Below are 61277 nucleotides of genomic sequence, written 5' to 3'. Positions count from 1 at the left end.
CCAATCCAATGGGAGACTCTTGCATATTTGCAAGAAACCAGGTGGTACCATGTTCTTTGGATGGGCAGTGTAAATGCTACTACCTGCAGGCTTTAGTTTAGCAGATAAAATGTTGTGTGCACTTTAAAATTACATTTATGATTTATTATTATTTATTTCACCCACACATTAGTTTCTTCTTATGCTGCTCTTTCTGCATTCATTTAAAATTAGAAGCCAAATAAACCATTGGCAGGCTTAAACCCTCCTGGGTTCTATTAGATTGAACACTTGAACAAGCCGGTGGAATGACTTTAATCCCAGTATAAACTTTATTTTACTGACAACTCTCTGTATTGTACAACTGAAGTGGGAACAAAGCATTTCTTTACTTGCTTGGCCTGATATGTACATCTTGGTGAGAGTAGCAGCTCCTCTATTTGTGCACCACCAAACATGGCGGCTGTTGTAAAATGTTCTCTCATCCTGTTGTCACACTTAAATCTTTTTACAGAACCACATTTTGAACCAATTAGTTCTTAATTGAGTTTGTGGGACATCCTGGCAAACGTCTGTGTTTACTAGTGGGTTTTACTGCAGTGTCTGGGAGTGTGTGTGTCCCATTAGCTTGGTGGGACACGCCCTGGTGGAGATAGCGTGACTTGAGAGTTCTGACTCTGTGCCTTCCCGACCTCAGAGCTGGCTGCTGATGTGACACAGGCCTCTGGAGTGCGTAGCCCTAAATCAGTCATGTTCAAAGCAACAAGCATGCAGCTGCTGCTGTTAAACATACACAGCATGTATGGACAGATCACCCTTGTGTCCCCTTTCCCACAGTGCATGACTCCTAGTGATCCAAGAGGCCAAGGCACGGTGATACCTCACTCGGGACCACACACACACACACACACACACACACACAAACATACACATCCTCTTGCTCTGCGCTCTCCTCTGTGATCACATTTTTCCATCTGCTTCCAAATTTTAATCCGTATCATCTCAGCCGTTTTTAATTTTTAATCGAAAGCAGAGGAGCAGTTTGGCAGCCTCCTCTCAACTGTTGAACTGTTCTTCCTCCCTCGATGCTCTAACAATAATCTGATGTATCATCAGATACAGGGCGCGGCACAACTCCATCTCTTCTCACCTACTTAGAATTAAGTCACTTTGTCAGAATACATGTATTAACTGACCTGACTGCTGCACGTGTACTCTCCTTTCCTGCCTGTGCTCTTGTTTCTAAAATAAAAAATCTGATTCATCCAAAGTGAATTGTAGGTTTCTGGTTGGTTCACCGCAGGATTTTTAAAAGTATGTGTGAGAACTTTTTTTTTTTTCCTAGGAAGGTAGCCCAAACCTTACAACACACCACTCTCGTCTTAAACAAGAGTCTACATGTTCTGTGAGGCTGATCTGTGAGCTAAATAACAGTAACAATCAATCAGTAACAATACCACCTTTGTTTTGTGTATTAGCAGGCTTTACGTCATAGCTACAGTACTCCACTTATCCAAAGCAGGGTCATGGGGTTGATGTAGCCAGATGACATTAAACGAGGGGCAGGGTTCATCTTGGATGGTCTTATTTTCAGACAGTCTCTGGGATTAATAATCTGGGATAAAGTTTTTGGAATCTTGAATCACAGGCCTGACATGCTGGATATGAAGAGACAGCCATTCATTCTCACATTCACTCACACATGCACCTGAGACTTATATGAATGCCGTTAGGTTTGCAGGTGATCATAAACCAAACTACTAAAAAAGCATTTTCTTAAGAATCAGTAATAAGAAAAAACTGTCTAAGACCACAGAGAGTTAGTTAATGTTGAGAGGCACCTTTGGTTAATTAGCAAAAGGGCAGGTGCTTGAGCCCCCAGAGCCCATCCCCTTCTGCACGGAGCTGATCTGTATCCAAATCATCTAATACTTGTCAAGATAAAATTGATTCCATGTTGAAATATTTTACTGAACAGGTGAAAAGTCTAACTTACTGATGTCATAACAGGAAAAATTAGTGGACCACCAAAAGTGTTCCCTTCTGGGCCCCACGGCTGTTCCAAATTTCAAATTTCAAGTAATGTTGTATAATGTTAAAGATATATCAGTCGGGACCAAAGTGGTGGACTGACAGACTAAGTGACACTGACACATCTAGAGCTCCTCTGCTAGTGCAGCTAAACTGGCTGACCCCAGTCTGTTAAGCATAATCGAGAAGATTGTGGCCTCTTGTTCCCTCTTAAACAAAAGCCAATTTTCTTCTTCATTAGAATGGAGTGACTCATCATCAGAGGACGAACCCAGCAGTCTGTGTGGGTGGGAGGAGGAGGTGAAGTGAAAGTGGGGCCCAGCGGGTTCACCGTTGCATTTTAAATCATAACTTGGCCTAATTGATTTGTCAGCCGACGAGTAGAGAACTAAATCTGACTGGCTCCCCCGTCCCCCCACCCAAAACAGCTACTACTCTTGTGATCCCTCTGCTTTCTTGTCCAATCCCAGTGACTCTTTTCAACCAGATGCAACCCAATCAACAAACAAGGAGGCACGTAGCATGTACACATTAACAATACAGTACACAAGAGAACAATGAGACTGTACACGTGATAACAATGACCCCTCTGACACTGACACAGTCTAGACTTAGACTTTAGTTTATCGAAAGGACTTGCTGCCCCAAATAACGGCTGGCAGATAAAGAGGCCCGTAGGGGGTCGGTGCTGATGCTTGTGAATGGGACAGAGTCACGTTACGTGGGATGTACCAATGACCTAATGCTCAAACTACTTGTGAACTCTCACAGAGGGAATTCAGCTCAACTTTAACACTGCTAAATAGACTCCTGGGCAAAGTGAACACACTGCAAAACAAATAGAGGACGTACATCATTTATTGGTGTTTGAATGCAAAACACTGCACATTTAAGCTTTATAAAGAGGCTAAACTGGGCCAAGCCAGGCTGTGTGACCTTTGTATCCAGTCACTCTTAGTATTCAGAGCCATGATCTCCATCCATATGCTTCAAAGTGCTTGTTCTGACAAATGTAACCACTTCAATATGGTTTTAAAGGCATTACTGTGTTTAGATGTGGTCAGATCACATTTAATATGAATTAGTTCATTTGAAGCACGTTCAACCCCTAATGGGTCACAGAACATGAAATCAATTCTCCTCCTTTATGTCAGTGATCTGAATGGAGGGTCTTCATATTCTTAGTAAAGTCTGGTCTATAATATGTGTACTTCAGATGGCATCCAGTCTGCAACATCCCCAACTTTAGAAGACTATAAAGTTTCAATTTCTCTGGTGACTTGTCTTAAAAATCTGCATTATTTACATAAATGTTGCTCACAAGCAGTGCTTTCCTTTAATTTGCACATTGCTGCATTTCTTGGCACTTCCTGCCCCCTGTTAATCACTGGAATAGCATGAAGCTTGCTCGTGTGCGTACAGGACTGTTACAAATCCTTTTGTGTGTATATAGTGCCACTAGTGGTCAGAAACTCCACATGTTACATTTAATGGCAGGTTTGTAGGAATATATGATGGAATGATCTACAACCAAACCGTTTGACCGCTTGTTACATTGCCAGCAAAGAGCTTGGCCGACTTGACTAGTCATAAATCCTTTGTCCCCATGGCTCAATCTTGCTCTGTGCGGTTTTCTGTGAATAAGTCTAGTTTGCAGTGAAATGCATTTGGAACATCCATGGAGAAATATTTGTATAGAAGCAGGCAACAATGAGATAGTGAGTATTAAAAATCGTGTGTTTTGTTACAGATATCACACAACAGTGCATGCAGAGTAACTAGTTGCTAATGATCTGAGAACATACAGTGTTAACTGAAACAGCATACAGGTGACAAAAGTTGTGCAAGGACAGGAGAAGTTATTGGAGAAGCAAAAAGGTCGAAAGACACCGTTAATGTGTTGGTGGAGATTTTAGAATCAGAGCGGACGATAAATATGTCTCAGTGACAGCAAGGTGGAGCTGGAGGAAGGGTTCCTGAGTCTAAAGGTTCCTCTCCAGAAGGATGTTTTTTAGGTCTGCGGGACTGTTGATGGTGAAGACAGTGTGGGAGGTGTTCCGTCTTTCCACAAGTGTGGCAACACCCTCGCCCAAGTCCAGGTGGTTCAGGTAGCCGGGTGCCATGCGCTCTGGGGTGGATACACCTGCGTCGATCTTCACCTGGCAGAACCAACCAAAGGAAAGACGAGGGTTAGAGTACATACAAAGAGGTTAGAGAGAAGTAATGAGGGACAACGTATGGTTGGAGATGCTTTGACTGTCACAGTGTAAGTTTGACCTCTGACCAGAAAATGTTTAAAGAGTGATCACATTGAGAAGTCACTCTGATTTATTGTGACTTCAGTTCTATTTTTCTTAATATCTTAGGGCATGATAACACATATCAGTGCTTACACAGTTATCTAAAAGCAGATGTTCCTAAAAGCAGTATGTTCCTGTGTAGATTTCAATTCATCTCAAACCAACAAAACACCAGCAGTAACTATAATGCAGTAGATAACGTACATACATATCATTCACCCTCCTTTTCTCTTCCAAATACGTTTGGTTAAAATAAAGGTGTGCCAAGTAAAACATCCCTGATCATGTTTCAGCCAGTTTCTTTCCTCATCAAATGTTCTTTTGGCAATGCTCACCCAGATATAAGTTCTTAATTTAGTATTAGGTATCAAAGTAAGCCATAAGCCTTTAATTATTTAGACATCAAACACACTGAGCGTTCACACAGGAGGACGCAAAGCACGGATGACTTAGTCTTACATCGACTGATACCACTGTGGGTGTGACTCATGTGAAAACTGCATCTCGTCAATTGGTTATTTCGTTATTTTAATACAGGCAGAAGACTGCAGTAAGACTAGTAACTAGTCTAGACTAGTATGTAGACTAGAATAGTAAAACTACAACTTGCACCACAGTACAGTTACAAATGAATGGAGTTAAAATAGAATTCATGTTTGATCAATAAATGTCATATACTTTACAAAACCATTTGTTGTGTAGATCATATCAACATGTACATGGCCAAAAGGGGAAGGTGATGGACTGTTATTATATCTCATGCTGAGGCGGGGGGGCACTCAGTGAACAGTGGGATCAAGTAGAAGTCCTAAATCAGCTTTGGCCTTGCTTTGTAATCCCATTGAAGTCTCACCTGGTTGAGTTTGCAGGGCACCTCAGGGTACTCCTCTCGTAGAACCTGGCAGAAGGCCAGGGTGCTGGCAGCTCCCACTGTCAGGAAGCCCGTACCAGGCATCAGCAACTTTTCTCCTGCTCCTCCTGTGGCACAGATCAGCACAGAGCATGGAAATATATAAACACTAGTCATGTTTATTGTGGTTCAGAGGGGTTATGTGCCAAAGTTGTACACACAAGTGAAAATAACCCTCTTTACCAACCACAAACAAACAAACAATAAAACTATGAATTGCTCTTTTTATGCATCTGCATCGTGGCCAGAGGCATTATGTTTTCAGGCTGTCCGTCTGTCCCTCACTTTCTTGTGAACAAGGCATCATTTGAACTCATGTATAAACTTATTAGAACACAAGTCTGGAAAGGCACATATGTAAACTACAACTTCACTCGTTGGTGGAGGCATTCTGCACAACTGCAATGTGGTAAAAAAAAAAAAACCTTGTCATATGACCCAAAGGTGCATTTCTTTAAAGGCGACCCTGTGGCAGCAAGAGTCTGTTGAAATTGCACCCCTTTGGTGGCAGGCACCAAAATGGCAGCTGACATGACACAAACTTTCAACTTAAACAGCTATGTTAAAGTAACATGATGGTGCAAACCCTAACCCAATATACGGTAACAAGAAAAAGTATGTGAACATACCAACCATGTGGAATTTCATGGTTTTCTGCATTAATTTTTCATTACTGCACACCTGATGTTTGCCAAAGAGCACATTCACACTCCACAGCGGTATTGGCAAAATCTTTTGTGGAGTGATGAAAAGAAAAGAAAGAAAAACAGCTTTACATCTACTGTATTACATCGTTGAGACATCATCCCAACGGTATAATATGGTGGAGGAAACATCATGATTTGGGCCTGCTTTGCTGCACCATTACTTGGCCAGCTTGCAGTGATTAGGGGGAAAATTCTTCAGAATAATGTGAGAATGTCTGTACGTTAGCTGAAACTCTGTAGAAGTTGGGTGATGCTACAGGAAAATAAACAAAAATACCAAAGGAAGAGGGTGGTCACCTTAACCACTACACAGCCATTTTATTGATTTTATTATTAATTAATGCAGAAAACCATAAAATTCCAGAAGGTTGACCTCTGTATGTAAAACAGAACAACAACAAAAACAACAAAAAAACAACAACAACAGTTCAGAACAACTACAGGTACATGGTTAAAGCATTTACCAGTGATGAAGGTGTAAGTACAGCTGGAGTCGTCCCTCACCAAAGGGAAGAAGGCCTTCCATGACACAAATGTGCTGAAAAGCAACGTCTCAATTACCTGGGGAGTTCAAGGGACAAGAGATATAAACCAACCAGACAAGAATCACTGCTTTATTTTTGTAAATTTCAAAAGTCCAGTGTGTGCTCACCCAGTGCAGGTCTTTGAGAGACTGGGTGTGAGGAGGTCCTCCCTGCCACCAGCTGAAGCCCAGGGAGGAAACGATGTCTGTCACCTTGCCCACTGCCTTCAGCAGGGCCTGCTTTGCCTTCTCTGCTCCATCCTCTGAGCCTGAACACAGAGATTCAGCCGTAGAAAGTAAAAAGAAAGTAGGAAGTGTGTGTAACTATCGGTGGACTAAGACTGTTATGCTTTACCATCATACTTTGGAGGGTGACCCCTGACCTTTACTAACAATCCCTGTCAGAAAATGTTCCTGTTCACCTACACTTTAGTCCATGACGAGGTAACACAGATGGCAGGATTGGATTCTTTAGTTGCTTCTTATTGTAACATTCTGACCTTTAATTCCCTTTAATGAGCCCATGATGCTCTGGCATCATCCTGACCTGTGAGAGAGTGTGAATGTTTGTCTGTCCATCCATCCATTAGGATAATGGATGGATGGATTAGCAACAATATGTTCTGGGTTTAGTGTACAGATGGATGACAAACAGCTACTTAGATGAATGGAAGGACCCCAACTTACCTACATCCCCCACTATGGTCGTGAGGTTATCCTTGGTGTTGGGAGAGACGAACGACTGGAGCTTCTCCAGCCGGCTGCTGTCCCTGGAGATCACTGCCACTTTAAAACCTACACACACACACACACACACACACACACACAGCAGATTGTACATTAATCTATAGTGCACTGCAGATAGATAATAGATGCACCTTTTCACTAACTAATCCATCTCACATGAAAATGAAGATTCAGAACTTTCTGCTTAGTTCAAACACACGGTGCAAATTCAACCTGCAGAATCCATGTTTATGTGGAGAACAGAGGACTATAAACAACCAACTTTAATAGAGCAGCACCTTAAAACTCTCTAAACTGAGCTGAAACCACCCTCTGTTACCTCTAACCATAAAACATGATGTTGTTATTGATGATGGGATATACTGCTGAGGTTCAGATCAGCTGATCTGTTGATGGCAGGCATAGAACTTTTTTGCTGAACCCTTCATTACTTAACTTAACAGTAAAGGTATCCTGCTCTCATGTTCATATTACTCAAATGTAACACTGGATATTGAAGATGTTTTATAGCCTGTGTGTGTGATTTTTATATATTTATCAAGATCATTCCAAATATTTATTTCTTTGCAAACTTCCTTACATAGACTTCTCTCCTTTTCTCTCCCGACATTACACATGGGGGGTGAGTAGGCACGTTGTTACCCATCTGTAAATCACAGTGTGTACGATCTTTACTGAAAAGCTTGATTGATGGATTTGTCAATGACGCGTATGGACATGCTACATTTACGCACGCAGCTGCGCCACCAACATCATGGTTAACAGACATATATTTAATAATTCAAAGACAGAGAATGTCATAAAGTACGAAAACATGCATAAAAAATGCAGAAAGAAGAAATGCAGTTTCCCATGATCCCCCCTGAGACAGACATCTGTGCGCAAAACGACTTGGATCTGGATGTCTCCAAGTGGCTCCTACCTTTATCCAGCAGTGCCTTGACGATCCCAGAGCCCACTGTCCCCGCTCCTCCCAGAGCTAACACAACCCTGTCCGAGTTTGCCATGCTGGATGCTGCTGCACGGACCTGCTGGAGGATGGAGGGTGACACTTTGGGAATAAAGCTGCGGACTTTTGCAGAGCATCTTTGGGGTCCCAGGATGTTTTAAACTGAACCCAGGAGCTACAGTTCCACCCATCTGCCGGTGTCACTGAAGCCACGCCCGCAGGTCAACAAAAGAAGCTCACCACTATCTTCACCCCACCTCTCTCTCTCTCTCTCGCTCTGTGTGTGTGTGTGTGTGTGTGTGTGTGTGTGTGAGAGAGAGAGAGATATTGGGAAGACAATTAGTTCATGTTGAGGTACGTGCCGAAATGCTGCCATCTAGAGGATCAAATATTGTAGAAGATAATATTGTGGGGGTGATTGTAAAGCTTTTTGCTTTATTACTCTGACTAGACTCATGGACTAGAACAACACAGTCTTGATAACATCAAGTCTTGTCAGCTACGTTTGTCAGCTGACATTAGGTGAGGAGAGAGCTGAACAGCCTCACAAAGGCTGCAGGTCCAGATGGAATCAGCCTAAGGCTGCTGAAGGCCTGTGCTCCTTAGCTATGTGGTGTTCTTCAGCCTCAGCCTGCACCTGGAGAGAGTTCCTCTTGGGTGGAAGAAGTTGTGCCTGGTTCACAACTTCTTCCTCTTGGGTGGAAGAAGTCGTGCCTGGTTCCTGTGAATAAGACGCCACATCCAGGAGTCCTCACTGACTTCAGACCAGTGACTCTGACCTCACACAGTATGAAGGCTTTTGCATAACTGACCCTGGAGTCCCTCTGACCTCTGGTCAAACCCTTACTTGACCCCCTCCAGTTTTCCTATCAACCCCAAGTTGGAACGGATAACGCCATGATACATCTACTCCACCACACCTACACCAACCTGGACAAGCCTGGGGTTTTAGTGAGGATCATGCTTTTTGATTTCTCCAGTGCATTCAACACCATCCGGCCTGCACTGCTGGGAGAGAAATTAAAAAACATGCAGGTCAACACTCCCCTGATTTCCTGGATCATGGACTACCTCACCAACAGTACATCTGCCTGCAGAACTGTGTGTCTGACACTGTGGTCTGTAGCACAGGTGCTCCACAGGGGACAGTTCTGTCTCCATTCATCTTCACCCTGTATACCTCAGACTTCAGGTACAACTCAGAGTCCTGTCATCTTCTGAATTTCTCTGATGACTCTGCAGTTGTAGGATGTATTAATGGTGGAGATGTCACAGAGTACCGTGGAGTGGTGGACAGTTTTGTTGACTGGTGTGGACTCAACCATCTTCAACTGAACATCAATAAAACAAAGGAGCTGGTGATGGACTTCAGGAAATCTGAGAGTCCTGTCATCCCTCTCTTTATACAGGAGGAGGAGGTGGAGGTCGTATCTGAGTACAAATACCTGGGAGTGTACTTGGACAACAAACTGGACTGGATAAAAACTCATCAGTACTCATGGACACTCCCTCCCACCCACTGCACAGTGTGCTGCTGGACAGAGGAGCACGTTCATCCAGAGACTGATCAACATTAAGTGCTCTACAGAGAACCACAGGAGGTCCTTTTAACCTGTGACCATCAATCTTTATTCCTCCCCTTTCTGTAAGGGGAGTGGGAACAGAGAACGTCTTGTCATATAACTGCTGTCATTCCACCTGGACTGTAATTATTGACCTATTTTCATCTCACATATTTTGTATATACACTGTTTTTTCTGTATTGATATTATTCTGTATTTGTGTTGTTGTAGATCTGTGTTGAGAACAACTGTAAAAGTCAAAACTATTTCCTTCTGTTCTATTAATAAAGTTTTTGAATCTTGAATCTTGAAAACACCTCTTTGACAGTAACTTCAGAAGGAAAGTTCACGTGTAGCTGCTGGACCAGGACCATGATACACTGCACACCACTGTTGTGACAATTTGTTGTAAAGTATATCATGTTAGGTTTTTATACATTTTGGATTATATGTATGTCTGTGATAGCCTGCTTGGATTGTTAATAGGGTTTTTCATATTGTTTGTGTGACCTTTACTGTCTATCCATCCATTATCTTGACCGCTTGTCCTCTGGAGGGTCGCAGGAATGCCTGAGCCTATCCCAGCTGTCACTGGGCGAGAGGCGGGGTACACTCTGGACAGTGTGTGTACTTTCTATAGAATTGTATCAATAAATATTTGATACTTTGATATATTTGTCATGTAGCTAAAGCTAATAGCTGCTAGCTGGGCCCCTGGGTGCCTGCACAGCTTCCGCACTGTGACCCTCAGAGGGGCCTCTGCCCCGCCCCCCGCGCTCGCGCTCACGCTCCTTCCTCGCGCCCCCTTGTGCGGCGCTGGGCTAAATCGCGCCACGTGACAGTGTTTACCTTAAGCCCGGTCGGTGAGGGAGCGGGGAGCCGCCGCACTGCCACGACGCTGCGGGGAAATGTCTAGTTACGAGATTCACTGCTAAACCTCTCCGTTTACGTGTAAGGCACAGGTACGTTTGTATGTTTCTAGTGTGTTCGGCTTTGATCCAACACCGGCTGTCACAACTGAAACCTTCGCTGTGACGCAACGTTAGCTTAGCTTTGACACGAGTACGAGACTGGAGGTCTCGTATAGAAATTTTGTAATTTATTGTATTGAAAGTATCAGCAAAAGGCCACATTATCTAAATCCGGAAACCTAGCATTTTCTGAATCAACGATGGTCGGTCTTTAATTCGGCATAGATCCTAAACAACAACTCCGTGTCGTTTGATATTTTTCTTTCGTTACCTCCGGGGACTTTCCCCGCAGATGAATCTAAACACGACGGTCCTACCCTTTTAAAAAATGGAGATTTTGATGGTTGGTGGATTGAATGTAACCTGACCTGAACTACCGCTTCTATAGTCTCTTCAGAGCTTTCGGGTCGTATTTTATGAGTTATTCATTTCAGTTGAAAAAGCAAGAGTGTTAAATTAACACATAGAGATAAGAGATTTGGTTCAGTATTGAAACGTGATAGTTTTCCAAGCTCCGTGTTAGGAAGAAGCTTAAGCTAACGCTAATGCTAATGCTAAATTCGAGCTGAGCTGCAGACGAGTATTTCTTTTTCACTAACTTGACCATAGATTGTTTTAACTATATCAAAGGTAGGTCAGTTGGTTTGCTGGCTACGGAAATATATTTAAATATTTTCCACTAAGGCCTGGATGTCATGCGTTTCACTTTCGGTTACAAACAAAACAAGTATATTAACCCTCATTAGAATGAATAGCTAACGTAGTTGTATATACTGTATTTCACGTAGCTAAAGGATGTATGTTAAATATTTCCAATGTGCCAGTTCTCTCTCTCTCTCACTTTGTCATGACTTCAAATCTCAGTAACTGACTGAAAGCCACGAAACATTGTAGATTCATTTTCACCTTGTACTTGTATTGAAGTTGAATAGTGCCATACTGAATCTCATCATTCATAAATTAAAATATTGATTGTATATGTGAATTATTAGAGGAGAACAATTGTCATCGTCACTTTCACATCTTGTTCGTCTCCCTCGCAGCAGAGATGAGCAGCTCTAGGCAGATGTTAGTGGCCGCCTATGATCACAGTTTGGAGCAGCAGATTGTGGGACGAGGCTCCAACCTGGCATGTAGGGATGAGGAGCTGTGGAATAAGATGGAGGGGCTGCTGAAGGATGGAAATGCTCAGGAGACACACTGCCTGGGTCTGGATCCGCTGAGGGTGATGGAAGAGTCGCTAATGGAGGCGGCAGCAGCAGCACCAGCACCAGCACCCAACGGTGGGCAAGGCAAAGCCAGACGGGGATTGCAAAGCCTGGCTAAAGTATTTGAGGTCCTTGAGCAAGCGGCCCTGAACCTGTACCTTGGCCCCTGGAGGAAGGAATACAGAGTTGTCAAGGTTAGCTGGAAAAAAAGGCTTAAAAGAGAGAATGTATCTCAACACCACTTACTGTTGAAAATCTGTTATGTTTTCTAATAATTGATTTACTTGTTTTCCTTTGTCCAGATGTACTCTGGTATGTTTACCCACTACATCAAACCGGTGCTTTCGATGCCTCAGATCAAGAAAGTGTTTGGCCTATTGGGGTACCAGCCAAGCTTGTCACGACAGGAGCAGCTCTGTCTTCAGTCCAGAACTAACCCCAACTCTCTGGACAACCTTCTCCGCTTGTCTTGTGCCTTTTTCCTGGCCCGTTGCGAGTGTCGCCTCCTTGCAATGGCCCTGGGAAGCCATGTTGGTGAGGCAGAGTGGGAGCTGAATGTGGTGAGGGAGAGGAAGATGGGACACAGTGTTCAGGTAAGTTAATCAATCAAATGAGTGTCAGATAACCTCTCTTGTGGAGAAGGAGCTTGTGCTAAATTATTCCATTATTTTGCATGCATCTCAACAGGTCGCCTTGGAAAACACAATGAAGACATTGAAGAGCAACCAGTCAGTGATGGAGCAGATTGATACAGAACTGGACGAGGATCTGTACACAGATAAACAAGATATTAGGGGGCAGAGAGAGGCGGTTGTCATAGATGACGAAGGTCCCCGCTCTTTAACCTGGGTGACTCAAAGCAGTGCATCTCCCCAAGCCTTGAAGGCACTCAACAATGAAGTGACATCACTGCCCCCGTCCGTCTCCCTGACCACCAGAGAGCACACCTGCATCTCTACACTCAACTGCCAGTTAACCAAGACCTCGCCTGCAGAGTCAGACACTCCCAGAAGCTCTTCAGCCAACAAGCGGCAAGGCAGACGCCACTGTGAGGAGTCGACGTTTGACAAAGCAGATCCCAGCTTACAGTCACTCAGCAAGAGGGAGGCAGAAGCCAACCAATTATGCAGCTGTCCCCAGTCCCCTCATCTTTTTCCTAATCACTGTGTTCAATGCGAAACCTTTAACAATTTCAGCGGTGCCTTGCTTTCACATTGCATAATGGAGGACTACAATGTGCCGACCTCTGACGGTACAAATGAAGCACTGAATGGATCTGGCTCAGAGTTACAACAGAGCGAAAGCCTAAGAGTGAACCATGTGAGTGCAGAACAAAACAGCAGTGGAGTGATGTCCTCCTTACCTCTGTGTGATGGCCCTAAATCCATAATGCCATCTTGTCAACCAATCGTCTACCATGAATGCTGCAACCTCGCCCAGCTGGACCCTCGTGTTCTGTGCGTCAGCTGCTGTGTCTTCCACTCTGGGTCCTGCAGAGAGCGAGACTACTGCCAAATCCACCACACCGTCAAAAAGCTAGGCGTGTGTGAGTGTGGGAAGGTGTGCTCCAGAAAGCCTCTGGTTCTGTGCAGATATTGTGGGAATGAGTATTGTAGTGATTGTTGGTACAGGAGTCCTCTTGTATGCAAATGTGGCCAAGCTTTTGACCAGTCATCATCTGTGTGATATGTATTTGAAACATTTTGCACTCGTGAGGCACATCTAGCAAAATCACAATGCCTTAAATCTGTGTGCTAAAAAATTCCAAATGTTGCCTTGAGATGGTGCTGAAATGCAGTATTAAACATGCTCCACTCTTTCTTTCTCACTTTACTGGCCATATTTGCTATTGTTTTATTTTTTTCACTAAGTGTTAGTTGTTGAAACTCGTGCTTACAGTTTGTGCTCTCTGTAGAAATGGGCGGATGATCCTGGTGCTTGTTTAAAGCTTCAGTAATCACAGCTGCATCTTCAATTTAGAAGGTTTTTGCATTTTATCATATTGGTGCAGAAAATAAAGATGGAGAACATCTGTTGCCAGCCAATTGCAGGGCAGGCAACCATTCACACCTATCGGCAAAGAGTCATCAATGAACCCTAACCCCTAACCTTAACATGTATGTGTTTGGAGGAAGCTGCAGTACATGGAAGGAACCCACAAACTCCACAGAGAAAGACTGTTAAGTTAAGGACAGCAACGGTACCGTAAAGACATACAGTACTTACTGTCTCAGTAAATACTGCTAAAATATGCCACTTTAAACACTTCTCCAGATACAGATGATGTCATCTGGAGGAGCAGCTTGACCAATACTAACTAAAGGTCTGTAATATCAGCAACTAGATGACACCATCCAACCTGAAAAACTCCCTGTTACATCAGATTATTTAGGGAAGGCAGAAGAAAGTTTAATACCCTTAATATACATACAGCAATTTGAAAATGAGTGAAGTTGCCCTCTAACACCATCTGTATAACAGATTTAATAACACACAGCTTTCTTGAACTGCTTTACCAGACAAAGTTAAAACCAATCAGCAGTGTGTTTGGGCCCCAGACTTTAAGGCCTGCTGTGGGTTTAACAGACCACCAGATGTCACTATTTACATCTTTGTTAGCACAGATACAACAAGTGTCAAAGCTTCATGAGGCTTCATCCGCCCATCACTAGCTCCCAAGTCATGTAAACGCAACTTGGTGCAAAGCACAAGGGAATGAGCCTTCATCTGTATTACTGCTTGAATAACTATTGGAGTAAAAGGTCAATAATGCACTTGTCTGTGTAAAATGTTTGTTTTATAATATAGGATCAAATGTCTCGTAACAGTAACTAGCACCTGGAAAATGAATGATCACAGTTAATATTATGTTCTGTCACACCTGAAATAAACTAAAATACTGATTTTCAGCACTTTGAAGCACTTCTGTTTTCCTGATCCTGAGTATTTACATCAAGTGAACAAATGGAAGTAACTGATGAATACGAAACAGTGGAGGACAGTTTTCCACTTTACCTGAGCCGGGGTCCAGAGAAGGTTTTTTTCCATTGTTGAGTTGTAACTGGAGTTTCTAGATACAGCCATGAACGTAATTTTAAAACTGGGGTTTTCAGAGATGTTCCTGATCCCATGCAGTGATTTCCACTACACTGCAGTGCTGCCTCAGGGTTTGAGTTTTTGGCTAAAGGTGACAGAAACGGTATTTATCTTCATTTCTGAAACTTCAATAATGCAGTGATGATTCTGACCTGCTGACCATTAACCACATTAACTGGATATGTTCCTCCAGCTGGTATATTTTTAGGATGTCCAAACTTCTAAAGTCTTTTGTTGCTGACATGAAATTCAAAAACATACACTTTCAGAATTAAATTTAATGTTGATTTGTACTATTTTCAATCAAATATATTTTTTAAATAGTTTGTAAATCACTATATTTTCATGTATTTCTGTTTAACAATGTCCCAACATTTCAGAAAACAGTAGTAGACATGGTTCACTGATTTTATCATGACCAGCCTCTTTAGACATCAAACATTGTCCTGACGTTTATGCAGTTTTATGTGAAACTGCTTTAAGTCTACTTCTGCTGCCTCCATCAATCACCACACTCAGTGAACCACCCGAAACAGTTCACAGTGATCCTTATACTGAGCTCTAATACCGACCAGAGACCCAAAGCTCCTTCAGTAAATGTTTGTGTTCTCTCCTAAAGATTTGCCTGTTTTCTATTCATTGTACATCTGCCACTTGGTGTTGATGAAGGTCTTGCTGTCCATGCGGTCGATATATAGGACGCCATCCAGGTGGTCCATCTCGTGTTGGAGGATGCGGGCTGGCCAGCCGCTGGCCTGCCATGTTGCTGCTTCACCTTTTTCATTCAGACCTGTGGGTTGTTCATGCAGAGGAACCAGAAAAAGATGCAGAAATGTATTAGTGTGTCAACTCGTGACAGAGAAGTTAATATCACAAATGAAACTTTGTGTGCTATCAGCATCCGAGTGTACAAGTGTTTTCTTGTTTTGCATAAAGTAAAATTTTGTTTGTTTGTTTGTTTTTTAGCTACAACAGATTAAAGTTGCTTTCACACATGTACTGACACCCTGAACATGTCCAGACTTTACCCAGGTGAGCTGCATGTAAAAACACAAACAACTGGACTTTATTCTGCAGGCCCCCTAGTACAAAGTCTGCGTAATGTCCAGGTGAGCTCATAAGAGAACACAGCAGGTAATAGTCCAGAGTATTCACTGTGAGTAAGGGGGCGCTTCCTTTCAGCCAAGCCGCTCAGCATAACATCAGAAAGTTTAAGAGGTAAAAACCAGCTTTCTGTTGTCATGTCGAGCTTCTTTTCATAAGGAAACCAAAGTTCTAAGCATAAAGCTTAATTTCTACTAATATGATTGATATACTCATATGATGATACTGATTGAAGCAGTGTCCTTTTTGTGTCACATTGTTCCTCAAGCACAATGTGACACAAATTGTCCTGCTGTGTGCTGCATGTGTGAATTCACCACTCTGCGAAATATCCGGAGCTAAGATAGTCCAGAGTGCATATGTAACATTGTAAAGACAACATTGTACAGGAGACACAATATTAAGCCAGAAACATGCGTACCAGACACTTCTACAGACAGGTAGCGAGGAACTGTGGCCGAAAAGCCGGAGATGCTTTCACATCCCTCCTGAAAGAGCACAGTGTGTCCATCCAGGACTCTCAGCTGGGGGTTCACAAAGATCCTCAGGGGCTGTACGGAGAGCCCACGGGCCTCCCTGGATGTGAGCGAACTCTCTTCCAACATCTTCTGGGGATATTCCAGAGCCAAGATGCGGAGAGGCACTCCGATCTGGGGTGCACTCAGCCCCACACACTCAAGTTTCCGCATTACTTTCACCATAGTGTTGATGACCTTTTGGATCTCAGGACCTGTTATAGCAGCAGGGTCAACAGCAGCTGCATGTGCACGCAGAACCGGGTCCCCTACCTGGCACACGTGACTGTACGGGGGGCTGGGAGGAGATATGACCTTGCGTTTCATGTACTCAAGATAGGAGCGCACCTTGATGTTGCTGCAGTAAGAGCGTCTACAGGGCACAGATGAGATATGTGAAAGACAACTGGAAGTCACTGCTGTTAGACTGCCCAGAGGGGCTGCAGATGTGTAAAGTCTGAGCCCCATCCTGGAGAGCTGGAGCAGGGAGACGCATGATTTTGTGTTCATGGTGGAGCTGCAGCTGGGAGGATCTATCACACATCAAGGGGGCGGCACCCTGTGCTGCAAAGACATTTTACAAAAGATGAGAAGAACACTTCAAAGGTTGTGAAGCTACAATATGCAACTTTTAAGCTAGCACTAGCACACCTCTCTATTCCTGCTCTGCTAGACTCTGTCCAAAAGTACAGTAGGTAAAATGACGAACATTATATGTATTTTAGATGTAGACCATGCCACAATGTCAACAGCTCTTTCTTAAGTGGAAACACTAACATGAACATATCTAATACCATATAAATGTGTAGGAAGAGCATGAGTGAGAGAGGTTTGGATGTCACTCGGATTTTGTACGTTTGATTGCTGAATTTAAAGCCACCGAGTGTGGGAGACAGCACCTTTGTAATTAACCTGTCTTTGCAGTAGCGTCAAACACCGCCGACGGTGTGACGAGGTGAATCGAAACACGCGCACCCGTTCAACAGCGGTAAAATGAGGCTCGGGGGTCTGTAGAGGTTACTGGTGAATGTGAAGTTAGGGTCAGGTTAAACATCATGAGATACGACTGGTTCAAGTTAGGATAAAAAGTTAAACTCAGATTAAAGTGAGGGAATACGTCACTTTCATAATTATCTACTCGAAAGCCTCGGGGTCACTAAAAGCAGCACCACCAAGCAGCTAGCCTGTGAATGCACGTTATCTTACCTCGTCACCTTTAAAACACACTATTTCAGCGTAGTGTTTGCATATTAAAAGACTCTGTAAATCTCCGTTACCTACCGATGGGCTCCGAGGTTTATTTCACTTGGTACCGTTTTTATTAGGGATAAGAAAAGCTAATGCTGTCAGACCGTGTATGTCAAGTGAAGAAAACCACGTGTCTGATGACGTCGGAAGCGTCACTGCGGCTCAATTGGAATAAAACTAATTTGAGTAAATGTTTGTGAATAAGTGAAAGAAATAAAGAGAGATAAGCATTAATAAATAAGATGATGTACTAGAAAGACATTATAGCATATTATTTTATATTATATATTATTTTAATAGGAACAATAATTTAATAAATATCATACTCCCGTGCTGGCAGCGTTTTAACGACGTAATAATTATTTATTGTGAAGTTAAAGTTTATAGTAAAATCAAAATGTTATTAATGAATTTAAAACAAGAAAAAGTTTCACGGATCTATCAAAGTACTTCCTGGTCAACAACGTCGCGCTGTCGTAGACTTCACAATAAAGGTTTAGGAGCAAAACGGTATTGCGCGTGCATCAGAAGAATTCTTGGTAACCTTTATTTTGACGACCAGTCACTTTGACAAGGAAGTTGTTTGCAACGATTTCAAATTAAAATGAGATGTAAACATTGAAGAACAGGTTGTTCAACACTTCACCCTTAACTTGCCGATACATGTCCGGGTGGGAGATCACAGCCCATTCATGAATGGGACTTTAAAAGGTCGATACTCGGTGTTGTCTCCCTCCACAGGGCACAGCTGAGCGTCGTTACGTTGTTATGAGCGAGTAACGTTACTGATGGAAGGAAGGAAGCTGCAGGCTAACACGAAACGTTTCCAGAGTTTCCCCAAGTTACCGGTGTGGATCATAGAGTATATCTGGGCTCACAAGATGATGGATATACAAGAAGGTTGGTTTGAAATGATTTTAAAAAGATCAACAACACATTTTATTGCAGAGACTACTGTACTGTTAGTTCCGTTCATTTCAGTTTATAAATTATAGATCTGAAAACATCATAACCTCTAAAATAGTCACTACAAGTCGTGAACCTACCTGCACTTCAGGATTGAGATTGGAGATTATCGTGTGCCAGTCACTGCAAAACTGGGACAATTGCATGTTAAAGTACTGAGAGCATCCTGTAACATGTACATCTAAAACTTAGGGAAGTTAGGTATCTACTCAAATCAGTAGAAATTTCAAGTAGAAATACCACAGTGTAGAAAAACTCTACTCTTAAAACTATTCTTAAACTATAGTAAAAAGTACAAGTATGAAGTATAATGTATAGTAGTATTGTTATATTTTGTAACTATACAACTATGAGTTATACTTTACTTGTAACAGATTATTTCTACACTGAGGTATTTCTAATTTCCTAATTCTACCTAAGTAAATAAATACACTGCAAAATAAAGAAACTGACTTGAATTAAAAATCCTGTATTTATTATGTTACTGAAGTAAAAGTACAGAAATTATTAGCTTAAAAGTACTTGAAGTACCAGAAGTACTGTATGGTTCACTTCACACACACAAACATGATATTATTGGGTTACTGATGCATGAACATGTAAACATTACTAATGTTGCAGCTGGTAAAAGTGGAGCTGTTTTTAGTCAGTATGTGCACAGACATGTGGTTAATCTATAATAACACTCTGATTATATTTTTCATGGAGAATCTGCATCTGCAAAGTAACAAAAACTTCCCCGTACATGTAGTGAAGTAGTTGTAGTGGAGTAAAAGTAAAATTAAAATACAGCATTAAGGACAAATGCCTTAAAATTGCTGAAGACCAGTACTTGAGTAAATATACTTGGTTATTTTTAACAACTGCATTTCTATAATCACATAAATTTTCTAGCACTATGAGGTTTTTATGGTTGCTCTCAATAAGGAAATGAACGATCAGAATTGTTTATGTTATTATTTTAGGAACATTATATTTGTTAATACTCTTGATTTAGATGAAGATCAGATCACATTTTATGACAAATTAATGCAGGAAACCATTTTTCTTGCCACTGTATGTTATACTGTTGATAACGTGAATGTACTAGTCTATTTCAGATTAGTCCTAACTGTTATTCAAAACCATAGTATACTGTTAGATGGTAATTACTTAAAAAGTAAATAAAAAAAAAAAAAGTAGAATTATTAAAATGCAAGAACTCTAGTAAGGCACACTTTTTTAAAAACTGTACTTAAGTGCTTCATTCGATTAAATGTACTGCAAAACATGGAAGATGACTCGTTTGAAATTGATAGTTATCACAAATTAAAAATTGGGGAGGGGTGTGATGCTTTGTTTATTCCCCCTCACAGTAGTGGACCCTTCCCATTGGCCAGACATGGACTCCCAGCCTCTGAGCCTTGAAGATACATGGAGGCTGCGCGTTACCTCTGCCCAGGTATATTCCATTGTGAAGAACAGAGATGTAGAAAACTTTGAACGAGTGATGGGTTTTCTGGAAGCTACTTACAGACTTCTACCTGGACTGGTGGCTCCCATCAAACATATGAAGATCATGTTTGGTCTCAAGACTATGGTATGTAAATGAGCAGTAATAGCATTCTTCCATTCACCAAGCATCTGACATCATGTGTTTTAAATTTTAAACTTTACCGTCTGTTGTCTCTCCTTCCAGGTCATTATGTGGATGCTGAGGATGGGCAGAGGAATGGTTGACACAGTTTTTAAAATAATTAAGTTCTTCCCAAGTAAACTACCTCAATACCAAGATCAGTGTGTAAGTGACCTACATTGGAACTAGCTATTCTGCATTATTGAAAGAACTTTACTTAGGGACACTTGTTTCCCTAGAAATAAAAAAAAGTAAAAGTGTAAATCCCCATTAATTTGTGCCGTCAGTGGATGCTGCTGGACTAACTTGCTTTGTGTTAAGCTACTCTAGTGTCTTACAAGACTTCTAAGGCTGCTGACAGGACAGGTTTGCAGTTACTACAAATAAATAAATAATAAATACAACCGGCCACACAGGGGGCAAAAATTACCTTAAGCTGGAAAAATAAGCAAAAGGAAACACATGACATCTACAATTAGACATTAAAAGTGTCCAAAGAGTTGTAGACAATTACCAAAAAATAAAAAAATTACTAAAAAGAGACCAAAACAAACAAATAAAAACAAAACCCAACTGTCACCCATAATGACTCAAAACAAAGTGACAGTCTTATTTCTAGTTTTGTGCCTGTCTCTCTTAGTTTGGAGTTCCTACAGGTGAGTGGGGGCCTTTCCCCTGTCTATGCCCAGTGTCTCTCTGTCCATGCAGTACCATGCACTGCTTATTTTCTTTGTGAAGCATTTAGCAGTTAAAGAACAAACACACATAGTCCAAAAATAGAGCTAAAAGGGAGATGGAAGACTGCACTTAGATTTGTCCAATGCACATAGTTGAAAATATAATGAAATGTTTCATGAATTAACTAAACAAAAAAATCTTTTTGTAGTCTAGACAATCAAACATTCATGTCATTTACAGCTTACTGTGCTTGACCTTGCCGTTATTAAAATCTTATTGTAAATATTTTCTAGATGAGATTTCTAACTTAATCATATCAAAATGTATTGATCCAGCAATGATGTTTTGTTTATCTCTTTTTTTCTTGCACAGAGCCATCATGACATGTTTCTCATGAGGAAGAATCACCTGGACTTTAAGACTCTGGCAGAATCTCTCGCCACAGACAAGGACAAACTTGAAGATTATATGAAGGTTAGTTTATTTCACCGACTGGATTAGGCGCTAAAATAAAGGATGCAGATAAAGGTACAGGTGACTTGTGTCCATGTCTGACACAGCACTAATCCACAGTAAACTACAGTTTGACCATAGCCAGGCAGTGTTGACTGGAAATAGTAAAAGTAAAATGAGTTGCCCTGTCGAGAGCTGCTCCTCTTTCTACTTCATTTTAAAGAAATTAAGAAATTTGGGAAAAGTGGAGAGTGAAGCCTGTTTTTCTTTGTGTTGTACATACAATGATAATATTTCAATAAAAAAAAAAAACAATGACAACATTTATATAAAAGGCAAAATATGTAATGGCTGTTAAAAGCACAGAAATATTACTTATATTATAAAATATGATGTATTAAATAACTAGTAATAACTTAAATCATCATCCAAATCCTTATTCTTGTTTGTTTGCACCTCTGACTGGCTGTGTAATGAGATTATAGGAGGATGATGGGTCATTATCATAGCACAGGTTCCTCTCTGTGCTCCTAACTGTTAGTCCTTTCCTATCCCACAGGGTGCACTACAGATCTACATTTAAAAGTAAATCCTTATTTTTACCAAAACTGGCCCTATTCACAAAATGTGTTATACTGAGGAACATTTGTGTTCAGTGTTGGATCTTCTTCTGGTCAACCACATCTAGTAAATTCTAAACCCTGTGGGCAAACATGCACGAAATTTGTGTGGAGAGGAATTAAGCCAAAGCAGTTTCCTAAAGGCAGCAGGAACTGCACATATGAACATGACATGATGTACGCTGTGTGTCTTTCAGAAACACATGGAGGAGCAGTATGGTGAACACTATGCACAGAAAGTAGAGGACAGGCTGCTGCACTATCTACACAAGCTGGAGACTGTGTTACCAGGAGATACTTACATTGACAAGGTGTGTGTTATGTGCATATGTTTGTGTGTGTGTGTGTGTGTGTGTGTGTGTGTGTGTGTGTGTGTGTGTGTGTGTGTGTGTGTGTGTGTGTGTGTGTGTGTGTGTGTGTGTGTGTGTGTGTGTGTGTGCTTTCAAAGAAATTGTGAGAACCTTTATGTTGAGATTAATTCTGTATTTGAAAGAATTACTGTGAATACTTTAAATGTAAAGTAAACCTTTAAGTCAGACTATAACAGAGCGTGGAGATAGAAACAACACTTGAACCTGATCTGGATTGATGCATTTTTTTCCATATGTGTGAACTAGTTACTGAAGAAATCAAGTCCTGTGACTGAAGAGGAGAAGCTACTGTTGGAAGTGGTTACCTGTGACTCCACAAGCATAGCAACAACTTTAAAGACACTGCTGCACTGTGGTAAGAAATGCCTCCCAAAGCACTAATCGAATAATCTACACATATTACCTAATTATAGTAAAATGTTTACTTAGTACACTAAGCAATTCTGTATAAAGTAAATAGCATCTTCTTGTAGGTTAGTAGGAGAAGTGGATAATAAGCCTACATAAACATAAACAGCAAAACTAATGGAAAACATAAAAAATAAAAAAAACAAAACAACAAAAGAAATTAAAGCTAAAAAAAAGACATTTTACAACAGGCGAAATGAAATCAAGTGCCAATAAGGCATTCCTTTCACTCTCAGTACTACACTCATTTGGTGCTGCGCTCTTCTTCTTTCTTGTCTAAACCTGATGCATACATTACCCACAATGCAACTTGCTGAGGAACGTTTGATCAGAGACCCAGGTACCTTATAGTAACCGAGTAGCACAGATATGTGGAGGGATCTATAGAGGTCTGACTAACTCACTTCTTTTTAACTCCACTCTCACAGATTATAAATTATATCCTTTTTAGTTAGACCACAACTCATCTCTTTTCCCGATGCTAATCGCACTTTTGTTACTCAAAATGCACTTCCTGTCTATTCCCTTAGATTTTGCATCATGTCGTCAGGCCAGGAGTTCTCAATCATCAGAAAACAGAGAGAGTGAAATGGAAAGCTCTCCGTTGTCAAAGTCTGTTCTGAATGGCAGCTCTTCAAAGGCTGTTCTCAAGCCTAGGATGGAAGAAAAAAGCAGTGACAAAGGACATGAGGACATCTGTCAGAGAAGCAGGGAGCCTGCCTCCTCTCCTCATTTCTGCTCGAAACACCAGAGATGGGTGAAGAGCATCCTGCAGGAGTGTCCGGACGAGTGCTCAGATGAGCTGCTACATCAGGCCAATGCTTCTTTATCTCCCCCGCTGTTCCACTCATTGTCATCCACATCTTCATCACAGGACCTCACCCCATCTGACCTCGTCCCATGTCCCCCTGACCAACATTCACCCTTCAAAGATCCTTACCCAGCTTCAGACGCCCAGCCTTCTGAACAAACGCAGCCCGAAGAGAAGCACAGCCCTGAATTAGTAAGGGATAGCTCTCAAACAGAACCTCTTCCTAATGAGTCTTCGCCCAGACACATTGTTCTGCCTGCTCTGTTGTCGCCAGTGGTTCGACTGGTTGACATTCTCTCAGTTACAAGGAGCTGTCCTACCATTAAACCCCATCAGCAATCTGCAAATCATTTCACCATGTTTAGTAACAAAAAGGCAGCTTCCACTCCCCAGCTACTAACCTATCCTCATTGCAGTACCTCAGAGAACAAAGACTCTTTGTCAACTCAACCAGAAAGCGTTGATCTTCCAAATGCGACATACAAATTACAAACAGCTCCTGCATCTTCCAGCTGTCAGCCAAGAAATTTACGGCCTTTTTCCAAACTCTCAAGAAAGTATAAAGGGACTTGCAGTAACACCAGACATTCACAGACTCACGAATTTAGTCAAAACCCTTTAGATGAACAGACCAAAATAACCCTACCTACCTTTCAGAAGACTTGTCCTCCCTTGCTGGACTTCATTGTTTCTCCTACAATTGACAGTTCTACCTCTACTTCTCAGTCAGTTCATTCAGGGAGTCTGTTGTCACTCTGCAAAGCAAATCAAATCCCTTCACCTACCACATCATCTCAAGCTTTCTATCAGAACTCCCCCAAGCCTCTTCCACAGGGGCACAGTCCTTTTCAATTAAATACACTACCATCCTCCACTGTTGTCCCCTCTGCCTCCAACTCTGATTGTCTGGCCATCAGTCTTGACACCAGCAAAGTCAGCAGAACCTGGATGACATCATCACTTCTGAGACAGGCTGTGCCGCTGCAGTCCACGATGCTACAGCCCTCCGTGAGTATAACTAGGCTGAGCTCTCGTGAGTGTTACCGCATTACCAAGGGGAGATGCTCAGCCAGGTGCGCAGAGCCTGTGTTGCAAGGCAGAAATGAAGAGGAAATGAGGAAGGAGGAGGAAGAAGATGCGGATTCTTCTTTTGATCCAAACTGTCTTTACTCCAGTCATTCTTCAAGTGACAGTGAGGGCTGGACTGATTTTGACCCAGACTACAAACCTTGCATTAAAAAGAAGAGACTACTCCTGGAGTATGAGGCTGCTCGGATCCTGGACCATATATGAAAACATTATAACATTAGGAATGTAACTTAAACAAGACAGGGGGTTGAGATCAAATCCAATAATAATGTTGCGTTTTAACATCTTCAGGATTTCTGCATCAGGAACCATTAAATTAGTTTTTTCTTTCGGCAGTAATAATATTAAATAATATAATACAAATTAACTTTTTGCTCATAGGTTTCTATATGTACAAATACTAAACTATGCAATATACTAATACTGGTAATAAGGTAATCTAGTATTAAGAGTTAGGATTGCTGTACATATTTTAATATTAAGAATAGGTAAAATCACAGTGATGTGAAACAACACCAGAAACCAGCAAACTTACTAGACTGTAACTTATGAAATGTGAGAAATATTTAGTCTCAGTTTAGACTCGGTGAGCAATTTTAAAAACACTGTTATTTAATGCAGTAAGTAATTTATTAAAGGACATGTTTAACTTGAGATATGTCGTCCATTGATCCAAAAGGGTTTCAGTTAACGTTTGTATGCTGCTGGATGTTACCAATATACCAATTTCTTGTAGCATTGTGTGTAGCAGGTGTGTCTCGAACAATTGACTGTTTCATTACCACAAAAAATATCTTGTTGTAGATTTATCTGATAAATGTGAATAAACAGCTGTGTTGTGTTTTTGTCAGTTGGTACAACATAAATGCAGCAAATACATAGACATCATTGATGAAAACCTGTTCCAGAGCGCTCTGGACCTCAGAGTGGGGCAATTGTTCATCTTTCATGTTTCAACAGGACAACGCAACGACCCTAAGCACAAGCCAGGATAACATAGGAGTGGCTACAGGAGAACTCTGTGAGTGTCCTTGAGTGGTCCTGCTGGAGCCCAGACTTGAACCTGAATTGCAAAGAAGAATAAGAGAAACTGCTCAAAAATACAGACATGAGCCTGTAATTGGTGCTCAAGATGCTTCAACTAAGTATTGAGCAAAGACTGTGAATACTTAAATACATGTGATTTTCTTTTGTATTTATTTTTAAATAAAACTGCAAATACTTCTTATTTTTTCCACTTCGACATTATGGAGTATTGTTTGTAGAACTGTAAGGAAAATAATTAAATGTAATCAATTTTGAAATAAGGCTGTAACATAACAAAATGTGAAAAAAGTGGAGCTCTGTGAATGCTTTCAGGATGCACTGTATGAACACAGCACGATGGTGAACATAGGAGACATACCTTCTTGGTACTTGCATGTTATAGAGTGGATTAGCAGTGTCAGTGTCAAGGCCATTCAATTTTTGTGATTCAGTGAACTAATTAGATTTTTTGGATGTCACACTGACTTTGTTTTCATCCAGTTGTGGACCATACTTGTAATACAGTGCTTATAAAAAGTATTCACCCCCTTGGATGTTTTATCCTTTTATTGACATTATAGATTTATAATGTCAATAAAAGGATAAAACATCCATCATGATTAATAAAAGTTGGCGACTTTGACAAAAATACTTCAGAGAAATACCTCATTAATGTCAAAGTGAAAACCGGTTTCTACAAAGTAATGTCAATGAAATAAAAGTATATAAGATGAAGTGTTGTTTTGTCTTCATGGTGTAATGGTAGCCAGGAATACTGAAGAACCAGTGACTGGACCTTCTAGACACAAGTGTCTTTATACTGCAATCACTTAAGACACATTCACTGCACTCAGGTGATCCCCATCTCACTAATTGTGGGACTACCTGCACTAAATATCTGGACCTCTGTTGGATTAGGTCAGACATTTTAAAAGGGGTAAATATTAATTAATATTAAAACACTGATTTCACCTTACATACAGTATTTTTATTTCATTAACATTACTTTGTAGAAACCGGTTTTCACTTTGACGAGGTATTTTTCAGACATTTTTTTCTTAAACTTGCCAACTTTTATTGACCATAAGTAAATACTTTTTATAGACACTGTATGAATGTGATACAGTACATAAGAAACGCTTGAGACAACTGTCCAATTGGAGTCAATGATGAACTGAGACAACATAAATAGATTTTGTGCTGAGTTGATTTAGAAAAGTTGCTGTACTGATAAAAGCAAAATTTGACAACAGAGCTCAACATTATGCTTTTTATGTTTCTTTATAATCATTATGACTATACAAGTTGGCAGGGACTAAAAAATATAAATTAAAGCGACGATATACAACTTTAGCCAGCGCTAGCATGAGGTTCAGGATCAATGGTAAATGATCTGCACTTCCATAGTGCTTTTCTATCTTATTAGAACTCAAAACGCTTTTACACATCTTCTTCACAGAGACGTGTCCAAAAATTCAGCTTGATAAATACCATCAAAGACCAGGTGCTTATTCATTTGATTATTAGCATATGCTGGCCAGGCCCTGAGATACGACACGACCCGAATGTCCGAGTCAGACGCACCTCTAAAAGTTTAAACAGGTCAGCTGCACAGCAAAGTTTGACAGATAAAAGCATGCAACAATTAACGAGAGGTGAAGTTGGGGCGCCAACTAGGTGAGTGGCCGGCAACAGACGGATGGGTAACTCAGCCAAAAGAGGCAGACAAAAAGCAAAGTCCAGGAGCACGCAGGAGGCTGTAAACAGGCAGACAAAAAAGGTTAGGCTGGAAAGTTACTGCTGGGATGACTAGATAGTCATTCTACCAAGAAAGTGAATGAGGGAATGAAAAACATGTGAGCAGGTGTGTAGGGGGAGTCAGGTGGATGAAAATGGAGGGAAGGTGTGATGGTATCTGGTGGCTGGATTAAAAATTGCAAGAGACAGAATGAAAGGCCAACAGACTGAGACAGGAACTGTGACACAAGGCTGCCTGCAGATTCATGGATTTACCTAAAGAGTGAGATATGTTCACACCACAAGGTCTTCAAGAAATCAAGCACACAAAACAAATTAAGGTCTCAAGCTTCTATGGGGCAAAAGTGGGCGGACCAGGCCTTATCCACTTGCCTAATAACTTGTCAGTTCATGTTAGCCAGACAAAGACCACAAACCCCACCCACGGGGAGTCATCTACATCTATATTTCTTTGGCCAGTTGGGTGCTTGCATGTCTCCTGAGGCAGCCAATCATCTCAGTAGCAGTAAGCTCTGTATGGCGTTGCATCCAGTGGCACGACACAGGACCAACTCATTGCCTGGTGATAAATTATGTGTACACAAATGTTACGTGAGTGGCAAATCACTGAGGGTCAGCACTGAAGTCAACAGTACCCCCTGTGTTTGCATATCTGTATTTACACTGTGCTATTGGAGGGAATAGAAGATAGACCCACCCTCAGAAAAATGAGGACACTGTTTACTGACTTTTGACCTGAGGATTGATTAGTTAAAATGTCCTTAAATGATACATGATAGACGAAGACACAGAACAACACACAGAACAAGAAAGGAAGTGTGAAAATCACTGTATGGCTCTTTCCTTACCAGAACAAACCTGCAGTGGATTTCAGTCTAGTAGCTCCATATTCATTCTACCATGTTCTGTGAAAGTAGGGTAATGAACTCAACTTTCCATGCCCCAATTATCATGCACATTTTCAATTTGCACATCGGAACATGAGACAACATAAATAGATTTTGTGCTGAGTTGATTTAGAAAAGTTGCTGTACTGATAAAAGCAAAATTTGACAACAGTGCAATGACAACAGAGCTCAACATTATGCTTTTTATGTTTCTTTATAATCACAACTTACCACCATTACCATCACCTATAATGGATTGAGTTTGACTGTCAACTGTCGATAACTCCTCGGTTTCCTGTGTCCTTGCTTGTAGTCTAATTGGTTCTAATTCTGCTTAACTTTGTAAGGTCTGACATTACATTTTAAAGTGCTTTGAGATGACTTTTCTCATAATTTGGCACTATTATAATGAACTGAATTGAATTTGCAAACTGATTTTGAAAGTGAATATAACTTTTGATTTTACCACAGTAATGCTGACGTCTATTCCAGGTCAGTACTCTATGACATCACTGGTTGTAGTTGCATGTGAGATAGATATGAGACTTCTAACAACATTAAACAAGTTTCCAAGTTTCAAATAGACAGAACAAACAAAGCTGCACATTTGTAAGGTTCGGATGTAACTTTTGGACTATTTCTTAGTAGATATGTATATATGGTACAAAACGTATCTTGGACAGATGCAGATCACCGTCTAGACAGTAACAGTGGCTATTAAAGGTTTGGGAGTGAGGCTCATCCTTCTAACCAATCAGAGAACTTCTATACCTGAAGAGCCCTGCAGATCGTTTTGGAGCAGAGCAGGGAGGGGGAGGACTGGATTGATTCTGAATCTTATGATAGCACTAGCTAAATTTGCATATGGTTGCTTTTTGTGCTTTGTTTGTTCTACCTGTGATTTTATGCACAGATGCCACCACCAACAGGCACGGCCGCAGTCGCCAGGTACAAAGTACAAAGAGCTAAATTGTAAGCGCGTTGACTTATGATGTAGATGCCAATTAAAAGTAGAATTCACCAGTTTCCTGTACAATTTGACATTTGACATTGTCAAATGATGACATTTACAGTCTTTTAGAAACTAAAGTTCATATATGCCCAAACATAGTGAAAATACAAATATTAACCAATGCCGTGCTTGCATTAATGATGTCATCATATTATTAGTGACTGGGATTGTGGACAATTCTTCGCACCACACATACTGACTTAAAATTCATCAGGTAATTCTAACTAACATAAAAATAAAGTTTGGGCTAGTTCATTGCTTGAAGGCTTGTATATATATTTGCTTAATCTCAGAGTGTAACTGTGGATGTTTACTGCATTTGTCCTTGTATCATATTGCATCACAAACATGTGATGTTTAATGTTTGGACCACGAGGCTAAAGAGCAGTGAATGACTGAAGTAACACTACATGTTTTGCTTGTGTGCATCTATTATGCATTCAAAATATCTCTATAGAGCATACTTTATTATATTTTAATTGATTTTTCTCTCCCGGGATTACAACATGCTGCTCTCTTTAAGAGTTTGGACCAATGAGATGTGACTGGTTGTTTGAGTATCACTAAGAGATGCCAAAGTAGGAAGTTTTCTACAGAATGGGGCTTTGACCTGTAATATTGACTTTAATTATCTATATATAGTAATGTCCTGAGATTATTTGTTGTCAGGATCTCAGCATCTGTTGGTCCACTAAACGTAAAGGTAAACTTCACTGGTTTGCAACTTCTCCTTTATCTTTCTATTTTGCCAGGTACATATTTATTAAATATGTTTTTAAACAGTTGCCTTCCCTTTATTAAAATATCTCTTTGCCACTAGATAAAAACTCCTCCAGATGATGTCTATGACTAACAAATAAAACAATCTGAAAGGTAGGCGCAGTGAGATATTTGAAAATAGGGAAGGGCCACCTGGGTTAAATGATCAAACAGATTGTGTGTTCCTCACACCACTCATAGGAGTGTTTCATAAAATAAGACCTGAATGGCACAAGGAACCATGTGTTGTGTTGAGGTTTAAAACTACATGGTCTCCCATGAAGAAGGCATTGGAAATGAGGTGAGGAGAACATCAGTGATTTCTGCTTGATTAGTAAGTTTCAGATGCTTCTCCTTTGTTGTGAGGTTATAAAACATAAACAACTGTGCAGACTGAGGCAGATTGTAGCCAATGGTAGAAGAGCACAGAGCACTGGGTGGAGCAGACTGGATTGATTTAAAATCTCAGGCTACCACAAGCTTAGGTTGCAAACTGTTGCATAAATGTTACACAACATTAAACTTAAGCACACAACATTTGACATTTGGAATCAAAAGACGACCGTGTGTGGGGGAGTACTACGTTTTTTGATCCATCCAACAACTTTGACCATCTCCTAGCACCAATGTTCCCACGCCACGACTACGTCGCCAGCTTTCCTCTATGCTGGTGTCATTGTTTTTTATGGTTGTATGGTTTTATCTTGCTTTCCATTCAGTTAGGCTCCACTTTTACAGCACTGACTGGTCATAAGGTCACCACCTACCTAACTAAAGTGATTTATGGACCTGAGTGGTCTCCCCTTGATGTTCCCAAACTATGACTTTGCACTTTTTGATGAAGATTGTCTCACAACTTTCAAGTTGCTTAGACCGTATGTTCAGGTAATACCACTTGAGTTGGATATTTTCTGACCTGCTTTGTATTTATTGTTGAGATACAAAAAAAGGCTCCTCAGAAATGTATTCCAGGTAACAACAGCACAAACAATAACTACTGAATTATCATAAGGATCAGAACAGGACAATCTGCTCTTAGAGTTTAGAGTGACACTCCTTGACTTGTTACAAAAGCCTGTGAGATTTCAGTGGACATGAAACATTAAGGTGTTCCAAATGCACAGCATCCCCCAAAATCCGTGTGTTTCTGTCATGCTGTTCAGTCCAAGACATCAGCAGACTGCTCCATGTTTGTTGTGTTGTTCTTCATTGGAGAGCTGGACCAGGATCAAACACAGAACAAGTCTGGAATCCCTCTTTTTCAGCAATGGGTAAGAGAGAGACGGGAAGGGATGTTGCTCAAGAATGTCATACACAGTGTGGTGGGTGAAGTACACTCAAAAATACTGGATACTTATAGTGGAGTACTTTTATTATAGTAAAGATATCACCAGATATCAAGTACATAAAATAGTGTAACTGTAATTTTCCATGTGCATTTATATGCATCCTTTATTTAACCAGGCGAAGCAATAAGAACAGTTTCTTTTTACAATACAGTACTGGCCCCTCTTTGTTACCATCACACATTCATTTTCTACTTGATATTATGAGGTTATTGTTGCTGATGGATTCGTTTGTGAGTCGTTGTTCAGTTGGAGCTCATCTTCTTTTTGGATGTAAAATCAATAGAATATAACAATAAATAACATTCTTGGAGCTGCAGGTGTAGTTTACTCATTTACTTGACTGTTATCACATCCGCGGAGCTGCTCTATCTGTTTTGATGGACTCGGACAGACAACAGACAACAGAGGTGTCCTGTTCCGTGCGTCACAGTCGTCCACCGCCTCCCCGGTAATTGGTGCCGTTAAGGGTCTGAGGTGGTATGGATCTGTTTAGTGATGTAAGAGGGGTGTAATGGCACAACCCTCAGCTTCCACCAATGGAAATATGTCCCGAGTCCAACACCCATGGTGGAGGATCTTGCTATAAAACCGGATTAAGCCACTGTGCGCTGTCCTTTTTATGTAAGCTGCGCGTAATTAACCAGCACTGCTGCTTTTCTGGACACAGTCTGTGTTGAAAATACAATGAGGTGAGTAAGAACTATGACGTTTATATTTCTATGACTGTGAATCAATGAATGAAGTTGAAGAACTGATTCAGCTTAATTAAAAACAGATATTCAGAGGTTCATTCACCCACACTTCTATTGATGACATGTGGTTATGACTGTCCAGTTCAATCTGAGCAGTTCAATATAAAAAAAATCATGCTGTGGAAGATAAATCGTTTTCAAGTTGAATGGAAGAGCTGAGAATGTAACGCGAGCGTGGATGAACAGTGAGAGGCACAGGACGCACTGAATGAAGGGTTAATAAGAGGAATAGCTGGTCATGATAGAACAGTATGCATCGGCCACATTTTAGCATCCTGCAGAATTAAACAAGAACATCTGTCCTACATGCACGATGTTTCATTACTGAACATGCTTTTTAAAAACGTTTTTAATAAGAGGACTAAAACAACATGAAGAGTTTCTTGCAGTTGAGCATCAAGAGGAAAACATAAAATCATTGAATTAAGTAAGTTAAGAAATGCATGAAAACAACACTCTAAGTATGCAACAATAATTACTGTCAACAAAATATATGGACACTATGTTTTAACAGTATTATTATTTTATTATACGTATCACAGGTTGTTATTTGATTATGTATAAACATTTAAAGCACATAAAACTCCACTGTTTTTAGATGACAGGGTTGCGCTGGTTGAGGGAGACGGTAATTCTTTTATGCAGTGTTTGGGCCTAATATTATTTAATATGGTCAAATAACTAAACATGTAGTAACTAGTTCTGACAAATTAAGTTAGTGGTATAAAAAATAAAACAGTATAAAACATGTGTGACCATGGAATGGAAAGAATATCATACATGTTAAAAGACAAAATGGAGGAGTGTGAGGACATTTGGAGACTATTTGATCAATTTCTAAAAAAAGGCCAATATGGATAAGACATGAAAGCTTAACGTTAATACCTAAAAGCAAAGAGGCGACCACTAGTGGGGCAGGGGGGGTGAGTTTACGTTGTGTTGTCTGTTGGTGAACTTGAATTATTTTAAACTTAATCTTAAAGTAAGAGAAGTGCTAAAGAATTGTAATTGTTGTAAGAATGACTTCAAATAAGATACAACGTGTAGTGTAATATGTTAATGTTGTAGGTAGAATAAAAATCCAAAAAAGACTATGTTAAAAAAAAGTAATTTATAGTGAAAAGAAAGAAGAAATTAGGGTAAAATACAATGCTCACACTCAAAAACTTCAATTAATTGTATTTATAAAAGTGAAGATTTCAAGTTCCATGAAACCAATGATCTCAATGGAAATAAAATATTTGCCTCATTTGTCAGTTGACTTTAATTAATAAAATCAATTTAGAAAATACATTAAATAAATTTAATAAATAAAAAAAAATCTTTTTTTGTGCAATTAAAGCACCTCAAGATTAAACTCAATAAAATACAGTACTACAAAAGTATCTTTGTTGGTGTTCTAATACTCTAATACTGTCCACCTTCCTTATAAGTTCCAGGATGGAGAACAAGTCTTATTCGGTTCAGATGAATGGGACTGGAGTCCACAGCAAACCCGCTGTCAACACTAAAGGCCTGAACGGGACCGGGGTCAATGGGAAGGGAGTTCACAGCAATGGCTTCCACCACGTCAGCGTGAATGGAAGCTTGTATCCGGCCAAAGTCAAGAGCCGCAGGCTGAGGTGGGACGTGAAGCCTTCAGAGATGGCCAACAACACGCTGAATCCCATCAGGGCCATCGTGGATGGCATGAAGCTCACCCCGAACGTGGACAAACCCATGATTGCACTTTCCATAGGTGAGGAGTGACTCAGCCAGTTAATAAGAAACAGCTGGAGGTCCAACTTTTTTATTTACATTCAATCCAAGATATTAAATAAGCCATTATTAATTAATCAATTACCAAGACAAGTAGTAAGACAGTGTTTACATGAGCACTTTTCACATAAATTCAATATAAAACCTCAACAAATGAAACCTTGGTCCAAATAACTGTTATTAATGAAAGTTAAGGTTTCAGATTCTAGGAACTAGAATGCTGCCAGTTGAAAGTAAATCATTGAATTTAACTTTAACTTTAATAATAAAAACTGAAGTTAAGGTTTCTCTCCTTGAGTGAATAAAATGTATATATGATATAATATAGTAAACGAGCCACACCACAGTGCCCATTCACTTCTGTGCTATTTTTATTTTACACCACTTCCACAAGCTTCTTATCTTTAACAGATGTACAGTTTCTGTCACAAGTCAGTGCTCTATATTCCATGACTTATATTATTGTCATGCCCGCAAGGTTGTTGGCTTTTTATGTTTGTTTAACATTTATTTAATCTGTGTTTCATCACACTGTGTTGACTGTTAACTGCCACCTCTGCTGAACTAGGGGACCCCACTGTGTTTGGAAACCTGCCCACGGATGAAGCGGTGCTTCAGGCATTGAAAGGTGCTATAGACTCCCAGAAGTACAATGGTTATGCTCCTTCTGTTGGTGAGTTACACAAAACCGCACTAGAATTAAAGAAATGCAGTGGTTTTGCAGCCAAATTAGTTATTTTATTGCTACCTTCAATGTACATTAAGAAATGTTGTGGTCAGAAATATGTCTGATGTCATCAAAGCGCATTCATTCTACCTTATACATGTTTGCTTACCCTAATAGTTAGTGTGGGTGTGCTCCAAAGAGAGGAAATGCAGACAAAATGATCCTAAACCATATAATTATTCATCATCTGTGGTACTAATATACTGTATCTCTACATCTACAGTATCTCTACATGTATGTTTTCTCTATTTCCACTGTCAGGTTACCTGAAGAGCCGACAAGCAGTGTCCAACTTTTACAGCTGCCCTGAGGCTCCACTAGATGCAGAGGTGTTTACTCCCCACTCACTTCATACCTTTGCGCACACACACCTTTATTCACACTTATAGTAATAAGATAGAACACCTTAAGCTCATTGCACTTTGTTAGTGACTGAAAATCACAATATTTGCAATATTAAGTTCTTGATAAATACAGCTGCAATCACATTGTAATACATCACAGTGCATGTCTGGAAAGTTCCCCTTGTTTTAGTGACTTTATTCTAGTCAGAGAGTAGATGTTCAACTGTGTTGGCGTGGATAGAGACATGGATTGCTTTGATGTCCCCTTCCAGGATGTGATCTTGACCAGTGGCTGCAGTCAGGCCATTGAACTGGCTATCAGTGTCCTGTGTAACCCAGGGGACAACATCCTGGTCCCATGCCCAGGTTTCTCCTTATATAAAACTCTGGCAGTCTCTTTGGGCATCAAGGTCAAACTCTACAATCTGCTGGTAAGTCGAAATTACGTGTCATCCTCACCCCCCCACTACACCACGACTATGACACTTACTGTAGCCACATGTCACATTGCAACATAAAACAGACACAAAGTTGATGAAGGTTTGGAGCATATACTTTTGCCATTGGTGTAAAATCTGTGTGGCCAGTTCTAAACAACTCAAAAGCTTTTTGCGTCTAGTTTATTAGCATTTGTCCGTGCGCCCAGCAAACCCTGCTGGTTACCAAACTTCTATGAACACATGCAAATGTCCAAATGTACTGTGGCTAAATAAGGGCTGTCTGTGGTGTCACTGCAAGGTTAGCACAAACCATCCTGGAATAATGCTCCCAATTCAAAATAAAGGTTCAATTCTTTCCATTTTCCCAACATTACTTGAACGCAGCAGAATCACAGCAGAGTAATTCTTAGCTGTGCAGTAAGTCTAGTGGCCATAGCTGGACGTTCCTTGGCTGACTCCACAAATTGTAGCATCTGTTTCCTTGGCCACATATGTTACACTGATATGCTGTCACAGGTTTTGCTAATGTAATATTTTCATGGTCTAAACATTCCTTATAAATGTAGTAAGAAATTGGAAGAAGAATCTGGACAATCTCTTTTAATCAGGTTTGCTGTATTCCACTGGGAGCAATTTTAGTTTTATTGTTGATTATTAATTTTATTATTAACATGTTGCTGGTGACCAGCAAAATACAATTTGTAGATTAGAGAATATAATAATAATAATCTATTGCTCTGCACACCTGACTCTGAGTTTGATGTCAATTGAGGGCACAAACATCTGGGTATTTATCTAAGGTGGCTATTGACTTTATATTTTTAAAATAATACAGTTGATTATAGAGTAGATGATGTCATGTGGTGGAATTGTGCAGCGTCTTTCAAATGATCAACCTGATGACCTTCTCCAGTTGATGTCACATGATATTATCTGGAGGAGTTTTTTTTTTTTACATAGATGTAGCAAGTTATTTAGTTACAGGGATAGTAGGGTTATTAATAATACCAAATATATGTACTCCCCAGAACTGTACAATGGGAAGCAGGTTGAGTGTTGGTATCACAGTATCACAACAGTTACATAACCAGCTTCTACATGTTGAGCAGTTTTTTTAATTGTGGCAATAAATGCATGGAACATGTTAAAAAGTGATCAAAGCTGCAGGAATCCAGCTGTTCAGTTAATGCTTCAGGATGAGCTTTCCAGCTCCGCAGATTGGAAACAGAACTCAAGCTCTTCAATAAAGCCAAACTTCAAACATATTTACCACGTAATGATACTGCAAGAATTTGCCCATCAAAGTTTTAATGGGGTAAAAATCAGGATGCTTTCTCATTTTGGCAAAAGTAACAATGTCTGAACATCACCAGGCTGTGTGGTCATGCTCAGGAAAATATTCATTCTCATACTGACATGCAGTCAATGTCTGATTTGCAGCCTGAGAAGTCATGGGAGATTGACCTGCAACACATGGAGAGCCTGATTGATGAGAGAACATCTTGTCTGATAGTTACTAATCCATCCAATCCGTGTGGCTCCGTCTTCAACAGGGAACACCTCCAGAAGATCCTCAAAGGTTAGCTGCACTCCTGCACCACTTAGCTTCAACACAAAAAAAGAGAGTTCTCATGAGGTTTTTATTGGCATCACAGAAGTAATCTTAATAAAACAATGAAATAAGTTGATTCTTGTTTTTCCAGTGGCCTCCAGACACTGTGTCCCCATTCTGGCAGATGAGATCTACAGTGACATGGTGAGTATGAGTCCATAGACACACAAGTCTCATCTGAGTATAGGTTGGCAGGTGTGCTTGGCCCTCTGGAAAACCAGCGAGGCACATTTTTTACAACAGTGACAGCAGAGGTTGGGTTTCATTTGGTGGTATTTGCCTTGGCTCTGCATGGCTAGTATACAATCCCACATCAGCACAGCGGGGATTAGGGGCCATGTGCTGTGAATAAGGCCTGGAGGCAGTAACCAGTAAAGCCACCCACTGCTAATACAGTGATGGTTGTGTTAGATGAGAGTTCTGTCAAACGATGGTCCATTAGAAATTCAATATTTTAGGAAATTTTGTCCAGTGTTGGCATCAGTGTCAGCCTTGAAAAGGTTGAACTGGTTGAAGGTCATGCAAATATGTACGCAGATATACGCATAGACTCCTGCACACACAGACAGACAGAACGTTCAGCTCAATAAAAAGGTGGAGATAAGGGAAGGGTTTGTCTAGCCCGGCAGTCTAGTAGTTTTCCACTTATGTGCCATTCTGACAAGGTGTTAAATTCAAATGATGGGTAATGTCCGGAAGAACTCTTTAACCTTTAGTCAGTGTTATTAAAGAAAATAGCATCAATCTTCATGATAGCTTCTGTTGAAGAAAGAGGTGAAGATGATCAGATGAGGTCAGTGCCTGTAGGTAAATGCAATCAGCGTATACAGCATCCGGTTTCAGCAAAGGTCTGTATGATCATCATTTGTTCAGTGGTCACCGCTTGCAAACACAGTTTCTAGATGTTTTTAATGATAGAGCCTAAGGTGATTCTAACCCAAGCCCGGGAATGTGATGCCCGAACCCGACTGCAACCCAAACCCGATGCAGTCCAGTTTATGTGGTGCTTTTCTATTGGCCCGTAGGAAGACCTATGGGTCCAAACATCAGTTTCAGCTGACCATTAAACGAAGCTGACATTTGAATGCTCGAGCTCTCTTTTTATTTATCTCTTGGTGTCATTTGTGCTGTAACTGCACCTACAACCTAAGGTTTGAGCTACGTGACCAAACCTAATCCCAACCCGAACATGATTTCTGAATTTCTGCCCAAACCTGTCCCAAGCTCAGCCTGTACTCTCAGGTAGTGACTGTCCCATTGAGTTGGGTTTGAGCATCCGTCCTCTTTCTTAAAAACCTTGAAGAATGATCTGCATTGTTGTCTGCACATTATTGACTTTTTGTGTTTTCTAAAAAGTCTGGACGTCGTGTTCTTTTTGTTGTGCTGTTGTGTGAGTGGAAACATTTACAGCTGGGGTTGTTGGGTGCATCCACCGCCGCCCCCCACCCTCCCCACCCCGCCACCACCCTCTGACCATTTCACTTTGAACGCATGCAGACCAGAATGACTCTGCACTTTTTTAGCTGCATGTGTTTGCAATCATCGCAGAAGTCGGGTTTTGAAACAGCAGAAACAGACGAGGAAGGAGAAGGCATGTGCCGGGGAGGGGGAGGGAGGGGCTGGTGCTAGTGAGACCTTTTTTTAATGGTCTGACAGTTCACACACTTGAAGGGCCACGGTGTCTGTGCCTAGCTGAACAAGACTCAGTCAGTGGGGCATCTTCCCCCTGCCCCCTCTCCTCACTGAGGTCTTAATATGCTTTGTGCAGATAATTCACATGAGCTGTGAAGGCATTCACTATTAATAATAAACTTTTTTTGTCTCTGTTCTCACTTTTAGTAAAGTAACTACTTCCTGAAATAGTTGATAACCTCTTAATAACTCGATTTCACTCCATACTAATCCTAATGTTTTAACTTAATCTTATATGTACCTAACATTTGATTTGGGGGGGGGGTATCTCTCAGATTCTGGCTTGCGGCCGTCTGAGCCACAAGCCAAAGTTTGGCTTTAAACTGGGGAGCTATACAGGAATGTTTCAAACTGCCAGCCAATAGGACGCGGGGCTGTTCCCCACTCAGCGTCAAAGATACTGTAAGGCTTTAATGAGAGCCAGCTTTCTGTGGGCTGAGCACAGCTCACTGTTACTTTACCATCACCCTCCCCACCCTGGATCTCTCTCATCTTCTTCTTCTAGTGATTTCTTCCAAGAGAAAGATATAATAACAATCAAATAAGATTTAACTAAATTTGTCTTACTCCATTCATTATTAGGTGATTACTCAGCTGTTTTAACCCCAGTTTTAATTGACTGCTGCCCTAGTGTTACTCAACATGCTGTTCTAACATAGATACTATATAATGTGTTGACATCTCATTCATTTGTCCATCTCATTCTTGTGAAAGCAATATTTAAAATCTAACCAGTGTCCACTGATTACATTTTGGTAGTCAATGGCCAAGGTCACTGTGACAATCATACATCCACCCCATTCTTGTGATAACAATATTTCAACATTGGCACAAAAACAACAAACTGAATTTCACTTTTTTTCTTCTCCTGTCCTTCTCCTTTAGGTTTTCCCAGGCTGTCATTGCCCTTCCATTGCGTCTCTTAGCAGTGACGTTCCCATCCTTTCTTGCGGCGGGTTGGCCAAACGCTGGCTGGTACCTGGTTGGAGGATGGGATGGATTCTTATCCATGACAGGAATGAAGTATTTGGATCTGAGGTACATCTTCTTTTGTGTGTTTTTTTTTTTAAATCTGAACATGCAACAACCAGTATGTTACTGACTAACACGTCTCCTCTTCAGATTCGACAGGGCCTGGTGAAACTAAGCCAACGTATCCTGGGAGCCTGCACTATTGTCCAAGGTGCACTGGAGAGCATCCTCAATAACACACCTCAGAGCTTCTATAACAAAACCATCAGCTTCCTCAAGGTAAACAGGGAAATGATGAACTGGAATTGACTTAACATCCCTCTGGACACAATACATCTTCTTCCCATCATTATGTTTCACTGGAATACTATTTACCCGATACCCTGGACACACTCAGCTGAGCCTCACCTGGGCAGTCTTATTTGTGGCTACCAGAAACCCCTCCATGCTGCTCTGCATGTGATACGTCTGCTGACATAAACAGAGATATATTGATATTTTTTTTATTTATATGAGATTATTAGCTAAGTATAGATATGAAAATCAGTGGGTTTTTAGACAGTGGAAAAAGGATCCATAGTCCCTTTAGTCTTTATTTATCATGTATTCTCTTCTACTAGGTTTGAAACATTTTTGACTTTTTCTACTTCATTCGTTGTATTTTTTTCTGAATCAACATAATAATGCTAATTGGATGGTTTATCTTTTTCCCCTCAGTCCAACTCAGAGATTTGTTTCAGTGAGCTGTCCACTGTCCCCGGCCTGAACCCCGTGATGCCTTCAGGAGCCATGTACCTCATGGTCAGTACTAACAGTGTGTGTGCTTTTTATTGTTATGACAGCAAGTTGGAGCATGTCAATGATTTTACACATGAAGTTTGTTTTTCTTGCTAGAGAGATGCACAGTCTGTGGTGAGGGAATACTTATTAGAACAAGTACTGATGTAGCATAGAGTCAGAATAATTCCATTAAAAAACAATAAATAACACTATACAGAATATATGTATATATGTTTTTGTCTAATATGTCAGGAGGTGGTTGCCAGTGTAATGTAAAATGGAACATTTACTTTATCCATAACAAAAAATATAAAAAAAACCCAGCTGTTACAGGGAAGTGTCTAAAATAATGGTCAATCATAATAATTAAATTAAAGCTACAGTATGACTTTTTTTTAAATATTGTTTTAGTACAAATAAATCTCAAAAAGTATTGTGTCTTATTGTGGAGGGGTGCTGTCGATGCCTCCCATGAAGTCAGACTCAAAGAACAGTCTGGCAGCAGTACAACAGCGTTTTATTTGTGTGCACATTTGTCTAGGTGGGGCTCGACATGGATCACTTCCCAGACTTTAAGAACGATGTGGACTTTACTGAACGGCTGGTGACTGAGCAGTCTGTCTTCTGTCTTCCTGCCTCAGTAAGACATTGCTATCACTACATTTGTCTCCATTAGCCTTAAATTGAGTTTAAACTAATACAAAAAATCACCTCCCAGGCATTTGAATATCCAAACTTCTTCCGCATTGTGGTGACGGTGCCAGAGGAGATGATGGTGGAGGCTTGTGGTCGGATCAGGGAGTTTTGTCAGCGCCACTACCGGCCCCGCAGCTGTGACAGCAATGATCTGGACCAGTGATGGAGCAGAGCTGGATCAGCCTGCTGGTGTGGGACCTGTGGAGACTGAAGCCTAGAGGATGGAAGAACTGTCTTCTAGTCACATTAACTGTAGCAGCTCTAAATCTTCCACTGTTTTATGAAGTTAGACAAGTAAAAACCTGATGCCAAAAGAGTGCTAACATTGACACCACTCTGGCAACAGAAAGCAACATCTCTGATAGTCTGTTGATGTGCAAATGTATAATTTTTGGATGTAAACCACATGAAATTAACAGATCTAATATTTATATTTTATACAGGCAACTTATGTTAACCTCTACTTTTATGTGTGTATTTATATAATCTTTTTAAGGCCTTAGTTGTGATGTAATGTCTTTGATATTAACTGTAGGATCATAGACTACACATGTGGTAATAGTTTGATACTCTCAGCCTGTTCCTTACTTTCTGACCCAATAGCCATTTTTATAAACAGCATATATTGGTAATCTTTTGCATTATTTGCTTGTTTTAGAAAATAACGTGTATATTGTGTATTCTTTGTATGTTAATTGTGTGTCATATTGAATCACATATACATATTTTTACAGACTATTTTATGCTGTAGTTTTCTTTTGTTGATTAATACAAGGAAAAGAACAAGAGTTGGGTTATCAGCTGAGTAATAATGAATATAGTGTATTGTGGATAAGACTCTAATAAATTAGCATAATTAAAACAGATGACTGTACAGTATATACACAACAGTAAGAAAACAGCAACTTTTGGAATTTGTATACTGGCAAAACTACTACTTGAATTTGTGGTCTAATTTAAAAATCAAGTTAATAATTTGCATACATTTTTTCAATTGCTTCCAATTATAATTGTATTATGGCATTATTGAATAAACATTAGATATTTAATACACATCTTACACATATATCCTGAATATCTAAATTGACATTTGTCTAGTTAGCCTAGTACAGTGCGTTGAATCAAGTTAACGTTAATTCAAATGTTGTGGTGATAGAGTTTCCTTTATTTTCATGACTATGAAAATTGTAGATTCACACTGAAGGCATCAAAACTATGAATTAACACATGTGGAATTGTATACATAACAAAAAAGTGTGAAACAACTGAAAATATGTCATATTCTATGTTCTTCAAAGTAGCCACCTTTTGCTCTGATTACTGCTTTGCACACTCTTGGCATTCTCTTGATGAGCTTCAAGTGGTAGTCACCTGAAATGGTTTTCACTTCACAGGTGTGCCCTGTCAGGTTTAATAAGTGGGATTTCCTGCCTTATAAATGGGGTTGTTTTAAGTGAGTAAGTGTTTGTACTATGGCAAGAAAAAAGCAGCTAAGTAAAGAAAAACGGGAAAACTTTGGGTGTCCCCAAGTGCAGTCACAAAAACCATCAAGCGCTACAAAGAAACTGGCTCACAGACTGTGTGAATCAGGCCTTCATGGTAGAATATCTGCTAGGAAACCACTGCTAAGGACAGCCAACAAGCAGAATAGACTTGTTTGGGCTAAAGAACACAAGGAATGGACATTAGACCAGTGGAAATCTGTGCTTTGGTCTGATGAGTCCAAATTTGAAATCTTTGGTTCCAACCACCGTGTCTTTGTGCGACGCAGAAAAGGTGAACGGATGGACTCTACATGCCTGGTTCCCACCGTGAAGCATGGAGGAGGAGGTGTGATGGTGTGGGGGTGCTTTGCTGGTGACACTGTTGGGGATTTATTCCAAATTGAAGGCATACTGAACCAGCATGGCTACCACAGCATCTTGCAGCGGCATGCTATTCCATCTGGTTTGCATTTAGTTGGACCATCATTTAATTTTAACAGGACAATGACCCCAAACACACCTCCAGGCTCTTAAGGGCTATTTGACCAAGAAGGAGAGTGATGGGGTGCTGCGCCAAATGACCTGGCCTCCACAGTCTCCGGACCTGAACCCAATCGAGATGGTTTGGGGTGAGCTGGACGGCAGAGTGAAGGCAAAAGGGCCAACAAGTGCTAAGCATCTCTGGGAACTCCTTCAAGAATGTTGGAAGACCATTTCAGGTGACTACCACTTGAAGCTCATCAAGAGAATGCCAAGAGTGTGCAAAGCAGTAATCAGAGCAGAAGGTGGCTACTTTGAAGAACCTAGAATATGACATATTTTCAGTTGTTTCACACTATTTTGTTATGTATACAATTCCACATGTGTTATTTCATAGTTTTCTTCAGTGTGAATCTACAATTTTCATAGTCATGAAAATAAAGGAAACTCTTTGAATGAGAAGGTGTGTCCAAACTTTTGGTCTGTACTGTATATCATAATACCAACAATCATCTTATCACAAACAAACAATACATTTGAGGCAATTTGGACTCCACAGAGGTTGGTGGCTTTACATTCAACACTAGATTAAAATTGACCACAGAAAAATATGAGAGGCTAACTATAGCTGTGCATTTTTCCTTCATAATCAAAAGTATCAAAACATTTAAATTTACAGCATACTCATGCTGCTCTATAGACCTACAAGCCCTTTAAGGTCATCATGCATACACAAAGACGAAGGCTGATTCAAATTATGTTTGAAAAACTCTTCACAGAGTCAGCAAAACAGAAGTCTGTGTGGAGCAAACTATGAATCATTTCTCATTGTTTTCACACAAAATGCCTTCAGTGACCACAGATACCAACATTTATGAACTCCTTTCTCAGTCAGAGACCATCCCCTGCAAAACACTGAACATTTACAGCACATTTGCTGTGCTAATATACTTTGTTCAAATAAATGGGTAAAAATGCAATCAAAACAGAATCCAGTTTAATTCAGTTTATTGGTATAGTTCCAAATCACAACGGAAGTCGTCTCAAGGCACTTTACAGTGTTTAAGGTTTAAGACCCTACAGAATATAACTGTATACAGAATTATATAGAAAATCCAACAACAACACTTGAGCATCAGTAAACAGTGGAGAGGAAAAACTCAGTTCAATTCAATTTTATTTGTATAGCGTCAATTCACAACAGAAGTCATCTCAGGGCACTTTACAGTGTTTAAGGTTCAAGACCTTACAAAGTATAATTATACAAAAAATGAAAAAACTCAACAATCCCATTTGAGCAAGCTTTACCAATAAGGTGAATCATGGACTCTCTTTGAGAGAGGCCGGTTTAACAGTGGAGCCAAACTTGCAGTGTACAACAGAACCTATAAATGGAATTTGCTGCATTGCTGATTCATTCTTGTTACAATACACAATAAAATATAAAATATCTTTAACATCAATTACCGTATATAAATATATATAATAAATATTGATAAAATTCAGATTTATCTGAAAAAAAAATCATAAAAAATTAAAATGTAATGCTCTCAGTTGAACTGTGTCAGTGTGCACAGTACAGTGAGACAATATCGCCATCTAATGTTGAGCTAGAAATATTACAGCAGGTTTGTGATCCTGTGTGTGTGTGTGTGTGTGTGTGTGTTTGTGTGTGTGTGTGCGCGCGAGTGTGTACTGCTACCCCTACGTTCTGAGATGAGCGACCTTTGCAACACACTCCTCCTCACTCACTGAGTATACACATAAATACTTCAGGGTTGTGAAGTACTTTGTGCGTTGTCCAATTATTAACCAGTGTCCTGATAAGGCAGGAGGGGAGAGAAAGAGAAGTAGTGAGAGGGGAACTAAGAAAGAAGGTGAGAGAAGAAAAGAAACTTCTGATAAGAGAAGCAAAGTCAGCAAAGAAAAAGGAAGGACGTTGACTCAGCAGTTGCAGTTTAGGGGAAAAAGAGGAAGCTCTGAAAGTGTACCAGTATTCAGCTTCTCATTGTGTTGATTTTCTCTGGCGGTGGCTACATGTACTCCATGGAGGGCACACAGGTGGCCAGGACCATAGAGCTGAATGACGGCACACACATGCCAGTTCTGGGTCTGGGGACATGGAAGGTAGCTTCAACACTCACTGTATCTGCTTTACTGCTGATCTGCTTTTCACTACTTAAGTGTAATGTTTTAACAACGATTTGCTAATAAGTGCATTTTAGTCCATTTTTAGTCCAAGCTCATGTATAAAAGGAGTTGTTTGACATTTTAGGACATTAACTTATTTTGCAACCAGTTTGATGACACCCTCGCATATGAGCATTAACTGTGCAGCTGGAAACTAGCACTTCTAAAGATCACTAATGCTAATATCTACTGCAACCTAAGAATATTTGTTATGTGTCCATGCTTCGATTTGCATACAAAATAAATAAAAGTAAATAAACTTCAATTACCACACTGTGGGTATTTACATGCCCCTGCCCGTAAACTGTATTGTATGCCTCTTGTACATACTATTATACTGTCTATGTGTTCCATGCATGTCTGCCTAGACTCAGATTCTAATTAGTTCATCTGTGGGAGGAACTAACTGGACTGGACATGAACTAGTGAGTGTTTGTGCCAGATGGAATGAAGTTCTGTCCAGGTGTTTGGGACATACATGTGCTCACAGTGATGTTTGACCACCTAATTCAGATAATCACCTAATCCTTGAGTTCACTTGGCTGCTTCCCCAAAACATTCTTGTGATATTGACATTTACAGGAATAGGATGGATCAGTGAGATCAGTGATCTTGACTTCTGACCTCCACCAAAATCTAATCAGTGGATCACTGAGTCCTAGTGGATGATTGTGGGGAATCTGCAGAAGTTCGCTCACGGCATTCATTTGACAGCCAGCTGTCATTGGGCGAGAGGTGGGGAACACCCTGAGGTGGAAGGTTGTCTGTCTCTGTATGTCAGGCCTGTGATGGACTGCTCATCTGTCCAGGGTGTACCCTGATGCCTGATGACAGCTGGAATAGGTTCCAGCACTCCTGTGACCCTTGAGTGGACAAGCAGTTAAGAAAATGGATGTATTTATGTCATCTGTCTGCATGTTGTTCATTTTACTTCTATACTTATATACTACTTTTAGATTTTCAAATGGTGTTTCATTACTTGCGTGCCATGACAGCTATTTGACTTCAGTAATAATAACCCCCCCCCCCTTTCTCAGGTGGACCTTGATCATAGTTTTGATCTTATCACAAAGTTCAACATTTGCGTAAAAACATTTACAACATGTCTTAGTAGTTGAATGAGGAAATCAACATCTAATGGCAGTCCAAACAGTGTGAAGGTAAATCCAGCAGCCTTAGGTCAGCTCAGCTCAACATTCAGGGTGCAAAGGTGCAATGGCACCAAAAATGGGGAATTGTGCTTTTAAGAGTGTCCAGGTTAGATTAGAAAAAGATTCCCTGGTTGAAGGAGCAGCACAAAGAGAAGTGATGTTTCTGATTGTTATAATAAGGTTTACAGTGGGAGAGATGGAAGGAAGTGAAAGGCTCCTTCTTAAAGCTTTTCACTTGTTGCAGTCCTCCCATCTTCCCCGCACATCAGTCCAGGGTGCAGTAGAAACCGCCATTGCTGCTGGATACCGCCACGTAGACACCGCCTACAGCTACTGCAATGAGGTGGGCATTGGGAAGGCTCTGCGCTCCAAGATGCAGCAGGGCATCATCAAGCGCCAGGACATGTTCATCGTCAGTAAGGTGGGTGCTGCTCCACAGTGCAACAGGAAGTGGGGGCACATGTGACGCCTTAATCCAAATGATACATTTAACCTTTTTGAACCCATACTGTTTTCATTTACTCAAACAATGTTTTACAGTATTTTACACTTCAATAAGTGCCTAGTCTGAGTCCTAATATGCTGTCTTACTTACTGTACATGGTATTTTTTCATTTCTCTTCCTGTTCTGTATTTTCCTTGCAGCTCTGGTGTACCCATCATGCCCCAGAGGACATCCCTGTGTGCCTGAACAAATCCCTGAATGATCTGCAGCTGGACTATCTGGATCTTTACCTTGTGCATTTCCCTGTTGGCCTCCAGGTTAACACTCAAAACAGTGTGACAGAACTGAAATTCTACTGCCCATTAGCCTGCACTCATAACCCCACAGTGTTTGATTAGCTTTGACTGGAGCCACTTTAGACTTAAATGTGTGTTTTGTATGCACTGATGCTTGAACTAAAAAAGGGGGGCATGCTTTGTCTTTTAACTTTACATTTCTCCTTAGAAAATGGGTGATGAGCTTTTCCCCAAGAAGAATGGAAAGACTTTGACCTCTGATGTAGATTATGTAGATGTATGGAGGGTAAGAGTACATGCAATTCCTTAGTTTGCATTTGTACTATTGTACTATTTCCACCTCCTTTTAATATGTAGTATGACTGATGTCACTGTGTGTTGCTGTATCTACAGGGGATGGAAGCCCTGCAAGCTTCAGGCAAGGTGAAGAGCATCGGTGTGTCCAACTTTAACATCCTGCAGCTGGAGAGACTTCTTGCCCTGTGCCGGGTGCCTCCTGCTGTCAATCAGGTGCTGTATATTTAGCTCCTGTTCATTCAGATTAGTCTTATTCTCTAAACTTACTGTTCTGACCTCAGGTGGATGATCACAGTATTTGGTGGCCTGCCTCAAATAGAGGTTACTTCAACACCTTTTATTCTTGCCTTTTATAAACACCAGAGCAAAGATAAAAGTACAACCTGTAACTGTGTCTCTGTGTATATTACATTAGAGGGCATGAAAAACACTGAAAAGAAAGTTGGGACAGAGACAAACTAGGACACTTTCTAAAGTGTTTACACTGTTAGGATGGGATCATAATTGGGTATAAAAGAAGCATCCACCAAAGTCTTTACAAGCAAAATAAGGTCATGGTTCACCATTTAGTCAGTTTAAAAAGACTTGCTGGATATCATGCTGAATGTAGCCGCATCCACAAATGCAACCTGATACTCTATTACACAAGGAGGAAGCCAGATATCAACTCTATGCAGAAGCAAGAGCTCACATCAGATGGACTGACAGACAGTGGAAATGTGTTCTGTGGTCAGAAAGAAGGAAAACTGACGTTGGTGAAAAAGACCATCCAGTCTATTGTCAGAGAAAGATGCAAAAGTCAGCATATGATGGTTTAGGATGTTATAGTATCTGTAGAGGTATCAGTGTGGAGACATATGCTACACATCCATGTAGTACTTGAACTTCAGTCTGATAAATACAGCCAGATGTGAGGTAACAAATTTTTATTGCATTTTAGAACTTTGCTGGAAACAAGGTTTGTAGTACAAGACACCAGAACCATTTAATGGCACCACATGATATGATCCAGTTTCATGTGCTCACTTTCACAATTCAAATGCAGAACTCCAGACACAGAATAAAAGTAGAAACGGTTCATCTTTGTAGCAGTGTTTAGCAACCCAAAGCCGGCAGGAATAAACATGTAAAAGCCAAAGTACAGACAGTAATTGGCAACTGGTAAGCAGGTAATCCAGGCAAAAGGCAACGTGACGCTTTTATCCAAAGTAGGCCAAAGGCATAGTCCACACAACCAGGAGGTCGAAAACAGACAAGCAAACAGGCAGGCAAACCATGTCAGAGCTGCAAAAGTACAACTGGTAAGGCACCCTGTCATGTGCAGGGTGAGCAGGAATGACAGGGTCTAAAATGGCAAGAGTTAGTATAAGATGTCAATGATGTCACATCATAAACATGACAGCAAGCTGTGGCAGCATATCATGATGCCTTTATTTGATGTAAGGCATCATGTAGATACAGTACATGCAGAATGTTCTGTAATATGCTGGGACAAAGATTCTGAGTGTGTTGTGGAGATCAGTATCTGCAGGTGCTCATCTTTTATTTGGCTTTCTGTCGTCCACAGGTGGAACTCCATCCCTACCTGGTGCAGGCTGACATGATAGAGTTCTGTAAATCCAAAAACATCGCCCTGACTGCATACAGCCCTTTCGGCTCGCCTGAGAGACCCCCGGAGCTGTAAGACGCACAGCATCATTCGGTCATTCCACTGACTCAGACTAAATTACGGTGTGAGGAAGCTCAGTGGTCACTCCGATTAGTAGATGTCACATTTATTTGTTTCACTTTATATACACATCCAACGTGTCTGGGCTCCAGACACGTTGTATTAGTATATGAACGAGAGAGACGTGCTGTACCTGTCACAACTACTGAGTCCTCACCTGGCTTTAGGTTAAGAGGAGACACTGATCCAAATAAGCTCCTGGAGGATCCAGTCGTTGCAGATGTAGCCAAGAAGCACAGACACAGCCCTGCACAGGTCGGTGGGAGTGTATGTACAGTATACTGTAATTATGTACTGCATGCGTGTGCTCCTGTGTCGGTAACAGTTGTATTTTCCCAGGTATTGCTAAGGTACCATGTGCAGCAGGGTATTGCAGTCATCCCTAAGAGTGACAAACCCCATCACATTCTTGAAAATACAAAGGTGAGCACAGTTGGTGTGTAGGTGTTTGGCCACAACATGAACATGAGTAACTGCCAAATTTCCCAGAAATACATTCAGATAAAAACAGAAAAAGAAAAAACGCAGTCTATGTTCCCTCAGAGAGGACGTTACTGGTCACTCCTCATCCTCATGCTGGCGTTTCCCTGTGGGGGGTGACCTGAGCCAAAATGTCAACTTTCTCTGTGGCTTTACTAAGAAGTTTTAGTGTTAGCATTAAGCACCAATGATGTAAACAATAATAAAATCTAATTTCTGCAAATGACCAACAACAGTGATGGCCACAATAAATCCTTATTATCTAAGGATCAAGTAAGTAGTCAGCTTTTTATTTACTTACTTTACCTGTGGCACAGACCCAGTATCAAGTGCTACTGAGAAATTGAAGTAGTAGCATTTGTTGCACAAACCTAGTAAATTGTTTTTGGTTTTGCAGCCACTGTGTATGATTTTATCTTTATAAAACTGATGCAACTGCCTGTAAATTGCTCTGCTGGTGGCATATTATGCAGATCTTTGACTTCAGTCTGACTGAAGAAGACATGAGAGCACTCAGAGGACTGAACCGAGGTTGGAAGGCCTGCATGCTTGACGAGTAAGTCAACACACATCCATTAAAGTATTGTACAATGTGCATCTGCTGTGTTCTCCACTGTTTGTTGTTCTGCTTTTTAGTATCAAGAGTCATCCATACTACCCCTTTGACTGAGGTTGCCTGGACTGCTGACAGTGTCATCCTCTGTGTGTCATCAGTGACTTGTTCACCTAACAATGATGAAACGTGATAACTGTTTCCAAATGTGAATGAATTAAAAATTACCAGGACTTTGGGAAGCTTGTGTCTATTTTGCTAATAACAGAAATTTACTTTTTCTGTTTCCCTGTAATGAATAATAAATGTATGTATTTGTAAACAAGTGAGTGTGTGTTCAGGTGGGCACTGCTGAATGGACTTTGTGAAAACAAATGTGAGAATTTCTCTTGTGCGTATGATACTTGTCACTCAGTCTGCAGATCAGTTAGAGTAACTGTCTATATGAGTCTAAATTAACACATAGATAACAATATTAACTTAAAGGCTACCTCAGAAGCACTAGTCCCCTGCTCTAAGTGTAATAAGGCAAAGTGAGCTTAGAGCTGACATGAGGATTACTACAGTAATGTTTACTGGGACTGTGGTCCATCGTCAGCTGCTATGTACAGTGTCTTAATAAACTGTAGTTATTGAAGAAGATGTTCCCCAAATGAAAGCATAGTTCCTCTAAATCCACAGTTTGTTTCAGACTTCAATTAAATCACTAAATACTTGTTCTGAGAGCTTTTAAAACATGGATGACCTGCAGTCTGTACCATCCCTGAACGTCTCACTGCTCAATACAGACACAGCATTACCTTCCAAACATAAATCTGACACAGGTGATAGGACCGGTTATGATTAGAAATATCAGAATGGGACTGAGACATTATATTGGATTTGCTGGCAGCCATTAATATTTTTTTGTTCCATCTTCCCCAACTAAGACACAGTGGAAACCTCACTATCTGTGCTTGTTAGGGTTAGGGTTAGGGTTAGTCTATGTCATGGACATTTGGGCTATCCTGGTTTGCAGCTTTAAATTCAAATTGAGCATTAAGCATCAGCAAACAATCAGTGATATACAAAAACTCTGTTGGCTGTAGCTCAACCTCCAGTGTGACCTCCTGGTCTGCATGATGTAGATACTGCAACTCCCACCATCGCAAATGTTATAGGTTTACTCATGGATAACATTAAGCCAGCCTCCAGTGTCTGAGTCTGAGTGATGTAATGTCTGTCAACACATATTATCAGATGCTTGCCACAGAAACTGAACTCATTGGTCAGCATTATTGCTGCTCCTTGTGTCATTTCTCTTTCAGTCATAAGTAAAACAAACCCAAAGTAAAAGTCCTTTATCTGTGGGGTGATCTTCTCTTCTCTCTTTGTTCCATCTTCTTCTCTGGAGACAGTGACGACTGTGAGGACTTTACAGTGCACACACAAGCTGAGGTGCCTGCAATGCGTTTCGGTAAGTCAGGGCCTCTGGACCACGTGCCGTTGTCTGGATCGTACACCTGAGTGGCTCTGGAGAATGCCATGCCCTCCCAGCTATAGCCCCCAAGCACATAGATCCTCTCTGCCCAGACTGCAAGGCCCGCCTCGCTGTTGGGCAGCAGCAGTGGTGCCACCTGGGTCCACTGGTTGCTGCGAGGGTCATAAGACTCGACCTGCAGGATGTCAAAGCGCTCTGTGGTGTCTTCATGGTCATTGCTGCCCCCAATGGCGTAGATTAGGTGGTGGAGTGAGGCCATGCAGTGCCAGCCCCGGGCCAGAGACATGGCCTGCTGTTCTACCCACATATTGCCGTCCCCTGATGGATCATAACTCAGGACGTCTCTGCGGTATGGGCCGATCTGATAGTCATGTCCGCCTGAGATGTAGACCACACCGTGATGGACTGTTCCAGCATGGCCATAAGTAAACCTACAAAACCCAAAATGCTGACTGTAGATGTATGAACCAGATTTTATAGCATCTAAAAAATCCCCCATGAAACAGCAGACCCAGTGTTATGTTGCTCTTACCTGGGCAGTCCTGCCACGTAGGACCAGCAGTCCTCAGCGGGGCAGTAAACTTCCACAGAGGACAAAGCTCCAGCATCATTTCTTCCACCAACAGCGATCAGGCCCTCTCCCACTGCCCCCAGGTAGAAGTCCACTCGCCGCTGATTCATTGGAGCTCCCTGGAAAAACATCACACTGTTTATGTGTCTGGGCTACTGAGATACTAAATCATGAAGTTAAAATAATTGCTGCTGGATGTTGCAATTTTTCTTTTTACTGTGACACCTGCTCACATGTCGTCCTTACTGAATTTTGTGGTGCTTGAATTGAGATTATCAAACTTTGTTACAGTACCCTGGTCCACTGGTTGTGGCGCGGGTCGTATCTGTAGAGCAGGTTACAGGCAGCGTCTCCACCATTGTCCCTCGACGAGCTGCCACCAGCAGCGAAGATAAAGCCCCCCAGTACTGCTAGGCAGTGGTGGCTCCGCTGGGCCGGCAGCTCAGTTTCCACCTCCCAGGTTCCTGTTTCACTGTCCAACCGACAAACACTGGCGCTCAGCTCCTCTCCAAATTCTGACACCTCAAGAAGGTAAGGTGAGAAAAAGGAGGTTATGGGAATTTAATGATTTCAGTTCCAGCTCAATTTACACAGTAAAATATAAGTAAGATGTAGGTTGTATAGCAAGTCCAATTCCAGATACAGTACAAGTCTTCCAATATCATGTTTTACAAGTCAAACAAGTGTTCTAACAGTAGACTTAGAGTAGCAGGGGTGTAATCGACCTCTTTAGGGAGTCAACTCTCCATCAAGCCTAGATCAAGTTTCACGTCTTTGTGACTTAAGTCTGACTAGAGTCTCCGTCTTGTTTAGATGTACCAACAACTATACATTTATGTCTTCAGCACGTTTTTCACTGAGTGTGTAATTTTTAATTTATAAATTCATTTTCACAGTTCCTGTTTCACTTGTCAGTCAACCTTGCAGACTGATAACATGACTGCAGACTGGAAATGCCCCAATCTAGTATTATTAGAATCCAAAATTAAACTATCATCACCCACGTGTACCTCTCCTCCAATCAGTAGTAGCCGCTCTACTCCCCCCCTCAGCATGGTTTGCTGTGTTTGCAGCAGGGGCTGTGCACTGGGCCTGGCATGGTACTCCAGAGCTTCCTCCACCAGGCCCTCACAACCGTCCTCCTCCGGCAGTAGAGCTTGTATTGCTGGCAGAACCTCGCCAACAAGCTCTCCCACTGGTATCAGAGAGAAGTGGATGTAGGAGAGGAGCTGTGTGGCATGGGCCACCCGCTCAGGGGTTTGGCTAAGCCACTGCAGGGTGGCCCGGAGAAGTGCCTGCTCACTGTCGTGCTGAACCTGATGATGAAGAGAGGAGGCCTGAGATTAATGATGGAAGTTGTACACATCACCTCTTTTCTACAATATAATGTGTTCAGAATCACATTTGAACCTTTTCAAACTTAAAAACACTCTTTGATCACTGACCTGGCCACAGGAGAGGTAGGAGGTGAGTTTGGGTAAAGGAATGTTGTGAAGGAAGTCCGGGGTGAAAGAGAGTGTAGCGAAGTGTGTGAGGATGAAGCAGTCAATGAAGGTGTCCAGTCGCTCAAGACTGTAGAGCAGAGCCAGTTCCTGCAGGTACAGGTAGTTGTCCTCACTCACTTCCTGCTCCAGGTACTGGCAGCAGAAATCCACCACTCGCCACACCTGAACAAACAGATCTATATTGATCACTGATGATCAGTGGTGGGGCAGTGTTGCATGATCAGACATGGCTCAGAACAAATGTGGACAGCTGTCCACTTAACACAGTCCACTGCTGCATCCTGAAATGTAGCTCCATTACACAAGGAGGAAGCCCAAAATCAATTCTGTGCAGAAACGCAGAGACAGAGTCTGTGGGCCTGACTGACCTGTCTCCAGTCCACGTCTATCTTCTACTTCTAAATAAGGACTTAAAAATCAGTTCTACAACTGATGATAGGGTATGGTTTAACAATTCTTATTTATTAGCATCAATTCTACACACAAACCTTATGTAGGACTAACAAAGCTGACCTCTGACTCCTTTTGCTGCTAATCCTGCATCATACATCACGTTTCTAATGGAGGGCTCATAGAAACACTGAGCTGATGCATTTATGAATCCTGACAAACTTCTAAATGTTGCTTTTTTTGTCAGTTGTTTTTCTTTGTATTGCAATGCACTGCACTGCACTCAAACATGATTCAAAACTCTAGCATCATGTGTGGAACACAAATGGGCTGGTTTCATACCTGCAGAAGGTGGGCAGCTTCCAGCACATAGTCAATGTTTCCTCCATCTAATGGCAACTCTCCGCTATACAGAAAGTCCACTACAGCCTTCAGGCCGATGTAGGACATGCCAACCAGCTCCACCTGCAGACAGGAAGAGGACAGATGATCTACAATTCCCTGCTATTCCATATGCAGGATGTCTTCTTTGCAGAATCTCTACGCACCTCTTCCTGGTGTTTCTCCCTCATACCCAAGGTGAACATAGCTTGGAAATATGGGCTGGAGATGGCCAGCAGGGCTCGGTGAGCAGGGACACGCTGCTCATCAGCCACCAGAACCACATCACAGAACTGGCTGTGCTGCCGCTGCTCGTTAAGACCCTGCAACAACTCTGCAGCTACGTCCACCCAGCGGAACACCTGCAAACACAATGACACAAGGCCTGAAGCCCTTTTCCTATAATTTTTACTGTGAGGGGAAAACGTCTTCCTCACTTTTCAAATCCTGTTTTGTCCCACTACCCCTAAGAGTTCAACTGATTAATTTTTAAGACCACAAAGATTACTCTCTGGAAAAGCTCCTCTGCATGTTGGGTAAAAACATTGTTAGGCTTTTACTAATAACAGATACTAGGAGACAAACATCATTTATTGAGTGGAAATGGAAATGGAAATGGTTTAATGTTTATATTTTATATTATATAATACTGCTACACAATGAGGCAACACTGGGACAGTGAGGATGAATCAGCTGATTATAAAAGATAAGTCTGGCTGTAAGACTCTTCCCTCTGTTCAGTCCTATCACAGACACACACAAACACTGACCTTGGACGATTCACTGATCCGCTGGGGCCTACACACACAGCTTAGTTTGGCATTGTCCATTATGTCCCCTCAGGCAGGCATCATCTGAAGGACACACATACACACATATGCAATGTTTCCATCACCACAGAAGACATTCACTCCCCTCCAAAAGTATTGGTATTTTGTACTTTTTGCTCACATGAATAGTGGGTGGGTTCAAACAAAAGGTGCCATCTTCAATTTGTGCATAGGATCCACATGTAAACACCTGGAAATAACAGCTGTGTTGATATTTTGTCTTATATTCATCTTTTGATGTCAAACCCAATTTTTTTTCAGTCTACAGAGGAAAATAAAGGAACTGACCTCACTGTTCCAATACTTTTGGAGGACAGTATAACATGGATTTACATTTACTCACCATAGTGCTAAGCATAATTACTAATTTCCTAGCCCTGATCTTTAACCTTAAACTGGCCACATTATGCTTCGTGTCTTATTCCAATCTTAACTGATCCAACCTACATGATTTTGAAGTGTAAATACATGTCATACTGCTGTACTCGTTATGCATCAGCTCCTCTGGACATCAGACTAAAAAGGCCAGTTTGAGCTTCTGTGTCTCAAGCTTTATATGAAAATATACTCTATCTATCTATCTATCTATCTATCTATCTATCTATCTATCTATCTATCTACACATACACACACTTTACAAAAGTATATTTGTAACCTCAGGAACAGGAAAAGCACAACATGACCCCTTTAAACCAAGTCACACTAACCTAACATGTAACCACTTTTGTTGTGTTTTTACCCTTTGATGAAGCAGGAAACATGATTCCTCACAATAATGAGGTGAATTACACATAACTCACCTAAATATACGTGTATATTTCACTAATTATTAAAATAATGCATCGTAGAGCAAAACCAAATGTATCTCGAAGACGTCAATGTACCTGACATGTAGATCTTTCTGTGATTGTGAATACACTTGGTCTTATTTACACACACACACACACACACACACACACACACACACACACACACACACACACACACACACACACACACACACACACACAGAATGCTAAGTTTACTGGTTTAAAGCCTACAAAGGTTTCATTATTACTAAGTGACTGTACTCACAGTCGGACGTGCAGCAGACACCTGGTTCCAACAGCAGCTCTGTTTACTCTGTGAGCCCAACAAGCAGCAGCATTTAAGGAAGCAAACTAACGACGACACAAACGGAACTGCTTCTTGGCAACTGTCAGGAAGAGAATTTAAGTACTCTTTTAACCCAGTCTCTTCTTACAAAGACATAGTCAATATGTGCAAAACCCTGTTAGTTAGAACACAGACAGAGTGGTTTTATGTAGCTAGCATAACAACGGCTAGCATGGATATACAAATAAACTTCCGTTTTATATTTTCAAAATAAACGTCTCTGTCTCATTAATACTAACCAAGCAAACTAAAAAAATAGAAAAGGAAAATGAGTAACACATAAAATAATACAGTAAAATATACCAAACTACAAAACTTAACTGTGGGATACTGTTGTATAGCAATTATTTCCACCTTTGTAAGAGTATCTGAGAGAGTTTGATCCGATATAATGGATCCGTTGTTAGAAAATGCTCTATCCATGCAATGTTAAAGGTTTGTTTCATATAAATATAAAGAAAACACGCTACTGCTAGAGGTGGATAAAAGTGGTCTAATATTCAACTGTTGAAACATGGGAAAATACACCATTGTAGTGTTATTTTATTATGAAACTGAAATGTTTTCACCGGATGTTGTGACCGGTACTGGCAGGAAATAATGTAAAGCTCAATTGACCAATCACAGACGGTTCTTTGCGAAGACATTCAAGACCGGCAATGTCACAGACGGTTTAAAGACAACTGATTAAAATATAATCAACTAATAAATTATGACTAAAATAGTAAAAAATGAGCTCCTTCACCAACTGCATCATCAATAATGTTTACATGTAATGAACTTGTGGTTTGTATTTCGTTTACAGATAAGAGAATAATACATCAATATCTAGGCCTTTGTGAGGCTTTGTTCTGCTTATTAAGGAGTTACATTGACAAGCATACACTGTATGGCTCAGTGATGGGTCCCAAATGGACAATCATTACTGGAAACACACAGTCAAAAGGAGAAACACTATTTCACAGAGCTTTTTCTTTTTTTGCAATAAGGTTACTGCATATATACCGAATTCTGTATTAAAGCTTTCTCAAATTAGTTATTTGAGTTTACTCAAGTTTTTAATAAAAAGAGCTCTTTATATCAGGTCCAAAGTCACTGCAGGCGTGATGACGAACAACTGGGCTGCTATAGAGGTCTCATCTGTCAGAGATACTGAGCTGGCAGGATCTGAATGTGATCTTCATCATTAACTAAAGGCATATGAATTATATAGTGGAGAACCACGTCTGAAACTACATATTGAAACACAGATCGGGCCTACATGTTCTCTGTGAAGAAGGTTTTCCATGTTTTATGAACTTGTCTGTTGGCTGATCAGGATCAGCTTATTTTGCTACTTGATACCTGCCAGACACAGATGTAAAGTATAAATAAAATACAACACAATTCTTTTCTCATGAACACCAAACTCAAGGACAATATTTGGTTAAGAGCAGGAAGGTAAGATGGGAAGTTGATGGACCAGCAGGTGGCAGGATGATGCAGCAGCAGACAGTGGGGAGTGACCAAGCTCAGACCTGGGATTTAAGGAGTTAGTGGACTTCCAGGAGGACAGAACAGACCTTTGACACCCGTGGATGTATGGATGTCTCTTTGCATTTTGTGAAGCCTACATGCAAACCTTGCCCCTGGTCACTTAAAGTGTAGTTGTTGTAATTTTGGATGTAGTTGCTTGTAGGTGCTGTGTGACGGGCCTGAAGCAGCAAATGTTACCAGTTGTATTGAACTAAAAGGGAGCCATTGAAACTAAATTGATACATCTTAATACCTTTGCACTTAACTTGTCAGTCTGTCAAGCTGCAAAACCTAGTAAAACAAAAGCCGGAAGTAATTATTTTGCCTTCAGAATAAAATTGCGAATGAAATTGTATTTTCTGGGTTCTTCTGTCTTTCTGTATTTTCTGCTTCTCACAGGATGCTACAAGTACTCGTTAGGTGTTGAGTCGTTGAATGTATCTAGTACTGATATTGCCTCTATTCCCACTTTTTTTCTAGTTTGCCATCCATGAGAACCACCTGCATTTTGTTTCAAATGTGCATATATCAATCTTCACATCGGGTTCCCTAACAAACTCAAACAAATAATTATATATGATTATAATATATGTAATATGCAGAGCACATAAAAGCAAAAATCATTATATAAATAATGAAAGAGCATGGCATGTGACATCTTGTGTAACAGTTGTGTCCTCACTAGTTGGGCATGAGATGATGATCATGGACTTTCTACACAGTAGGAGTCACAATATGTTGCTAAATGCTAACTTTATGTACAATACTTTATGCTAATATCACAACTACAGCTCTGGAAAAACTACTAACAACATTTCTCCTACATTTTGAATAAAACATGTTATTTAGAACATACATTTAAAGAAAATGACACAGACATCAAAATAATGAAAATGATACAATCAGATGTGTAGGACTTTAATAGACACTGGTATGAAATGAAAGCAATTGTCATACAGATGCTATTTTATAAAAAACAATGCACTGGTCTCCCGTATGTTTCAAAGTGCAATATTTCACCACTTTAAACTTTATTTTAAAAGTCCTTAGCGGAAGTTCTACTTGTATGTTGTCGCTGCCTTGACGACTGACCACTCGCAGGGAGGAGGTGAATCCACCGTCTGGAGCGTTTCTCATTGTGGCTGCTGGCAACCTGATTGACTAACATCACCAACGCCCCTGAAGTGGTAATATACAGGAAATGAACCGAGCTGCTAGAAAAAGAGACGTCTTTTTCCGTTAAGTCTAGTGCGGTGGTCGTGATTTTGGAGTAACGCTACCGGTCTCCGTTATCTGATGTGTAGCATCAACTGTTCAACTTAGCCGCTTTATTACCGTCTAGCTAGCTGCCTCACGTTTGGATTGATACAACATAGATTACGACTCGTTTACTCCCGTCTACTCGAAAAATGGCAACCAAGATCGATAAAGAGGCTTGCAGAGAGGCTTACAACCAAGTCAGAGACGATGCCACGGATATCATTTGGTGAGTATGCGGACATGGTAAACTATCCATACTCCATTGAAGTATGATTCTAATGTATAATATCACGTTAATTAACAAAATTTCAAGTGTCATAGTTTTAACCCAGGACCTCTTCCGGATACTCAGTTTATGTTATTTACTTCGGCGGACAAATAATATAAAAAACACTCTGTTTTTCGATATAATTTCAATTACCATTTGTATTTACTAAGCCCGTTACCGCCCCCTGCGCCGTCTTGTCGGTGGAGACAGGCGCAAAAAAAGATGCGGACCTTTTATAAAAGTTGACATTTTATCTAAATGAACGCCGTTTTGCTAACTGGATACAAGCCGATTTTATTACAGATGCCCGGAGACACCGACGATGTAACGAACTGTATTATATACCATATGCACGATGTAGATATCCAAATAAACGTTAAATTCCTACATATTTAAAAGTGGGTTCACCTGTTTACGCGCTCAAACGGCACAATGGGCTTTTACCGCAAGTGAAACCTGCAGTTGTCTCACAGTAGAGACACAAAGCTTCTAGTCGTGGTTATAATGTTCGTGGCTAAATTACATGGAGGCTTCAGTGCCCCGAGCCTCTGATCTGTACTGTGGCCGTTTGGCGGTCACACACTGCACAGTTATCTGGTCCAGCGGGGCAGAAGTAATTTCCTTTGTCCTGAATCCAGAGAGGACAACGTCAGACTGGGGACACTGACACATGGCTGACACACAGCTGCCACACTGCGTGGGCGACGTGGGCATTTTACGCCTTGCTTCAATATGCAAAATGGCTCTGATGTGCACATTAGGTTATTGTTGTGAATCAACAGATCACCGTGACAGTGGATAAAGTGTGTTGTAATAATGCATGACGAACTCTGCACCTTCCAGGGCTGCGTTTCATTATGAGGGCTCCAGGATCGTGCCTGCGGGACAAGGTGCTGACTATGAGGACTTCAAGAATTTGTGCACAGGTAAAGAGCAGGTTTTCTTTAACAAGTGCTACCCTATGTGTTGTGTGTTGTGTAATGTGTGGCTGAAACACCTCTCCCTGCTGATGACTGGTCTAGAATGTGTTGTGTGTTTGTGGATGGGTTAAACAGCCTATATGCCACACAGATTGACTTGGCAGGACACTAATCCTTTAAGACTCTGTGCTCTGTCACCCATTGGCTTTGAGCCCTGTAACTATGCTGTAGCACTCAATGTAACGCCGTATTCATTGCATAATCTGTTCTACTATATTCTCTGCCTGGTTTTTATGAGGTGAAACATTTTAGTTCTGTCTTGTGCATAGTGGTGCTTATCTGTAATTTCCTGAATGACTGTACAATGGGAAGATGTTGTATACGCCTTGTTCTCCAATAGTTGGCATACATGCAAGTTTCATTTTCACCCTTCACGACCAGTTGTGCCTAAAATACTAACAGACTTAAACCA

At 40.8% G+C, this 61277-nt stretch overlaps 7 protein-coding genes across 17 annotated transcripts; 4 read left to right on the top strand and 3 right to left on the bottom strand.

The window, feature by feature from the left end:
- Positions 1-2856: 2856 nt before the first annotated feature.
- On the bottom strand, positions 2857-8283 carry si:dkey-238o13.4 (SDR family oxidoreductase). The gene is made up of 6 exons (XM_026364805.1): positions 8120-8283; positions 7138-7245; positions 6580-6719; positions 6392-6488; positions 5164-5288; positions 2857-4169 (listed from the first exon to the last, which is right to left on the bottom strand). Exons 1-6 carry the CDS (start codon positions 8202-8204, stop codon positions 3993-3995), a joined length of 732 nt encoding a protein of 243 aa, XP_026220590.1. The 5' UTR covers positions 8205-8283; the 3' UTR covers positions 2857-3992.
- Positions 8284-10537: 2254 nt separating this feature from the next.
- On the top strand, positions 10538-14654 carry spata2l (spermatogenesis associated 2-like). Of its 8 annotated transcripts, none has more exons than XM_026365789.2 (4): positions 10538-10659; positions 11726-12081; positions 12190-12480; positions 12575-14654. In XM_026365789.2, the coding sequence occupies exons 2-4, from the start codon at positions 11728-11730 to the stop codon at positions 13571-13573; spliced, it is 1644 nt and encodes a 547-aa protein (XP_026221574.1). In that variant the 5' UTR covers positions 10538-10659; positions 11726-11727; the 3' UTR covers positions 13574-14654. The 8 variants fall into 8 exon arrangements, with proteins under 8 accessions (XP_026221574.1, XP_026221571.1, XP_026221570.1 ...); XM_026365786.2 differs by having other exon boundaries at positions 11723-12081; XM_026365785.2 differs by having other exon boundaries at positions 10538-10670.
- Positions 14655-14874: 220 nt separating this feature from the next.
- pdf (peptide deformylase, mitochondrial) lies at positions 14875-17980 on the bottom strand. Of its 2 annotated transcripts, none has more exons than XM_026365792.2 (3): positions 17884-17980; positions 16509-17166; positions 14875-15773 (listed from the first exon to the last, which is right to left on the bottom strand). In XM_026365792.2, exons 2-3 carry the CDS (start codon positions 17110-17112, stop codon positions 15616-15618), a joined length of 762 nt encoding a protein of 253 aa, XP_026221577.1. In that variant the 5' UTR covers positions 17113-17166; positions 17884-17980; the 3' UTR covers positions 14875-15615. The 2 variants fall into 2 exon arrangements, with proteins under 2 accessions (XP_026221577.1, XP_026221578.1); XM_026365793.2 differs by having other exon boundaries at positions 17880-17973.
- A 467-nt stretch (positions 17981-18447) lies between these two features.
- On the top strand, positions 18448-26426 carry LOC113165322. Its single transcript, XM_026364730.1, has 7 exons — positions 18448-18750; positions 20172-20395; positions 20495-20596; positions 21482-21583; positions 22380-22493; positions 22800-22908; positions 23492-26426. The coding sequence occupies exons 1-7, from the start codon at positions 18639-18641 to the stop codon at positions 25063-25065; spliced, it is 2337 nt and encodes a 778-aa protein (XP_026220515.1). The 5' UTR covers positions 18448-18638; the 3' UTR covers positions 25066-26426.
- Positions 26427-32241: 5815 nt separating this feature from the next.
- On the top strand, positions 32242-42367 carry tat (tyrosine aminotransferase). Its single transcript, XM_026366321.1, has 12 exons — positions 32242-32341; positions 33838-34142; positions 34731-34835; positions 35151-35218; positions 35506-35664; positions 37114-37252; positions 37377-37429; positions 39863-40015; positions 40100-40228; positions 40667-40750; positions 41271-41369; positions 41448-42367. Exons 1-12 carry the CDS (start codon positions 32337-32339, stop codon positions 41586-41588), a joined length of 1440 nt encoding a protein of 479 aa, XP_026222106.1. The 5' UTR covers positions 32242-32336; the 3' UTR covers positions 41589-42367.
- A 2809-nt stretch (positions 42368-45176) lies between these two features.
- Positions 45177-50748, top strand: zgc:56622 (aldo/keto reductase). 2 transcript variants are annotated; one of them, XM_026364851.1, is made up of 10 exons: positions 45178-45516; positions 46975-47151; positions 47376-47492; positions 47680-47757; positions 47865-47981; positions 49336-49448; positions 49665-49752; positions 49837-49920; positions 50451-50533; positions 50614-50748. In XM_026364851.1, the coding sequence occupies exons 1-10, from the start codon at positions 45427-45429 to the stop codon at positions 50645-50647; spliced, it is 981 nt and encodes a 326-aa protein (XP_026220636.1). In that variant the 5' UTR covers positions 45178-45426; the 3' UTR covers positions 50648-50748. The 2 variants fall into 2 exon arrangements, with proteins under 2 accessions (XP_026220635.1, XP_026220636.1); XM_026364850.1 differs by having other exon boundaries at positions 45177-45516; positions 49665-49920.
- Positions 50749-51843: 1095 nt separating this feature from the next.
- Positions 51844-57018, bottom strand: klhl36 (kelch-like family member 36). Of its 2 annotated transcripts, XM_026364849.1 has the most exons (10): positions 56762-57018; positions 55809-55877; positions 55628-55711; positions 55025-55219; positions 54819-54941; positions 54027-54248; positions 53592-53897; positions 52876-53103; positions 52543-52700; positions 51844-52441 (listed from the first exon to the last, which is right to left on the bottom strand). In XM_026364849.1, exons 3-10 carry the CDS (start codon positions 55685-55687, stop codon positions 51871-51873), a joined length of 1863 nt encoding a protein of 620 aa, XP_026220634.1. In that variant the 5' UTR covers positions 55688-55711; positions 55809-55877; positions 56762-57018; the 3' UTR covers positions 51844-51870. The 2 variants fall into 2 exon arrangements, with proteins under 2 accessions (XP_026220634.1, XP_026220633.1); XM_026364848.1 differs by lacking the exon at positions 55809-55877.
- Positions 57019-61277: the final 4259 nt, after the last annotated feature.

Source organism: Anabas testudineus, chromosome 6, assembly GCF_900324465.2.
Source record: "Anabas testudineus chromosome 6, fAnaTes1.2, whole genome shotgun sequence".
NCBI classification, from domain to species: domain Eukaryota; kingdom Metazoa; phylum Chordata; class Actinopteri; order Anabantiformes; family Anabantidae; genus Anabas; species Anabas testudineus.
The sequence above is the reverse complement of the archived record's forward strand: the minus strand, read 5'-3'. Positions and strand labels throughout refer to the sequence as shown.

What these genes read in the sequence shown, in the direction of transcription:
- si:dkey-238o13.4 (XM_026364805.1), bottom strand. Translation starts at nt 8,204, where the DNA reads ATGGCAAACTCGGACAGGGTTGTGTTAGCTCTGGGAGGAGCGGGGACA. An exon ending in GACCATAGTGGGGGATGTAG is followed by an intron (nt 6,720 to 7,137) that starts GTAAGTTGGGGT and finishes CTCTGTGTTCAG; the next exon opens with GCTCAGAGGATGGAGCAGAG. An exon ending in TACTTACACCTTCATCACTG is followed by an intron (nt 5,289 to 6,391) that starts GTAAATGCTTTA and finishes TCTGTGCCACAG; the next exon opens with GAGGAGCAGGAGAAAAGTTG.
- spata2l (XM_026365789.2), top strand. Translation starts at nt 11,728, where the DNA reads ATGAGCAGCTCTAGGCAGATGTTAGTGGCCGCCTATGATCACAGTTTG. An exon ending in AGGAATACAGAGTTGTCAAG is followed by an intron (nt 12,082 to 12,189) that starts GTTAGCTGGAAA and finishes TCCTTTGTCCAG; the next exon opens with ATGTACTCTGGTATGTTTAC. An exon ending in AGATGGGACACAGTGTTCAG is followed by an intron (nt 12,481 to 12,574) that starts GTAAGTTAATCA and finishes GCATCTCAACAG; the next exon opens with GTCGCCTTGGAAAACACAAT.
- pdf (XM_026365792.2), bottom strand. Translation starts at nt 17,112, where the DNA reads ATGAACACAAAATCATGCGTCTCCCTGCTCCAGCTCTCCAGGATGGGG. An exon ending in CCTGTCTGTAGAAGTGTCTG is followed by an intron (nt 15,774 to 16,508) that starts GTACGCATGTTT and finishes AACAACCCACAG; the next exon opens with GTCTGAATGAAAAAGGTGAA.
- LOC113165322 (XM_026364730.1), top strand. Translation starts at nt 18,639, where the DNA reads ATGGAAGGAAGGAAGCTGCAGGCTAACACGAAACGTTTCCAGAGTTTC. An exon ending in GATGATGGATATACAAGAAG is followed by an intron (nt 18,751 to 20,171) that starts GTTGGTTTGAAA and finishes TCCCCCTCACAG; the next exon opens with TAGTGGACCCTTCCCATTGG. An exon ending in TGTTTGGTCTCAAGACTATG is followed by an intron (nt 20,396 to 20,494) that starts GTATGTAAATGA and finishes CTCTCCTTCCAG; the next exon opens with GTCATTATGTGGATGCTGAG.
- tat (XM_026366321.1), top strand. An exon ending in ATGAAGTATTTGGATCTGAG is followed by an intron (nt 40,016 to 40,099) that starts GTACATCTTCTT and finishes TCTCCTCTTCAG; the next exon opens with ATTCGACAGGGCCTGGTGAA. An exon ending in CAGGAGCCATGTACCTCATG is followed by an intron (nt 40,751 to 41,270) that starts GTCAGTACTAAC and finishes ACATTTGTCTAG; the next exon opens with GTGGGGCTCGACATGGATCA.
- zgc:56622 (XM_026364850.1), top strand. Translation starts at nt 45,427, where the DNA reads ATGTACTCCATGGAGGGCACACAGGTGGCCAGGACCATAGAGCTGAAT. An exon ending in ATTTCCCTGTTGGCCTCCAG is followed by an intron (nt 47,493 to 47,679) that starts GTTAACACTCAA and finishes ATTTCTCCTTAG; the next exon opens with AAAATGGGTGATGAGCTTTT. An exon ending in AAGGCCTGCATGCTTGACGA is followed by an intron (nt 50,534 to 50,613) that starts GTAAGTCAACAC and finishes TCTGCTTTTTAG; the next exon opens with TATCAAGAGTCATCCATACT.
- klhl36 (XM_026364849.1), bottom strand. Translation starts at nt 55,687, where the DNA reads ATGGACAATGCCAAACTAAGCTGTGTGTGTAGGCCCCAGCGGATCAGT. An exon ending in GCCACAACCAGTGGACCAGG is followed by an intron (nt 52,701 to 52,875) that starts GTACTGTAACAA and finishes ATGTTTTTCCAG; the next exon opens with GGAGCTCCAATGAATCAGCG. An exon ending in TACGTGGCAGGACTGCCCAG is followed by an intron (nt 52,442 to 52,542) that starts GTAAGAGCAACA and finishes TGGGTTTTGTAG; the next exon opens with GTTTACTTATGGCCATGCTG.